Genomic DNA, 72,089 nt, shown 5'->3' on the forward strand with positions numbered 1-72,089 from the left:
GGTATAAACCTATGGCATTTGGGGACTATTTGAACTAATGCTGGCATTTCCTTTAATGATATAAAATAAAGAATGATACCGCTTGATTTCCCTTGCACCACTCCAATCAGCAGCAATTGCAGTCTGGGTCTTGGGTTGAAGATTATATTTGCAAATTAGATTTTGGGGGGTGGGGGAAATAAATCTGTTAGTTCATGGTTTGATCAGAAGTTTGAAAGCTAGTCTTCTAATGAAAGGGTGAAATCTTGGCTGCAAAGTCAACATGAGCCTCATACAGAATTTCTCACAGCTCTTTTAATAGCATAAATGTTTCAGGCTAGTACATCTGGGTCCCTGAAACAGTGGCAGCAGTATTTCAGATATTCTCAAAGCCAGCTACTTGGATGGGCTTGAATTGGTGACAATAATGGTGAAGATTAGCTTCTCAGGCCAAATAGAAACAAGCCAGGGCCACGCAGGCAGGCTTAGTTCTCTCACAGGAAACACTTGAGTGAAGCAGGATGCCAGGGCTCCAAAGGGAGAAGCTGGAGTGTGTATCAGCGCACGTGCTGATGGCAGAAAATTAACAGTTTTGATACTGCAGCTACTCTGAAACACGTATCACCGAATGCACAAAGGCAAAGAAGGGAATTGTAGAAATCGGTGCAAAACTAGAAAGTATCTGGCATGTTTTGGCCATCAAATAATCAGTATTTGTTACTCAAATTGTAACTGCTGCACCAAAACTTCATTTAGTCCACCACAAGGGATGCATTCAACAAAGCAGCACATTCCAGACCTTTCCCATCAACATCAACGGGATTCTCCAAACAGATGATTTAAGGCAGGTCACAAAATGGCAAGATACCAGCTGTTTGCATTTACTCCTTTCTACTTACGTTTCTAACTCAAACTTCTTAAGACAAATCTGACCGAATTAAGACACAATGATATCTCTTGCTCCAGCCATTTTAATTTGATAAGCAAGCCAGATTGTATGCCAGTGCTTCCAACAATTAACTTGCAAGAAATCCTGTGATGAACCTTAGTCTCTTTCACACTGATTTTATTATACAGCAGCTCTTTGCACTTGCTCATATACAATTTGAAAGTAAAACACTGCCAGGCTAGCAGGCAAATCAGTGACCTAAATGTTCTAGAAAATAAAGCAATATATGCTTAGCCACCCTGCAAGGCTTGCAGAAGCAGGAAGAAGCATCACCAAATAACTGGAATTCAATCATTCCCCAGAAGCACCGGTTTCTCTACCCTTAGGAGATTCTGATGCAGCTGCTAAGGACAAAGTCATCTCTCTAGCAACTCACTATAAAAGGAGAAAGGGGGATGCTCAGGGAAAAGCAAACTCTGCAAACAAGATTTAATACACTAGAAACTATTTATGAAGAGAAAGGGCAGAAGAATTCTTCTCTGCCAAGCAGTATCCCAGGCCAGAGGGTTACAGATCCCTCCTCTGCTGATGCTTCCTTTCTGCTTTGATCACAACCACCTTGATTTTTACATTTGTTTTAGCTACTGGCTTTGAAGTTGTTGGCTATGGGAATGAAATAAAAGGATTTGTTACAAAACATCTCGTGATTAGCCATTTGGTCTGACCAGCTGAGCTTCTTTCAAAGTTAGGCAAGAGAAGCTGAGCAGGCCCTCAAGCACAGGATGCTTGTGGCCTCGACTAGACCAAAGACAAATCATTGTCTTCCATTGAAAGATGAAGTCTTGTAACCCTGCTACTGAAATGGTGCTTTGATAATACCCTGTGGAACACTGGCAAGAGCAACCATTTAATGTCATGTTTCTACCTTTATGTACAGCTCTTATTACTTCATATACATTAAAAATGCATGGCTACTTATAAATCTTTGATTACACTACAGACTAGACCAGTTACATTTTTCAACTCCTTTCCAGTATAAACTGTACAGAATGCATATAGGCCATACAGGACATGGTATACTTAGCAAACAGGAACACTGGCATTCATTCAGTGGAGAGCAGCAGCTGTTCCCAGGATTGGTACCAAAAGCAGGAAGGCAGAATTTGTCCTATTTAGCAAATCATTATGTTGGAATCGTTGAGAGGCAGCCTCAGTGTTACAAGGTGGTGTGTTTGCAGGCTGAGAAGCCCTCTTTCTCTTTTCATTGTTCCTTCTCTTACAGTCCTGCTGTGAGACAGAGCATGACCAGAGACTCTTATGAGCTGGTATGATTATGGTTTTACAGCTCCAGGCATGAGGGGATCATACCTGACAGGATAGCAGTTTCCTAAAAAACTGAAACAGCAGCCTACAAACCTACCTGTTAGTTGGAAGGCATTGCTCGTAAAAGATGCATAGCAGCTATTGACTAAATGCATTGATCCAGCCTCCTAAAACAGCTACTCTTGACAAAGCCACCCATATATTGCCCTATTTACAAGCATTCTCCACCTCACATGCCCTTCAAAGCCCTAATTTTAATATCTTCTGCTGCAGCCCCATTTCTATGTAGCCATCAGAGTCCTTAACAATCAAGCATTACCATCACAATACCTGCTAGTAAGGCCAGTCACCCTGTATTAAACTTGCTGCAGAGGCAAGAGCACCCCTGAGGAATCTCTTTACTCTCTGGGAAATAAGAGGTACAAATCATTCCAAGGACCATGATGCTGCAGAGGCATCCTAAAAACAGAGTTTGGTTAGCCAAGACCTTACCAAGGGCAATGCTGAGAAGTGGAAAGAGCAAAAATAAGTGTAAAAAACATGTAAAACAAAGATTTTAGAGGTATACATCACACTGCCTGAAACAAATCCCACTGTAGTTCTTGCCACGCTTTGAGACTTACCACGATAAAGTAGATGTGCTGCCTTCCTGCTTAAAGCTGATTTTGGAAGAAGGAGGTATTTCCCTGCCCATATGCTTTTCCAAGAGAAGGAGCTTTACTGCACTTAGGAACCTGAAATCACAAAGCAAAGAAACCCCCATGACTTAAAGGAAGGGGTGGTGAAGAATTCTTCAGTCACTCAGGTGATGGTGAAGGGAGATTTAGACCCATTACTCTGCAGTGGGTCCTTGTGGAAATGCACCACTTTGCTCTTAACCCTTGCAGCACCAGCATTCCCCCAGGCCCTTGGTGCCATCTCCTTGCTGGCTGTTTCACCACCCTAACACACACACACTGCTGCATTTCATGCTTTGAAATAATCTCCTAGTGCTTAGGTATTGTGCAGGCTCTACCGTTTTTCAGCCTCTTTTCATTTCCAAGGCAGTATCAGGACAGATGCTCTTTGGAACTGCCTGTTCCGTGTATCAGGAGATTATGAAGAAAATGTGTTATTGCCATGAGGGCTGACACAGCCATTTTTTCCATCTATACTTACTGATATTTTTCCCCCCTGATGCACTGCATTATATGAGCTCCTCTCTCAGTTTCATTTTTTTACAGCCATTTTTTTAATATCCTTTCAAAAATGCATGCATTATTTAGCATGCTGCAGAGTGAGGATAGGCCAGGTGTGAATCATTTGACATTGCAGGAAAACAAGCTCTCTTTGCTGTATAATTACCAAATCTGCTTCTACAGAGAGCTTTCTCCACACATAGGCTACAACACTCACTCACCTTATGTCACCCGATATATTCAAGGTCACCACACCAGGATTTCCCCTAAAAGGCAGAGTGCTTAGAAATAGGGGACTAGTCAAAATCAGAGGAAAGAGTCATATGTGAAGCTTGGAAGATCAGAATTTCTCCATAGAGCTGAACACTGAGAAAAGAAAAAGCTTTGCTTCCAGTTCCAACATTATCTGAGGGATATTGACTATCAAAAAAGGAGAAATAGACAATTTTACCAGGAGTGATAATGTGTTTTAAAGTGACAAATACTTCCTTTTTTTGTTGGGAGGAGGGACTTGGTGAAACATAGCACCTACAGAAACCCTTTGAATGGTAGGTGATGCCATGCAATGTTACTATGCAGGCACAGTATTACCCCACCCGTGCCAAATTCACCTTAGATGTCATCTCCTTTTCACCAAGGCTCAGAAGCTTTCCCCTTCAAAACCCACTTTTTCATGTTTTCCTTTCATTTAGTCCCCAATTAGCTTTTTCAATAGAGTTAAACTGGAGGCTAATCCCTTCAATTTGAAGGTTGTCTGTATGAGGGTACTTGAGAGCAATCAATTCAAACTAATTAAGGGTTTAAATTGAAGGCAGCAGAGTCAACCTGCATGAGTCCACCTTATGGATACCTGCTCACAGCAGCCTCACCACAATTAAGCAGAGTGTGTTTCCACAGTGGACAATGTAGGCTATGTGTGTAGGATGCATCCAATTCGTCCAGGTGCATTAGCTGTCAAACTTCCATGAAACCTGAAATAACATGATAGCTCAGGATATCCTCCCAGTGATAACACAAAACCCCTCCAACCACTGCTTTGTGCACTCAATGCAGGCACACACTTCAATTACTTCTATACCTAAATCAAACTGCAATTACTTCAGTTCCCAATGAACATCTACTCGGAAAACTGGTTTACTACAGTGTAAGACTTAATTCAGACAAAGCATCTCTGAGCAGCCAGGCTATGCTCTCAGGTGTCACTAACTAATGTGATCAGGAGCAGCTGGGTTGCAAACTGCTGCTTCTCATTCTCCTAAGCAAGGACACAGGCTGTGAGTGCAAACTGATCTAAAAGTTCACTGTCCTCTTGGATTGACAGGGCTAAGAAAGGAAATACGTGTGTGTGTGTGTTTTAAAGGACAGATTTAAGCTGCTGGTCTGTTCTCCTTGACCACAAAAAAACCCTCACAAACTGTTTCAAAATGTCACTCTATTATTTGCACAGAGGAATCTAAATAACATGCACTACCTAAAGCTCTCCTGCACAATTCTGGTTTTGGGACATTCCAGTGCTACAGATCATAGAATAGATTGGATTGGAAGGGACGTTTAAGATCATCTAGTTCCAACCACCCTGCCATGGGAAAGGATATCTCCCACTAGACCAGGTTACTCATATGATGACCATATGAGCTCATGAAGACATATAAAGTGTCTTCCAACCTTCACCCCTTTTTCCCTTTACTGGGGGGGCCCTCATCCCTGCCCACTGGATCTGATCTTTGCAGACCACCCTGTTACAAACAGCCCATCGACTGTGTCCTTACCTGAGGAACTTGGCTTTCAGGCTCTGCTCACAGCACTGCTCCCCTGCTAGTGCTGAGCAATGCAGACAACATGAGCAGACTGCTTACACATCCTGTCCTGCCCCAGTAAGCATTTTAGCTGCCAGGTTACAAAATCACACACCAGCTTGTGCCCTAGTTTTGGCCTGGTGTCCCTGGCTTTCCTGTACAGTAACTGAGCTTGCACAAGAGGAGGCCAGAGCTTGCACACAGCCTGGGCACCTGGCTCACAGGCATAAGGCAAGAGACTGAAGTTCCTCTAGATAGGGAGCTGAACACAGGTCCTCTGTCTCCTTGGAAAGAACACTGAACACTGGGACATTTTATTTGGAAGGTACTACCCCCTCCATCACCTTCAGCAAATAATAATACAGTTACATGTAATAATTCAGTGTTGGAAACATTAAACCTGCCAATCCCTGCTCATGCAACACCTCCTAAAAAGAACTCCTGTGGTTTTAAACATCAACAATCCGAAAACTAAATGGGATGTTACTGTGATCCTCTCTGTGCAGTTGAGTTTGGTCCATATGCAAGTGCTGTGTGTCAGCTTTCTGTGCCAGCGTCAGCATATGGGATCAGGCACAGATGAGGAGTTCTGAACTTTCCTGCAGACAGATGAATGAATTCAAGCTGAAGCAGCAGCACAGATCTTGCCCTAGCCAGCCCCAAAATAGTAAAGAAATCAGTTTTCTACATTTACCTCAGTGTGGAAGGGTTTGTGTGTTCATCGGTGAGCTCCTAGGCTAAACTTTCATAAGAGGTATAGCTCGTTATTTCTACAGTCAAAAGGATGTAGGAGTTTTGAATATTAGCATGATATTATCTTCTTTTTTGCTTTCACTGCATTCAGCAAGGCTGGCTCCACTAAATAGGACATAAATCTTAATTGTCTGTAATCTGTAATAGAAAGATGTTTTTGTAAAAGGATTCCTTGGCAGACTACTATCCATTTTGTACCACTTTTTCTTCCCTTGTTCTCTCTCTTTTTTCTTCTATGAGAAGGAAACAGATTTTTCCCTTTCTTTTTATTCTTTAGCCTGATCTTATTCTTGTAGCTGATATGTAAGAGCATTGGTACAATGTAGTTTTTCATTTGGGCACCTTTTTAAAGATGGATTCCATTGCATGATCTGACCAGTGAGAAATGACCCAGCACTTCCCCTTGGAATACTAACACCAAATTACCTGGCTTCCTGGGGCCTGATAGAGATGCAGGGAGAATTAAAAAAGATGACTGCACAAGAGCAGTGGTAACTGATGTAGGGTTTGCCTGCTGAGCTTTTGACCTCAGCCGTTTCTACAGTAACTGCACGGTGTATTGTGCTTTCTATTCTCAGACTCACATTGGAAGCCAATTAAATTAAAAGGCTATTCATTTCATTACATTTGTCTCCAGGACGCTCAAATAAAAATGCAAACGATTCCTGTTCAGAGTTTCCCACATCAGAGAAAGTGATATTGTACTGCTAATTTGTGATAACAATATAAACCAATATGTAATCTGCACTGATTTAAAAGATGTGCATAGGATGTACATTGAACTTACAAAACACTGATTAGGGAGATCATGAAATTAAATCTTGCAAAGGGCACCTCTTTCAAACCCTCAAGGCAGCTCTTTTTCTTGCTTTAATCAGATAGCTAATCATTGTAGCTCACACTTTCCAAGAGCCAGATTCATCAATACTAGGAAACATGGATTTGCAATACTGAACAGTTTCAGTCTCGGGAAAGCTTGGTGAAAATAAAAGCTGTAAAAAGTTGGTTGGTAAGCACTTTGCTGCTTTAAAAAAGGCAGTGTAAGAAATGAGAGAATAGTTCCTACTAAAAATAAAGCAAAAATCATATGAGGAATGATCCCCCAATTTGAACAATGAAGAAACATATTCTCGAACACGCTGTTTTCTTGAGAACTGGTTGTAACTCCAGCTCAGTAAGAAATTAACATCACAGGAAAGGGATTGACATGGAACATTATTCTACTGCCTGTACTTTTATTCTACATAAAGCTTTTGGTATGGTTCCCTGTGTCACTTAGAGTGATAGTAATTTCTGATCTGGAGGAATGACCTTCACATTGAAGGGAAGAAAGAAGACTTGAACACCATCATGCAGGATACAAAATAACAGCCTGCAACATGCCATTTACAGATCATTTTTTGCAGGCTAGCAACCCCAAATTGAAACTTGCCTATCATCAATGGCAGATCAGATTTTAGGGCTTTTATAATGGTCACGGTACTGAAGGCTTGTTGATAGAGTAGATGTGGCTTATAATGGAGGCAGCAGCCTTCATTGCGGCTTATCTAGACATGGTTGGCAGGATATAATAAGCTAAACGAGGTTGAAATGACAAAAATGTCTCGAGGCTTATGAAAACCTGGAACACTATTTAAAGGAAAACCTGGCAGTTTAGACACAATTGACACACACTTAACTCCCCTTTCAGGTGGATGAAATAATTCTGGGCCAGAAGCATTCACCTGCAGGGCTGAAACTCATGGACCTTCCACCACGGGTGAGCTTAAAGGCAGCTCTCTGGGTTGAGAAAATGAATTTGTTTCTCCCTGATATGAATAAATCAATTTTGTTTTCTTCCCTTCCTGCCTCTCAATACAATTTCAATCAGCCGTTGAAGCACTTAAGACAGAAAATTCAGAAGTGAAAAACTTAAAAGTAAAATAAAGATTTCTTAAAATGCCTGGGAAATAGAAGCAAATATGAAAGTTTCATGAAGGTCATACAATCGGGTCTAAGTCATCCTCTACTACAGTAAGTAGAAGGCACTCAATAAAATGAAAGGCAACTGCTTTAGAAAACACTGAAGGAGAAGTTCTTTTTGACAGTGTATTTATTATTAGCCTGAGGATTTTATGCTGCAGAGTAGCAAAGAGGTCAGCAGCTTAGCTGCCTTCCAAAAAGCCTGAAAAAAACCCAGTAGTGTACTGCAAGCCAAAACACCTAAAGGGGGTTTTGTGTGTGCACACATGCATATGCAGCCAGTATAACAGGTAGAACAGCAGAAAGCAAGCTTTATAGAATAAGGGCCATAAACTCTGTGCAGGCACATTTTTCTATAGATTACCCTGCTGTAAAGTTTCTTGAACCATCTTCCGATATGGCTGGAATGGGCCTTGCTGAAAGAGAGGATAACGAATTAGAAAATCCATAGGTCTATCTGATATGGAGCTTCCAATCTTTCTGTATCCTCTGCTGCCCAATTTCCTTTCTTTGAGATAGTTTTCCTTATTATTGCAATTCCTTTGAAGAACATTGACCTTGAAATGGATGCAACAGTGATGGGGCAATATTTTTCACTCCTGTCCCAGTTTGGCAACTTGGATGATGAGGTCTCCAACAAGCAAGCTCTGTCTTTGGTGATTTATTTTTGTTTGCTTCTCTAACAACCTAAGGTTCTAATAAAAAGACCAATAGCTCTTCAAACATTTATCTTTCTGTATGACATCTTCCAAACTAAGCCTTTCCTGAACGTGAGTTCATTTGAAAAGGTAGAAAAGGAAAAGTACCCTGGAATTTTCAATCCATTTTTCTTAAATGAAAAAGGTGGTTAAAAACACAAACTTTTCTTTTTAAAAAGAAAGTATTTTTGGTGATTAAAGAAAAATTGAGGGAGAAACTGAGTAGAACTCATTGCTGTAATGTAATTGTGGTCAAAGGCTCAGCCAGCTTCAAAGGAGGACTTGGCTTTATAAAAGAAACAACATTTAGTTACAATAGCTAATGATAAAGAGAAGTATAATGGGAAGGAAAGACAACTTATTTCATAGGAGGACTTGACAATGCATTCAGGACAAGACCCAATTAGGACAGATTACCTTATTTCTTTCTTTTTACGAAGTGTTCTGCACAATCACTTCAGGCATGTTTTCCTGTCCAGTGTTATGAGAAGAGCTAAGATCTGGAAGTTTATTCCTGTGAAAGTAACAGAGAAAATACACTATTAAACATGGAAAAGTATCTGACCATCCTGATAATGGCGGATGTTGATGGTGTTCTGTACCAGGCACATATTCTATTATGTTACTTGCTTTTGTATTTTTGTTGGGACAGAAAATTAAGTACTTTTTGCATGAGAGTGCTGAGAAAAAAGAAAGTGAAAAATAGATTTGATTTTCTCTGCAAACTTGAACAGTTTTTAAATGTAGGTCTTTCCAAAAATAAAAAGTATTATAAAGAAAGCAATTTTTGGTGAAGAATAAATCAATGTGAGTTTTTCCTGGCACACTCCAGTAGAGTGGCTGATGTGCCCCATCCATGCCAGACATTCAATGCAAGATACCAACTAGCCTACAGGAAACCACTTCAAATCCCAACATGATGGACACGGGGTTCCCAGCAATGCCACAGTCTCACTCCACCCAAACACTTCTGCAGCTCTTCAGGACTTGCTAGGCACAGCTAAAGGTGAATAAGGAGTTTCCATGGTAAGGGCACATGGGAGAGAAATTGAGGATGGGACACCCCAGCCCCACAGAATTTAATATAACCAGAAAATCCACAAGGCAATCTTGTGCTTATTTGTTTGGTGTGGTTTGTTGTGGCTTTCTCCCCACTCCCTTCTTTCATCGCTCCTGAGTGGCTTGAAACTCAGTATTGTGGGGCTGTATCATTGGCATCCAGGTAATATTAGGATATTCAGAGCAACATCTTGATTCAAAATTAAGTTGGATCCCATCTCTAGGTGCACTCTTCTGCCTGATTTCCCTGCATATCCACCTGCAGCAAAACCAAACCCAGATGAAGAGGAAACCAGCAGTGACAATGCACCTACTCCATGGTTTATTACTTCCACTGAGAATGAGGTGGAGACCAGTTATTCTGCACATGCCCCAGAGATGCTCCACCACCTTTGTATACATGGCATAAGGGCAACTGTGAACACCAGGACCTGAACTGCAGGACAAGCGGAAGCAATCAGGGCGATGCACTACATCTGGGGAGGGCAGAATGCAAGATCCTTTAAAACTGTTAGGAGATAACTACAAACATAACCACAACATGGTAAACTTAGATTCTGAAGGGTGACTATTCCTGTGGATGTTTCCCGCTACTAAAAAACACACCCAAACCCCCTAATTTTATATAATATGGTGCCAATAGAGACAACCTATTTCTCACTAAGAGTAAATTCAGCAGACTGAGCTGTCCAAAACACCAATCTTCAGTGCTACAGAAGTAGGACATCTCTAAAATAAGCCTTCTTGCAAGGAACATTAAATAAATAAATAAATAAGTAGAATCTCAGAGTCACATTTTCAATAAAAGCTTACCAAAAGAAAGAAATAAGCCCTCGGAGACTTAAACCTTCTGGTTTAAAGCTTATACGGAGGCCTTTCTTATTAAAGTTATGGTGTTTTCCAAGGAATGCCGTGGAGAAAAAAAGGAGTATCACTGTAAAGAGAATTTTATTAGTTCATTTATATAATTACAAGTTTAAGCCATGAGGATCAGCCATGTTCTGGCTAGAAAGGTCAAATGTGAAGGTCCTGAGTATTCAGATTTTAGGAATTAGGCCGAAAGAAAGTTTTAAGATTAGAGGGTATTTTGACTGAACCTTTAGTTTAAAGTCTCTCTCAAGTAAACCTAAGTGAATTACGTATAATTTTTCATGACTGATTAGAGGGTACATTTGACAATCAGTTGCAACTTACATTCTGCTACCTGCCAGCTGGAGCATTGATGAGCCTTTTTATAACTTCATTAAAGCTACCTTGTGGAGACATTTAATCCTATAACGTCTTATAATACAGATGCACAAGTAAAACAATACCAGCTGCTGGCTTCTGGTCTTGTCATGTTGCTTTACCCCTTTACTTCTCCCCATACCATAAAGCACAACCCGAGTGCACAGAGACCATCTTGAAGGATACTAGCAGCAGGAACAAGCTGATTAGCTGATTCTTTTCTCCCTGACATCCAAGATCCAGTGCCCCTGAAGGAGCAGTAGGGCGTCATAGGGCCAGATCTTACTGAGGGACCCTCCTGAGCAAAAAGGTCATCTGATAATGTAGATGGTATTGTGGGTTTAGGGTTTTTTTGTGAACAGGCAAATTGACATGGACAGAATCCACCTATCTAACTGCTTGAAGTGATTCTCTTTCTCAAAGAGGAATTCTGGGAAGGTCTGGCACAGGGCTGTCCTCTTCAGCTCAATAGCAGAACAACCCTTGTCTAAATTAAGAATTTGGATTTTGGGTGATAAAATGGCTTAATGTGATCTTTGTCATCGGCTCTACAGCAAAACAATGGCAGACATAAAAGCATCATAACCAAGCAAGATGATGCAGCTCATCAACATGCAGAACTTCTTACCATGCGGCACACTTGCAAGTGCATCACATTTCAATGGTACCATTTATCTTTATACCCTTTTCTTGCTAGACCGTATTTAATTCCTTTCTTTGTCTGACCTCCAACTCCTCTGCCACAAAATAAGCAGCAGCAATGAGAAAGAGAGCAGAGAGAAGTTAGCAATTTATACCACAGACTTTGTGACTAACTGCTGAGTAGCATCTCTTCAGAATTAACATAATCTCTGAAAGGTTCCCATATGTTGGAAGCTGTGTGCATGTATGCTAATCAGCTTCAAATTATAATCAAGGTATTATAACACAACTTTGCTAAGGCAATGGCTGAGAAGATCAGCAAATTTTCCTCGGTGAGAAGAAAACGGAGCTTTGAAGGGGAAAATCTGATTCCTATCAGCTTCTGGCTTATCAGTGCACAGCCTGGGGAGGGAAAGAGACCTTGCAGGGGGACCACCCTCATGTCCAAGGAGTGTGGTAGCTAGGCCGTGTCTCTCCTGTTTCTCTCCAATAACAATGCAAAGAATTACCTGCAATGCAGACTAGATGTTGTCTAGATTAAGCCTCTTTGCCATGACTGGTGAGAGGATTGCATTGAACCATACAAGTAGCCTTAGAGAGCAGCAAGGTGCTGAGTGATTCAGCTCTTCTGCACAACAACAGCAGATCAGTGGGCTTCAGTCCTAACAGGGACAACAACATACAGATACAACAACACAGATACAAGTGCATGCATGTTGGCTGGGCTCTGTTTGCAACAGCAGCTGTACACAGCCTCTCTCACACGTGCATGCCTTACATGACACAAACAGAGTTAATGATGATAATTTAAACCTCACATTGGTTCTCTCCATTTGCTCCCTTTCTTTGATATACAGCCTGGAGGCCTCTGCATAGGAAAGAGCAGGTGTGCAAGTTGCTAATAAGATATTCATTAAGACCAGATTTTGATAGAGATGACAAGCCAAATCACCCCTACACTTCTGTTTCTCAGCATCCAGCTTTAAGAATCACTTTATTTACAGCTAGGAAAATTACCTGCAGCAGTATTGCTGGAGAATGAAAGCCTACAGTAACATTTAGTTTCCATTTCAGCTACTCTACACTGAATATTCCCTTTGGAAATTCAGAGAGCAGCTACATTGCCTGGTACATGTGTTATATAGAGACAATCAGAATGAGATATTTGGGCATTGACCTGCCTGATTATTTTGGGGCATTCTCTCCTTCCCACCCCGAACATACATTTGTGAAGCATGAAATGCATTCGCCCTTCCTGACTCAGTTCTATTCATTTTCAATCCTGACAGAACACTTGAGGTTGGCAAGTGAACTGTGCTAGGCTGGGTCATGTTTTCAAATGAAGACAAAAAACCCACAACCCTGGAGTAGATTGATATAATTTTGGTCTCATAGCTGACAATCATTTTTCATCATTGTTTCGAGCATGAAAGATTTAGCAATGGCTGCATAAAACTTCAGTGGCACAAACCTTTGATGTTCTGTCAAGCAGCTTTGCTTTTCTCCCCATCACACACACTGCAACCACAAATTACTCCCTGGCAATCCTGGTGAGGATTATGAAGATTATTAAATAGAAAGCTGAGGTTTAAGGAGTTATTAAAAGTACTTTTGCATTTCAACAGCGAACAAGCAATTGTGTCCTTTACAAAAAGCCCGATTCTCTTATTTTAATGTGCTGCTGATTTTTCTCTCTCTCAACTAGTCTTTTTGGAAGGCATTTTCACCTCAAATTCCAAGCAATCGAACTTTCATGAGCATTGCCTACTAAGAGAAAGCACCAAAACAAACAAACCAGGAGCATTAGCAACCCGCTTCTGAGCTGCAAACACAGGCACCAAAGCCGAGCAAAGCTTGTCTGAAAGGCCACTTCTGCTACTTGGAGTGTGAACCCTGCAAGAGAAAGCTACATGGCAGTATGGAATTAAAACATAGAATTCTGTTTTATTTTAAACTGCCTTCATAAATGGAGGTACCATCTATTTCACTATTAATAAAAGAAAGCAAAGCCAAGTACTCTGAATTCAGGACTATTTCTGCCCTGGCTTAAGGTCAATGGGGCTGTCCAGAGGTTCACTTCATGACTACAAGTGATATCATCCAAACAGGCTTTAGCTGCAAGATGGAGATAAAACTTCTCTAAGCAATTGATCTGCCCAAGGTTACAGAAGGTGGGGAGGTTAAAGAGTATCAGCATCTTCCTGAGAGCCTTGGAAATTAATACTAAAGATCATTATTAAGATCTTTAAATATGAGAATGATGCCTAGGCTCTATTGCAAACATTTTATTGGAACTGCCTTTCTGAATGAGCTCTAAGGCTATCTAGGAGGAGCACAGTTTAATGAAGGGATGGGAAGGAAGTAACAGTAGTAATAAGTCAATGAAATAGGTTTAGCTGTCTGTAGACAGATGAGGGTTTTATGCATATAATCACGTGCGGGCAGATAGGTGTTCAGATCCCCAAAAGCTGGGTTTATCTTTGATAGGACTAGGTAATTCACTCCAAATGCCTAAAATTTCATTGCTTTCAGGATTTAAAGTGACCTCCTCAGAGGCAGTGATGGAAGATCAAATCTAACACGCTTTCCCAGTCTTACATCTTAGGAGTCAATGAGATCATACCCACACAATTTATGGGATAACTTCTTGGTGTTCTTCCACTTCTTCCTCAGCATTCAATTATCAAATACCCAAATGAACTCCACAGGATAAAGCTACAACTCCAAAATGATTCACTGAAAAGAGCTGTTGAATAGCATTCGACATGCACACACACAAAACTATTTGTAGATAATCCCCAATCAGCAAAATTGATTGAGTAAATGATACATGATCAATTATTCACCCATCCCTCACCACACGGGTTTCTCCCTCTCCCCTTTGACAAGTTCCTAAAATGATCAAATTGCTGCTCACAGCCCAACAGTTTATCCAGCCTCTTGCCTTTATGTCTCCTTTCCAGTTTGCTCCCTCTGGCCCTTTAGTAAGCAAAGCCTTCTGGTTCGGTAATTTGGCAAACCGGTGAAATTTTTACTTGCAATTATATAAGTGCTGCAAGGCATTCCAGTCAGCAGGAATGCCATCTAGGAGATTCACAGCTGTAAGAATACATAAACAGCCGTCGTTCCCTACCACAGGGCTTTCATTGGGTATGCAGTCTGTAGGTCGGAACACTTTGATTTATTGGAGTGAGAGGCAATGTGAAAACACTGTCAGGCTTCTGGAGCTACTGAGATATTAGACTGCTCCATTCACGTACATGAGAAGGACAGGAATCTGGTAGGATATAAATTAGAAGATCCTGGAGGTGTGGGGTGGGAGGAGGAATGATGTGGGCAAACTTCGCTTGTGATTAGCTCTAAATCCTGAGAAACATTAAACAAATTCTGGCTGTTTCCTGACTTACACCTTCCCTTTCCCACTGTTCCTGTATTTGTAATCTTTCAGCAGAAGTGCAGACCCATGTTCCCCCCCAGCTCCTGGCTTACAGCCACTTGGGCCAGCAGGACCTGCCTGCTCTGTTGAGACCTTTTCGCCACATCTTTAGACACCACTAATTAAGATCTTCAACCTGATGCATTTCTAATTCTGCTGCTAAGGCCTTACTTACAGAAGATGCTGCTTTGGCTAACAAGGCCTTCCACCCAGCTGTGGCTCTGTACTGCTCTCCTTTCTTCCCCTCACAGCTACTGTAATCTCACTTTCTGAGGAATCTCTTTTAGGCAAGAGAAATGAGCTCTTTCCCCACACATTCTGCACAGTCGCTCATTTATACTATTCATGTAGTGGCTCTCTTAACTATTAAAGGGTAAATTGCAGCTACACAATTCGTGCTGCACAGATTTCTTAACCTGAATTAGCCTTCTGTCACTAGTGACGATCTGTATTAAATCCCCTGGGCTTTGTAGACAGTTTTCAGTCCTGAACTAGCCTAACTTACTTCATATCTGATACCCTGTGTCTGGAGGATAAGATTCTGTATATTATACATCCTCCTCAATTCTAATCCTGTTTGCAGGTGATCTTCCTCTGCACTGACTCACTGCAATCAGCCGGAGAAGAGCCAGCCCTCGGTTTTGCTCACATCCTGCACAGAAACATGGAACCACTGACGTTACCCTGCTTTCCTATCCCCATCCTGCAGGCCTTACACAGCCAGATATGACATTTCCTTTCAGCTTCCCAAATTCAATGTTGAATCCAGCTGGTCCTCTTGCAGTAGCACCAGAGGAGTCAAACCAAAATCAGAGCGTAGAGCCAGGATGCTCTACTACAATGACTGCTTACATAAGCTGATATAGCAAGGCAGGCTGTAAGAACATAAAAATCCGTATCAGTAAAACATATCTTTACCTCATTTCCTTCTGACTTGTTTTAGAGGTTTCTCCAGCAAACATTATGAGCTAGTTAATCCTTGTTTATTCCAGCTATAGAATATTGTCAGAGCATTTTTCTTACTCTCGGGGTGTTTTTTTTTGCACGAGTATCACTGTTCCTAGCTTCTAGCTCCTCAGACAAAAGGATCTTTTCAACAGAGTACATTGCACTAGACCTCCTTACTGCAGATTTGTCCTTTTAAAGTCCTTTTAGGGCTCACTCCTGGGTTGATGAGGGAAGAGAAAGCAGGTGAGCCTGCAACTTTGGGATGGGCAATGGACTGCAGCCCTGAACTAGTCATTTTGCAGCTAAACCCTCTGTAAGGCAACTCGCTTCCATGTGGTGAACAGGCTTATTTATTCTTCTCACATCTCATACCTAATGTTTTCAATGTATCCTAAATAGAAAAGCAACCAGCTTCTGTCCTTGGACAGCAGCCCAGTTCTCCTTGCCTCCACCAGCATGCATGGACTATCCACGTAAAGAATTCACATCAGTATTTACACTACATGCTAGTCATTAAAACAGCCACCAGGTCCTGTTTCATGACCAAAGATATAAATTGCAGGTCATTACATAAACCAGCTTTATACTGCATTTGCAGAGGCCGTTAACTCAGCCACAGCCTTCTGCTCACCCTTCAGAGGAGGAACAAGGATGAAATGCTGAAACACCAACACCTTACCCTCTGCTCCTGCAGAGATGCTGGTATGAACCTGCAGAAGCATTGCACATGTCACTCCCTGCCTGGTCCCCAGTGGGAACTTGACCTAAATTCTGTAGCACACCAGGAAAACCAATTTGAGATCTTGCAGCTAACACGAAAAGCTGAGGCAGTGCCTTCTTGTCAGTAAGACTATGTAGCAGTCATATCCAGGACTGCCTCAGATGTCCCGTGCCTCATTTCCCTATCTCTAAAATAGGGCTAATTCTTCTCCCTCACACACAGGTGATAATAAGAAAGATCTCAAAGATTACATATTGTCCATAAAAACATGACCAGTTCAATTTGGTATAAATTGGCTGCAACTTTAAAGTTTCAAGAGCAATTCAATTCACAGTTTTTTAGTGCTGTTTCAAAACACTACTGTCTGTTCTGCTACTGCAGTTTGCTTTGCAAATCCACAGCTGTCAAATACAAGTCATTAGGGAAAGGGGGAAGAAGGTGGAGGTTTTTGTAAGGAATGATCAGGGGCAAATTAATTCATGTTGGCTATGAATTTTGCATCAGTAGCTTTCAGTGCAAATCCAATCATAGTAAACAGTTTGTATTCCTCCTTTAGGTGTTGTTTTGAGCTACCTTCAGATGCACATTGACCTCCCTGCATCGTTTTATAGGCTGTTCACACTGCAGAGATGTTCTTTGCAGCTGATACCCCATGGCTGGTATCTTCAGGCTAAAAGCTGACACGGCACAGAGCTCTAGTAGCTAAGAGGAGCTGTGCTGACTGATTGCTGAGGGTCTGATTTGTAAATAAAGACTACAAAACTTGCCTCCTGAAAACAGTTCTGGGATGAAGGTGTAGCCTGCTATGAACTCCACGGCTCTAGACTTTCAGACAACAGCTTTTAATGTTTTCTGGGCAGGGAAACATCTGGGAAGAGGTATACGTTTCATCGCATAACCAGTCACAACTCACTGCCTACAGAGTTGGGCCACCCAACAGGATCATAGAGTGATCCTATACATGAAATCAGTAAAATATTCCAAGCTGAAATGAAAAGAGATTATTTCTATGTAATTTAGTTAATCCAGTTACAGGCTGTCTTTGAGGGATTTTCCCAGACACCAGTCCTCACTGAAACCATCCTCACCTGCTGCCACCAAGAAGCAATTGATGAGAGCCCTTAGCCTTGTAGTAACCGGTTTAAAAGATGGAAAAACCCCAAAGGAAAGGCATAATAGAGGCGCTCCTGATGACACTCACTCTTCAGGGCTGCATTGTCCATTGATAACAGCCAATAAAAAATTCCTTCCAGGAATTCTTTAAGCAAATTTCCACTGTCCCTCAATAGTGCTGGTTGGTGTCATCTGAAGAACTCTTCTTGCCAGAGCTTTAAACAATGCAGATGTCACTTCAGCTCAGATTTGACACTTTTCCTCAGGATTAAATAGGCCACTCGCAGACAGACAACTCACTAACTTCAAAGCATCCTGTCTTAGCTAACAAGAAACAAATTGCTTCCCCAGTGACTCCTCTCAAGGGAGTAACGCAGGATAAACCTGTGATATTTGCATTAACTCATCTTTAAACATAAAGCGGAATAGATTTTGTTTCTTTAATATATTTCCACATTATTTAAATGGATTTGTTTCAAAAGCCAGTAACATGTTTGCTTTGGGGATACTTTGCATTTTTATTTACCTGTTGGCTGGCAGTTCATTTTATGGGAAGATCTGTTGGAACTAAAGTAGTTGAGGATTACACAGATTTTAGAAAGCATTTACATCAGAGGCCACTTTCATCCCGATTTTCAGTAACGCCACTTTTCTCAGTTTAGTGACATTTAAGGCTATTGAAATCTTTCAGAGACAGAGCACACCAGCGATCTCAGCTGCCTGAGGAAAGCAGGGGGTTCACTGAGCTTGTCCTGATACCTGCTGCCTACAGAGCAGTGTTGATGAGCAGATATCAAAGCACTTTGCAGAGGCGCTTGATTTTATCCTCCCATTTTTGCAGCAGGAGAAATGGAGATACGGAGGAGAGAAGGGAAAAGTACTGTTTGAAGGGGAACAGAAGAATGGTATTTGTTTTTCCTTTTTACTCACTAAACACCATAGATTGATTACAAGGTGCTTGCTCACTGTCCTCTCCAGTCAAATCAAAGTACTTTGAGACCATTTTTAAGGTATTTGTGTGTTACCTGGCCTTGTTTCAGGACTCACTGTCCAGTTCCCTACAGTTCTCTGCTGCTGGAGGAACTCTGTAGCAGATCAGATATAAAAGGAGACTACGCATCACCCCAGTGCACAGTCAGCATCTTTTAGTTTAGCCTGACAGTAAAAATGGACTTCAGTAAAATGCTGCCAACAGAAGGACCAAGAACAACTCAATTCTGGATGGAAAAGTGTATGTATGCGCAGATCTGTAAGACTGTAAGTTCAGACATACATCAAAGCAAAGAAAAACCTTTCTGGGGCTCAGCCACCAGCTCCTCTTCATCCCAAAGAGCTTCCAGGCTCCAGGCACACACGGGACTGCTGCCCTGAGAAAACAGAGCTGTTGTGCTGTTTTCATTGCTGATCTAATCCAGAGCAGCAATACCCGGTGTCACACAGAGTCAGCAATGACGCCCCATTGCCTGAACAGCTGCATCACTCCAAGCCTTTGTTTTATCGTCTGATTAGCTGCAAGAAATCAGCTGTGACACAGAAATCAGACTGATTCTGATGTAATTCACATTGCATTGTTTGGGAACAGTATTTGTGCAAAGATTCTCTTAAGGCAGACATGAGGTTCTGTATTTTTTAATGAAGTTCACAGCTGACTGCTATGAAGTGCTGGGGAAGGGGAATCAGCACCTTGATCACTAGGTAAATACTTTTGGGTTCACTGTTTTTTGGATTTACTGTTTAGCTACTCCAATTCCATCATGTGCAAATGTGTCCTATATTAACAGGAGAAGAGTGATCTGTGGGCAGTGAATGGGAAACAGGACATCAATTTAAAGGGGCCATTTGGGGTTAGCACAAAATGACAGAGCAGCAGGAAGCGGTTAAAAGCTTCCCCCTCAGCAATCAAAGCCCTGCAATTTGAAGTCTTTTCCTCCGATCAAGCAGTATTATTGATGAGAAACCAGTTCTGATAATGACCTTTGAAAGATCTCGTTCTGGCCTTCTGGGGTCGCTCCTTTCTCTATGGTGTCCTAACAGGAGCCCAGCAAAAGCACATAATCTACACAATCAGTTGAGCAGCATGACAACAGCAGAAATCAAGGGAGGGAGATTTCTTCTTCCTTAACTTGGCTGACTTTTCTTCCTTTGAAGGGTCCTGATCTTATCCTGACTGGGCTGAGAGTACTTTTAATATGCACATCTTCCTCTCTCTTACCTGCCTGTGCCAGCACACTGAAATTATGGATAGCTTATCCTTACTAATTCATCAGTCCTACTGTAATCCAATGCACTAGTTCCTTCCTGTGCTGCCTATTTTTAAATAGCAGTCTGCAAGCCTGCCTCCCAGATCAGCTCACACATCTCATTCCAAGCTCTAGGTCATTTAATTCCACTTTTTTGGCGTTGCTGAAATGAAACCCTCCTTCTTACAAAGGCAGACATGGAGTACTGAATGACAGATTTCCTTGATGGGGAACAGGAGGGGTTTGCTCTCAGCCCTCCTAACGCTGGGAGTCATGCTTCATCACCTGAAAATACCCCTCCAACCAGAGACAACAAGCCTGCCAGTGCAGCCTGCACTGCTGGAAAATGCTAGGAAGGAATCAAAACACCACAGTATCTTTCAGCTGATTATACTGACCATTCCACAACTCACCTTCAGTGCCCCAGTGTTAAGCCTCTGCCTTTCCCCAGTACCCCAGAGCTAGTGATACCCATGATTACTGTTGGGGAGCATTGCTTGTAAAATGGGGAGAAAAGTGACTGCCACTAGCTGGTAGGAACCCCAACTTTTATATATCTCATGTTGCACTTCAATGATTTCTAAAGCTCCCGATACCAGCTCAGAAATGCCATGAAATGCTGACCCAGTATGAACTCACCCTGCCAGTTCATATTTGCTTGGAACATCATCAGGCTTCATGGCAGATCTGGGATCATCCATCTCCCCCCCACAGCTGGCAGAAAGGTGACACAGAAATCACAGAACTTGCAAAGGCCATCCTGTGTGCTCCAGGCTAATTCACCAGAAAGGCATCATGTTGAGCCCCCGCTCAATTCACATTAAGTCTGTATAAGTATTTGGTAAGTGAACACAGCACCCTGCTACTGCCATGCTTGGAAACACAGGGGTGCAGGGAAAGCTTCATCACCCAGCTGCGTCTCAGGACTCCTGTTCTCTGCCATCTTATTACATGCCAACAAAGACAGTGCATGGAGGGATGAAGGACAGTGCTTGATATGACAATTACAGGTTACATTTGAAAACTGTTTCCTTAAGCAGGGTCAGTCAGCCTGCTCACACCCTAGCACTGAGGAGGAAAACCAGCTTATATAGCGCATATATTAAAGAAACTACTATATGAAGCATGGAGGACAAAGGCAAAAATTTGTACAGGCTTTATTCTAAGGCAGCAAAACAACTTCTCCCTTTGTAGGGTTGAGGAAAGTCTCAAGCATAAGCAAATTTAAAACTCCATTTAAATAGTTGTCATGACTGTATTCTTACCTGAAGTCTGTTGATTTGTCTCCCATGATGCCTGAATAGTTCTGAAACCAGTTTACCATCTATTGTCTGTGCCTGATGGGAGCTGTGACTTCTGATTAGATAATTTTCCTCTGTATTCCAGATCTCTGACCTTCATCTCTCTCCCTCACCATCACTTCTCCCTGAGCACTAATGGTGTCTCATGCAAGTACCACTACCAGCATGCCCTGGTGAGAAAGAATAAAAGCAAGAACATGTCACACCTTAGCTTAAGACTGCAACCAAAGGGTAATCTGGAAGTGTCTTTGTATTGCAATACCTCCACACTGGGCATTCTGCAGGATTTAGTATTTCTAAACTAAATACAGTTCCTTGGTTCTTTTGTTCATAAAAAGTCCCTTTACAGAAACAACCCAGATATGCCAAGCTCCATCTCCCTATGAATTCATTTTATTGCATCACAACTTCCTAAGAACAAGGTGTTGGAGAAGAAAGCGGGTATTTGCATGTATGCTTTTAAGGTAGACATTGAGTCCTGTCCCCTGCCACCTCCCCTGAGCCCATTGGGACTGTTGACTTTGTAAAGACAGAAGCATGAATTAGCCTTTGTAGAATCTCAGTTCTTATACCCTAAAAAAGTGAATTAAAGCTCATTTTCCATTTCAAGCACAGTTGGCTGGAGAAAGTGAGGCTAGGGAACACTGAAATACACATATACACAAAAGTGTAAGAATTATCCTGCCCTCTCCTGCCATGCTAGCTCAGCATGCCCAGGAGAGCTTGCAAGCAGCTCACCAAAGCACTGCTAGGATATCCCACCCTCACTCAGCCAGTCCTTTCAATGAGGTGCTCCAAGTCCCCGCAGTTGCAGTACACAGGGACTTAGACCACATGCAAACCTCTGGCCCAGAGCAAGAATAAGCAGCCCAGGTACTGGAAAGCTGGACAGTCTCCCAGAACAATAAAATGCAGAATGGGATGCACAGTTGTGAAAAATCACAATCACATGCCATTTAGCAGCCCAGCTATAACCTTCCATCACTGAGAGCATTGTGGTACAGGATGCCAGTTCTTTGGCTCATGAAATCAGCTTACTCACAACAGCCCTGGGAGCTTCCACTGCTGCCTTCATGCAGTGGTCCCCCACTGCATGTTGATGCCTTCAGATTCTACATGGGGCCTGAACTGTTACACATGATGGTCAGCATGTGGTTGCTATCACATTAAAGCAAGCCAAGGTGTTTCCCCCTCAAGGAAATTGAAACCCTTGCTCTGTACTCAACCACAGCATCACTGCTGACAGTATCTCCCCATGCAAGCTCTTGTTTGCTGTTAGGCTAAAACCAGACATGGCTATTTTTGAAATGGTGATGCTCCCCAAGCAGCACTTAGCATCACTGTGAAGCTTTAAAATGAGATCTAGAAAATTGCATTTGCTAGTATCTGCTGAAATGCAAACCCCATTGGAGCAGGATAGAGGATCCCTGAAGGCCAACTATGTTATCTTTGCCTACAGAAAACAATTAGAAAGCTGATTTTAAAATGCTACAATTAAAGGCTTAATACAAATGCATTTCTGATGCTATCAACAAGCTCGAAGGCTTCAAGAAGCTCTTTCAAAATACCAGTGCCTTCAAGCAAAATAGCTGTGCCTGGTTTTTCTTTGTGCTGAACAGACAATGGACAATTTACACACACTTTCTAATCTTAAAAACACTTTATCCATGCTATGCATTTTATGTGCTATGAATTCCATACACAGACTGTAAAAATCTACATAAAACCTCACACAGATTTACTGTTCTGCCTATAGATTCATGGCTGAAGATAAAGCATAGAAAAGCTTAGGGGAAGGCGTATAAAACCTGATGAGCAGGAGTTTTGTAAGATTTAATAGAAAGGTTTCCACCTGTTTTTAGATAATCAGATTACAGAGGGATTTCAAAATTAATTTCCCTTTCTTGGGCAGTTTTATGTTGTGTTTTGGGAATAATCACACAAATGGAACATTGCAAATGAAAATCCTGGGTTTACCGAGGTCACCAGGGCAACTCCTACTGATTTCAATTGGGCCGGGGCCTCACTTTATGGGGAAGTCTTTGGGAGAAAATAAATCCAGACTTCTGGAAACAGAGCAGCATGCCAAAAGGCTTTTTAATTTTATTTTGAACACGGTCACACTGCCATGTGAGAAAGCAGCTCCTTTCATTGCCTCCAGGAAATCAGCAGGTATTCCTGCTCCCACTGATTGCTTACATGCATGGTGGAATAGGCTGGCTTAAAAGCTACTGCTTTCCAGTGGCCAAATCCTGCTGGTGGGCTAAAGCCCTCATCTTACCCCTGCGCCAGGATCTTCCATGGAATGCAGAGCTTGGGAGGTACAAGAAGACCCCCCCGTTTACAGCAGTCCCAGTCAGCTTCCTTAAGGAGGTACAGACTTGTCCTGGGCTGCAGGGTAAGCAGTTTTGCTTATCAGAGGCCAAGAAATTTTGGGTTCCTGCTCCCAAGAGCTGAGCACTTGCAAGGAGCCTGTTTCAGATGACCCCTTGCCTTGGTGAGAGGCAGTGGATGTCAGCTCCTGAGGATTTTCCAACTACGTGGGACCAGATAGCTCTTCTCCACCAAGCAGGATTTTACCTGTGAGACAAACAACTGAATTCAGCTCTTGGAATCATCTTCCTCCCAAACCCAGAAATATACTATCTCTTTTTCTTTCCACTTCAAACTCCATTTTTTACTGGTGTGAATACACACACGCTTCTCCGCATCACTGAACACAGTGCAAGAGATACAGCTCTACCTAACATCAATTTCCAGAGTGTCATAGCGCTTCCGTCAGATTTCAGCCAGAAATAGAGAATGTCCCTTAGGATGAGATTTGCCATCCTATGTCAATCTTGTCCACTTAATTCTTACCTATTTATCAGAGGTAACAGGATCTTAAGCACCGATCTTCTCTAAGATATCTGGCTAGACTAACGCCATTGTGGTCCTTCCTGCACCAAATCACACCCATAGCTACCACACATTTATGAGCTGGTATAAGTAGTACAGAACAAGGCATACACAGTTTCTGTCTGAAGCCAGCTCCAACTAATTAGAAGCACTGGACACATAAGAGAATTTAGATCAAGAATGAAGAAGTGTGGTACCAAGTAATTTTAGAAGAACAACTTACCAGAAGTGACAAGTCTGATGATGCCTGTAAACTTACTTTAAACAGAATTTTGGATGAAGTCTGAAGGTATTGTTTGCACTGGGAGAGACCTCCTCAATTAAATTTCCATGTTTCTATATCACTAAGTTTCCATGTTTTTTTATCACACTGTGAAATATTTATCATTAGCTAGTAATACCCAAAAGGTCCTGGAGCTGGACATCATGGAAGTGGGGCTTCAGCTTCACTGACCATAAAGTGTATTTAAAATGAAGTTTGAAATCCCCTGGAAGAAAATCATTAAGTAAGAGAATAGTCAGAATTCGGAATAATATTACATAATTAACTTTTCAGCACAGAACAGGCTCTTGGCACTAACCATGTCCTTTATTCTGATCTATCAGAGACTGAAAACCATGGCCTTTCCTGTGCCAACTGCCTTCTGGAATAAACATGAGACCCTCCCCCTTCATCTTCACATACTTAATAATATTAATAGAACATTGAAATATTAATGCTCGTAGACAAGGTCTTTCATAAAGCACATAAATGAATTCATTCACTCTGGCTCATTAGCTTAACCGCCAACCTTTTTACAATGTAACTGATTAACATTTTCATTGTTCTTCCTTGTTTTTTCTTTAGACTTCTACTGCTTTGGGGATCAAAAGATCTCTGAATACACAAGCTCAACAAATATCTGTGCACAACTGTACAACAATAGAAACTGGATGAAAGGGATAACGAAGCAAAGGCTTTCACAGTTCATGCTTCAAAGATACTGCAGGAAACAACAGTTTAAGAACCATTTTTATTTGTATGTTTAATGCAATTATACACATTCATGAGTCCAACAAGATCTGCACTGTGACATTAAAGATACAGTACAATAACATTCAACATGAGGTACTTCATATTTATATATATCTGTCCTTTATAAATAATGCTGTAAGCCTGCTATGGTCAAACACTGCTCCAGCACAAATGGGTGTTGGGACCTGAAGTTAGCTGAGTTTATCACAAAAAAACCCCAACAAAAACAAAACCCCCAAACATTTCAGTGCAATAAGTATGTAGAAATCAAAATGTTTACTTAAATATTATTTTAGATAGGCAGAAAGTATATTACATTATACTCTCTTATCACAGATTCCCCTCACCAGGAAAATCAAACATACAAGTAGTAAAGATGGCCAGGTACAGTTTAAGACAGAATCTATGAAAGGATCTCTATTGACATGATGTTTACATTCCAGGTTCATATGGCTGACGCTTTCAAAACGTCAATCAACATATTCAAGCTTAGATGCTGATGCTAAACCAACCAAATCCACATTTAGACACCTCCTTGAGTGCCCTCATGTGCCAAGGTGACTGGTGCTAGCACCTTCTTATATACCAGTACTTGTAAGCATGAAGCAGTGCTTAGAATCAAGTCACACTGTAAACATCAATAAGTGTTTTGGGGGCTTACATTTATTCACCCATATTGAAAAGCTTTACATGCACCAGCTCCTAAAACCTGGAATGGATTCAGAGGAATTGCTTTCATCCTACTTCGTCAAAAAGATTTCAGAAAAGTAGCAGGTAAAATAATAATTAAGTAACAGCTCACTTTCTACATATTACAGCTACACAGGATTCTGACCTCCCAACTTCTGCTCCAGCCAGTGAATGTAGTGGATACCTCACCTTTATTTGCAGAGAAGTAAAAACCAAAAGGTAACTTAAAAGTGAGAACCCAAGCCTAGTTCTAGAATGTAGTACTCGCCAATTTGTCCCACCAGCTGAGGCACCTGATTTTTTTCCAAACAATTCAGAATGCAGCTTGCTACTGCAAGCAACTTGTCAATCTGATCATCACTCAGAGTAATTACATCTACATCAACTGCTCGCTGTAAGAAAACTTAATCAGCTGATTAGCATCTTTTTCTGCTTTCAAATGTATTTAAATAAATGGAACTGCTGCTCAGAGGTTGTCTAAAAGCAGATGACCATTACCTCATCCCAATCTTAAATGCCTTTTAGCAGTTTCTCCAGCAACTTTTCCTGCAGTCCATACAATTTATACTCTTTGTCTATTTTAGGCTGCAGATCTAAATATAATTAACTGGAGGTTTTTTAATCTCTCTCTCTGGGAATTTTCCATGGAGCATTCTGTTTAGATCTCACTAACAGTCTGGATTATGTACATCTGTTATGAAAAAAACAAAACATTTCTCTATATATTTTGAGGGTATTTACATTTCAGAAAGAATGTCACTTATACACACATGTGTGTTATGTATGTATATAAAACATTAAACACTAACATGGGTGAAAAGCATAGATCTTGCAGGGAAGCTTTTTACCTGGCTCTCCTTTTATTACCTAGAGAGAAGAGCTGGGCTTTGGCCATAAAGTGTTTTGACATCTACGCTCCAGTTTTCCTTACTTCAGATGGCATTTTGGACACTGCAAAGATGTACTGGCACTTTACAATGGCCAGGGGCCAGGATTCCAACTGTCAAGAAACACTCAGAGTAATAGTATTAAAATGGTAAGAAATCATATGAAAAAACCATTTTTATTACAAAACTGGCAAGTGAATTTAAGGTTATGCTACATTAATGCGTTGATATACTGTTACATTAATCTTCAGTCTGACTAAAGAATCATTTGGTCCTCTCATTTCATTAAAACGCATGTAACAAACAGAACCCACTTCAGAGTTGAAATAAGAATGAGATGCTTTACAACAGGTAATGTGCCTCTCTCTGAGAGGCAACTGTCCCAATGCAATGGTGAAAGAATTTCTTATGTTTCTACAGTACCTATACTTCTTATTTATACTGGTTTCCTTCCCTGATAAAAGGAGTTATGATCCCTAATACTTTACTAAAAATGATACAGACATATAACAGGAAACTTGGGAAAAACAAAAGAATACAGGAAAAGGTTCTGTACCACATAATCCTCTGATTGACGTGTAACCATAAGCAGTTGCAAGAGATCCAACATTAACACATTAGAGAAGACTTCCTCCTCCTCACTTCTATCTGATGGTACATTAAGTGTAATATGACCACAGTTGGGAATCTTTTGCCTTTGTTTAAACTTCCACTCATAATGTATGGTAAGAAAAAGAAGAAATCTCCTATTACAGAAAAAAGTCCAAGTCAGGATTGCTGCATTCTTTTGTTCCTCTATAATCCGTCTCTACCATGTTTAGGAGGAAGAAAAATAACCCACCCAAAACAAAAAATTACCCTGCATCAGAGGATAGCTATTAATTCTCATTTATTTAGCAAGGGTTCAAAGAAAAGCCATTTAAATAGCAAATCAACTTAAACGTAGTAAAAACTAGGTCATGGGAGCAGGATTTCAAGAGCTGCATATACAATTCAAACATGTGCAAGTACTTCCTTGCCTGTGAGGTGGGATTCCTAGAAAATGAACTTTCAGGGATTTTGCCAAGCCCACATCCCCACCGCACTGTAAAAACGCCTGTGCACTGTGGACATAAGTCAACATACTGCATAGCTTCCTGAAAGTTGTTTGCTTCTCTCCATCTTCCCCTGCAGCCATCCCAAACAGCCGGCCACAGGAGAGTCTCACAAGATGAAGGCTTAAACCTATGATTTTTCTGCTTACAACTGAAGCGCTTCTTTCAGCTCCCATGATCAAAAGCGGCTCAGTTTATTGAAAAGCAGACAGAAGAGTGAACTATAAAACAAGGCTCTTAATCTTCTACTCCAACTTCCCCAAATAATTACAAGCAGAAAATGGAGAAAGAGAAAATGGATCAATGAAGACAATGTTTAGTGAGATACAAGAGGACATCCTCTGGTGATTCACAGATGCATCAAAGAAAGGGTCAGCATCACCAGCAAACAAGAACCCCTTTTACAAAGCCTTTAAAACTTGCTTGTCCCAAGAGCTTCCAGTTCTAATATTACACTTAAACTTTATCAACAACAATGGTAGAAGTATAGCAAGCCAGAAACTTGCTCACAGCGTTTCATTATGTATCACCTGTACTGATCACGTATCTGCAGATAAAAAGCTAAGCATCAGTAGGCCTGAACCAGACAGGTTCTTCACAGCAAAACGCTTTTTGCTTTCATTCAAGCATAAAATATGAGTTCAGGAATTTGCCCTCCCTGTACCCCAGTGCCATTTGTACTGTCCGAAGAACACTGAAACTGAACAGTCACCTTCCCACACTGAACTTCTGTCATTCCTTCTTGTCCGAAATAGCTGAGTTCATTACCATCCAGAATCACACTAGCTGTGTAAAAGGTGTCAGGCTCAATCTGCACTGGATATTCAAACCACACGGGAAAAGTGTTACTAGAACCGTCTGAGAAGTATTTACTCAAGTTCTGGCCTAGGATAACTCCTTGTCGTTTGAGTTCAATCTTGGCACTGTACTCTGCTGATCCACAGCTGGACCCGTACAGCCCAAAGCCTGCAATAAACACTCTCTTATCAACAGCAAACTGGATGCTGTCACACCGGCCCCGGTAGCGCCACTGGTTGCTGCGGTAAGCACAAGACTGGAAACGGTGGCATCGCTGGGGAACAAGGCCTTTCCGGGGCTTGCTCACAAACTGTAGCTCTGGCTTCTTAGCAGCCGTGTACCAGAGGAAGATATCATTGGTTTCGTTGAGAGTCAGAATCCCAGACTGAGCAGCACCATTAGCAAAGTCATCAAGTGCCATGGTAGGGATGCGTATCAAGTACAGAGCCTTCCCGAGGACTTTGCGCTTGTTCTCTATGGTAGCTGTTAGCTCTTGTCTCTGGCACTCCACTTCAGCCCAGTTTAGAGCTGCTTCGAAAACAACAATTTCTTTGGCATTCAGAGTCTCCCTTCGGAGAATGCTTTCAAGTGTCTGAAAATCAATGTCACAGAAACCCTCAGACTTCAAAGCTAGCTCAGCTTGGGCATCAATCACTTCCCAACAGCGCTGGGTCAGGTCAGGTTCCTCGAATAAGCAGCTCTGGGAAAGCAGCACACAGGCATTCTTTGCACTTAGACTTGTCTCTAGAAAGTTGACGCAGGCGCGGGCAAGATGAGGGACGATATACTTCTTGGCAGCATAAAGAGTGGCCAGTACGGTATCTGCAGCCAAATCAATTTCATCACAATATATGTATCTGAAATAAAACACATGGGTGTAACACTGCTGCTTAATGCAAACACGTAATTTGTCAACAACATCTGAAAATTTGGAACAAAGAATATTTAAATGGCTCCACATGAAAACTAAGCAGTGCTTTTGGAAAATACTGATTAAATCAACAAAGAAAGTACAAACCAAATTCACCACTCATGTTAAGACCAGTAAGACCATGGAAAAAACCAGGCTTAAATCTACAGTGAATAACACTTCACATTTGGGGTACCTGCTATGTATGGTAATGTTTACAAACTGTGGCCCCTCCAGCTCTTCATTCCTTCCATACATGCTTTGGCTAATGAGAGACTGCCTGCCCCAGGCAGTAGCTCCTCAAGGGCTACCTCACTTGCCTAACACAAGAGTCTGTAACATGTGCTACTACGAGTACTTGAATGGGTGTCATATGATGTTGAATGGAAATTTATTGAGGTGTATAGATAAATACACAAATGAAAACAAATCTGTTGGGAATAATTAGGTAATCAAAGCAAAGAAATGCCATCAAAGTGTATTAGGTGCTATCTATTTTGCATAACTACTGGGTTGGGGCTTTTTAGGGTAGGGTAGGGTAGGGTTTACACAGGGTGATGAAGCATACAGGAAAAGGAAAAGGCACAGAATTATAATTTTAGGTTTCTTAATGCTTACAGCATCCTAGCTCCACTAGCACAGTGCAGCTAGAGTCTGAGAGCACTCAGTCCAGAAACTAAGTGCTCTCAATCTCATTGCATAAGGAGGAAAAAAGCTTTACTGCTCTGCTACTATGGTGGAAGAGATGAAGGTGGAATTCTATTTATGTGACTAAACTGCTGGGGCTCCTGTGCAGAGAAATGAAGCACTGTGCAGTTTGTTCTTTTTAATATCTCATGCTCCAGGGCCCCTCTGCAGCTGGTGAATGCAATGTGCTAAAACCATGCCAAATGCAATTTTACTCTTCATAGGGATAAGCAAGTCTTGATGGTTATGGTTGATAAAGTGACTTCCTCCAGTAAAGCTGCAGTTGTACACGACCCCGTAGTAATTAAATTTTTCTAGATAGCAGGTTTCCCAACACAATGAATTTTGCGCAGAACAGATGAGCTTATAAAGTGGAATTAGTACCCACACTGTTCACAAACCATGTAAATGACACCCTTAGTGACATGGTTTAGTGGTGGCCTTGCCAGTGCGGGGGAACGGTTGGACTTGATTATCTTAAAGGTCTGTTCCAACCTAGTTGATTCTATTATTCTGCTTGTAAATATCCTTGTATTTTTGCAGGTGTAGGGTACTATTCTCCAAGCCACGCTTAGCAATAATTCTTGAGCAGGTACTGCTCAAGCAATAGAATAACATCTAAGAGGTTTCAGAGAAAAAAAATACTTGCACAGACCCAAACCTTCCTTTTTTCCTTTATTACTTGGTTTCAGCTGGGCTATTGTAATAACAAAGAGTACATCTATATATCACTGGTTACAGGCTTAGCTCCTTAGTCCAAAAAACATTCAACGTAACAATTCATTCGTTTTTATGATTCTCCTCACTGTTCTCCAGCTCTTTTCTCCTCTCTATTGCTTCTCTTTGCCTGCTAATACAGTGGAGAATGATGACATCTGTTTTAAACTGAAACAGTACAAAAGTAGCTAGTTTAATATTCATGAAAGCAAAGAACTAATATCACTGATTTACAACAGACACAGCACAGATTGGCTGTCAGCGCTACCCCACACTTATCACTCTGCCAGTGCACCTCCACTCTGGTCTGCAACTACTGATATCCCAGTTTCACCCCGTTCTTAAAGGAGAGTCTGCCAGACCACAGGGTTTGATACTTTAGTAACACATTCATCCTGAGATGAGACCACAGTTCTAACCAGAACAGTGAAGATTAGGGTAAAATACAGTAAAGACAGGAATTCAGTCTGTCAGCTAGACTATGACTTTAACCCTATTTTTAAAACTGGAGAGAACAGCCAAAGCAATTTTACTGGGAGAATGCAAAGTATCTACCAGTTCCCTATGTTAAACGTGGCAATACCTCATCTGCTATTTATTAGCAGCCTGCCTGCTGTATAGAACAAGTAAAAAAACATTTATAAGAACTTACTGTCCAGGGAAACTAAACAAAAAAGCTTCAAAACCAAACCCCCCAAACCAAACTCAAAGTATTTTCTGACAAAGATTATGATGCATCCCTCCTGACTGAGGAAAGAAGCATATGAAGGACAGGGCTGCTTTGGGATAGGTACAAAGACTTTTCCTTCCATAACAGGAGCATCCGGAGCCTTCTGCCATTCACTGCTCACAGCACTTGCAAGCAACACTCATGGGGCTGAGAAGTGAAGGGGACCATGGCTCCCCCCAAAATGCAGGGGAGGCTTCTGTGCTCCTGCACTGGCTCCTGTGATGAGAGGAACACTGCACTGCTGAGCAACAGCCCTTTCCCTTCCCTGCACCATCCCTGGCATTTGCAGACAGGGGAGCACTCTGCAGGTTCAGGCATGCTGCATCAGTGGAAGTTAGCGCTGGCAAGGTCAGCTCAACATCCACAGAGACCACAGACTTTTTGTGTTTTTTCTTAAACTGGGTTGTTGGTTTTTTTTTTTTTTTTTTAATAAAAACTGAGAAGATGAAAACTTCCATGGTTCCAGCTCTCAAAGATAGTTTCCTAAATTGCCATGGGCTAAGTAACATGTCAAGACCGAAATGTCAGTACTGATACTCGATTTTCTAGATTTGCTCTCTGAACACATTTTTTAATGATAAATTCAGAAAGCATTCACGTTTTCTATGGCAAATCATGTTTAGCTACAGTGAAATAGATTTGCTGTTCAAAAAGAAAGGGGGTGTCAGGGGAATTTAAGTATCTTATATTTGTGCCTTGTAAAATCCTGCATGAAAGTAAAGCTCAAGTCTGAGTTCTGCAGAAAACACCTGCAAAACCAGAAAGGCCCAAAGCAATGATCCATAGTGCAGATACCTACATAATGTCACATCTAACTTCATATTCAAGGTCTATAGAACACCTGTGTGACTTCAGCTTTTCATGGCAGTTACTGACATTTGCACAGCACATTTCTGATGTTCATCTATGAAAACTCTGCGCAACAAACTCTTCATACAATTTTGAGCATTCATCTACAGTGCCACTGAAATGTAAATGAAAAAAAGGAAACCATTCTGTAAACACAAGCTAGTCAAAACAATCTATGAAATACATTACATTGCTAGACAGTGATTACACCTTTACCTGCAAGAAAATCTGCAGCATATTAAAAGGGTCATTATTAGATACTAATGTATATTCATTATCAGAAAGCAATGGCAGTTGCTAAAGCTGAAGGCAAAAACCCCTCAAAGCCACAGCATTTCTGTGATGGGGCATTTCACTTTAATAATTAATTTATAGATACATTCAAAGACAATTCAGCAGGAGAGCTGCTTCATTATGCTCATTGAGGAAAATGATGGCATTTCTTATCTTTGCAAGAAGAAAAATAATGATCATGTAAACTGACTGTTCTTCTTCCATTAGAATAAAAACCCTACTCATATAAACAGCATTTTTATAATTTTCCAAATGCATCAATATGATAGATGAGGAGAAATTTAATTTGCAGAGGCTATATTCAATAACTTAAGGTCATTTTTCTAAGACAAGACCTGAATATAGCAAGTTTATAGAAGAGCTGGAACCACATCAATAGACAAACCCAGCAATTCTAGGTTTGGAGAGGGGGTTTTGGTGTGTTTTTAACTTCTCTCTATGCTTCCAAAGTAGAACAGGTTTTTTTGTTACAGCTGACAATTCTTTTTAGTAATTCCATTCCTTTGTGTAACATGTGTAGTGACAAATCAGATCAATAGGCATTACAGTATACAATGTGCCCAAAGATCCCCTGTCAAAGTCATTATTTAGAACTGCCTACATTAGTCTAATATATGCGTGCCTGGAAGTAGAGGGGGAGAGCAAAATGAGGTAAAAGTTTAAAACACTTCAAACACAAAAAGAGGAATCTTTTACACAACGGTTTTCTTTTTGTTTACATGCAAGTCTAAAGTTTAGCTATGATATTACCAGTGCATGTATACATCAGAAAGGAAAACACATCCAGGAGATGGATGATGCTTACTTCAGCATTGCAAGAAAAGCAGCAGGCTCAACATCTGGTATACGGATTTCATCTTTGTCCTCAGCAAGCTCTCCGTAAAACATCGCGTGGAATACAGAGCTCCCAACAGCCAGGACATACTGTTGAGAAAGGGAAATCTTATTTCATGCTTTAAACTGAAAGCACTGCCAACAAAAACAATGTGGGAGAGCCACACTGAACATACTGGGCTTCATTGACAGACTCTATAGACACACTTCAGTAAGTAACGAAGTCAAAGTTAAGAACAGAATTACATGTTTTCCCTGCATTAGTTACTGGAAAACCATCACATCCACCACAGAAGTTAACTATTGCTAGAAAATCTCAGGAGTAATATAAATCAACAGCATAAAGCAGCACACCTAACTTTACAACGACTGCATTAGCCCAACAAGTGTACTGCTTAACTGAAAACACAAAGACAAGCAAGGGATAGACTATTCCATTGCATGTAGCCTTTTAAAATACAGAATTAGGGCTGAGCCAGACTTCCATGCTATGTCCTGGTGTAACCGTGGGAGCTCTCCCCCGCTATCCCTGCCCAAGCTGATAATGCAGCTGTTGCTTACTTTGTGTCCTGGCAGCCGCTGGGTCCCACCTGGTGGCCCGACCACAAAATGAACATCTGCCATCAAGTCATTGTTGAACATCACTGCATTTCTACAAACAGAGGTAGCGTGTTAATTCATGGCATCCAGTAACTTCGTGCTTTCCCCAGACCCATGACATTGAATTTCTTAACAACTTCAAGTTGCATGTCAGTAAAGACAAGCAGGTCACGCTTTGTTGTAAGCTCCTTTACACATCATCACACAAATATACTAGAGAAAAAACTAAGGGGGGGCTGCAGGATGTGTGTTGTATGTTCTTGCAATTAAAAAAAAAACACCCAAAGAACCCAAACTTATGAGAACTTTTCAAAGTGAGGAGCACGTATCACTGAAAATCCCTACAAAGGTCTAAAAGCAAATCTGCTGCAGCTTCCAGCAGCATTTTTATTTACTCAAGACAAACAGCTGCACTGTCTGGAAAAGAGATAGTAAGATATTTTCCATTACCAAATCGCTTGTTTCACACACACAGGAAAAGAAAGAGAACTATGTTTTCTTCAGCAAATAAATGAATAACTAAACATTTGCACTACAAACATTTTGCTACTTTTTCACTACTCCATTTAAACAGTAAAAATCAAGTGCCTTGCACTTACCTCTCTCTGATGGTTGGATAAAGTCCTTGCCAATTAGGTGCCGGAATAGTGTTGTTGTTATTGAGATTTTGCTGGTGGTACTGCTGGACAGCAGTTGTATTAGTGTTGGCTGGTTTCTTTCGGGGGAAAATATCAGCAGCCATCTTCTTCTTCTTTTTGGTCTTCAAGGTAATGATTTCATAGCAAACTGGAGGCAATTTGCTGCTGCTACTGCTGCTGCTATTTCCCTTCTTAGAGCTCTTCTTGGACCTGTTCTTGACCGTCTCTGGAAGCATCAAGAAGAAGGTGAGACATTTCATGTTCTTTCCTTTCTCATCTACCATGAGTATACTTGTCTGTAAAGCTAGACAGCCTAACTAGCTAAGAACATTAAGAAATGCACACAGAAGCTGTTAAACAGAGAGCAGCAGAGCTGAGAGTTTTACTTCTTTTCCGGCAAGACAAGGTGACCTTTTCAGCACACTGAGTAAGAAACTGGCTTTAAGTTTGATCCAGTACTTGAATCGTTAAATACATCCCCATCATTCCAGCCAGTTTTCTTTCCAGATCTCCTGATCAGGAAAGAGCTACAGCCTGTGAAGAGGGCTCATGCATGGCTGCAGCATCGGCTTTCTGAAAGGGGCTAAGTGAGACGCACACGACAGCACTGCTAGTCTGCTCGGCAAGCTGAACTTGTGCGTTGAACTGCTCGGAGCAGAGTAGGTATTGCAGCCCTGCAGATGGAGCCAGGCAGCGTTCGGTGGGAGCCAATAGCTGAAGTCACCGATAAGGATTGGAGCCAGCCGCACAGTGACACCTATTGTAACGTACGCCACTCTGACATTAAAGCGACAGCAATTGCACTCCTCATTTCATACGCAGCGCTGAGTAATAAAGTAATAAATGGCACACACAGTTGCGTAAGTGCATGACTGGCCAGAAGCGGGTGTGTTTTAGCTCTCCTTGAAGCTGCTTGGATTTTCACGGGGGAAGCAATGAAAAGTTGAACTCGGGTAGAAAGACGTATTTGAGTCTAAATATTTCCGTGGGAGCTATTTCCACATGCAGTCGGTGTCAGTGTGACTTCATTTGTTTCTAGTATTCCCACAAATCCCTACCATAACAGCCGTTCAGCAAAAGCATGCTATAGATATCAGAACCAAATTAAAGCAATTAACTAGCAGCAGCAAAGACAGCGAGGCAGTTAAACAATCCCTTTCAGCACGGCTTCTACTCTAGTGTAACATGAATAGAGATGAGGTCACAGCTTTAGCTTTAACTCCTTATGTTTCTAGATAACGCAACCGCCTTTGACAGGGGTCCCAAATCACTAAGCAGTGCTAATTAAACCAGCTTACACCAGCCATGGCTGCACCACATCAGAAGAAAACTTCGAGATGTGCAATCAGATTAAAGCAAACCCGGGTGAATATACTTAATCAATATTTCAAAGCATTAAATGAAGAAGTCGGAATGATTTAGTCTCAGGCAGAAATCACTCCTTGCCATGCAAACACACTCTGATTTTATTCACACATTCTGAAATAAACAGGATATAAGGTATGCCAACCAATCCCATGTAAATAGGAAAGAAGATTAATTTTCAATCATCAGTTTGCTCAGAACTTAAATTTAGAGCAGATTTCCTTAATAGCAGGTCAAGTGTATAAAACACCCACACAAGCACAGCAGAGAAATAAAAATATTAGGTATTTGGTGTCAGTATTTCACACCTTAAAATATCAGAGGGGGATAATTCAAATACAAATTCGTAATTATCCTCAAGTCTTTAAGAAAAAAATCCTCTTTGCTTTTAAAGCAAATTTAACCACTTTTAACCATAATTACTTTTGCTGGACAAGAGCACAACAGTGAAATTAAAGTGATCAAAGGTTGGTGGAGAAACAGTTGATTTTGCTGAAATCCCTGACAGAAATCTGCCCCCCACATTCAACAGGAGCACAGAAATGCTACTGGGGCTATTTACTGAAACACCATCACAATGGCTTGAATAAGCAATTGCTTTGGCTTTGTAATGCAGTCTCAGAATGCCTTTAGCTTTAAATGAAACTGTGCAGGTATTTCAAAGATTATCAGGTCTCCTTGGGAGACACTCTGTATTTATGCACTAACATAACCCCCTGGCAGTTGGCCATTTAGAGACTTTGCTGCAGTGGTTTGAGATGACACCATTTCCAGATGCACACCTGTCCTCTCTGCCTGAAGTCTCTGCTTATGAAAGGGAGAAACAGAAGGATATGCATCCATGCCTCAGCGGCTACATTTCACAACCCAACATCTTAGTGCAGAATCTCCTTCACTAGTAATTTAATAGGAAATGGTGGGTGTTGCTGAAAGGCAGATACATTCCTAAACACATCGAGAGGCAGGTTATGTAATCTCCAAAGAATTAATTTCTATCAAGCTTTTCTCCCCTCACACCCCCCTTTTTTCTTCTTTATCTGCAACAGATTGATTTGGAAACAAAACTAACAACCTCAGCCATATTGAACTGTAGAGAGGTAAAGGAAGGGGTCAAGATTAAAAAACTCATCCCGCAGATGGGATGTTTATAAGTGCTTGTAACTGAGAGTTTAGAACAGGAACACAGCAGGTATTCTTTGCACAAAATCTGAGCTTGTTGAGTTTGCATAAGCGTTTTTCGTCTCCTTATGTAAATTTCTCAGCCCTTCTAGTTGCAAAAATAACCCTTTTGCCACTGCACAGGACAGACATTTCAAAAGGAAGAAGTTGTTAAAAAAACCCTTAAAGATAAAAACATCCATGCACTCTTCAGAAAATCTGATTCTCAGCATTGCAGTTGGCAAAAGGTTAAAGATAACAGGGATCAGGAGATTCATACAAGAGACTGGGTTTTCATTCCATAAATCCATTTTATAGACTACCAAAACCATAAAAATCAAGGTCCTTGAACATTTTTTCAAATCATTTGACCAGTACAAAACCAAAGATGATACACACAGCACAAAAAGATCACTGGGAGGCTACAGAAGAGAATGACAGACTGACTGGTCAGCTCAGCCTGGGAAAGAGATTGCAAACATGAACCTGTGGGAGTCCACCATTCTTTTGACTTCTGTAAAACACAATGCATGTATAGTATGTTGTGCTCTCCTGGGAAAGGAAGGGAGGGAGAAACTGCAGCTGAAGCATGTTCTGCCTGAATGTAGAAGTCAGACAGACCCCCCAGTAGACAAGAATTATCTGCATGACAGGATAAAAAACCCACTGCAGTAAACAAAAAGCCAGGCTGCCAACTCTGCCTGTTCTTAAGCCACCCACCAAAACCTGCGGTCTGTTATAACCAGAAAATAGAGTCAATTCCACAACGTAGTCTGAAAGCTCCTTTGAAAAACTACAAACCTGTTACAGGCTTTATACCACCATCTTTCACTGCACTTTATCAGCTCAGAAACCAGGTCTCCTAAACCAATGTTTAGATGTGTGAAATGGGAGAAAACCCCAAAGAAACAGTGCTAGTTGCACTCGCTATTCTTCCCGTTTTGGCAGCAACTTCCATTAATTTTCTTACAACACTATTTCCTTCTTTTACTCTACAAACATTGTTAATGAATTTACAAATCAATGTTAGCAGTCAGTAAAAGCAACCTATGAGCTACTCCCTGATGAAAGACTAGGCAAAATCCCAAGTTCAAATGAGTTTATCTAAGGCAAGAAGACCAAGGAAATTGACCTTCTCTCACCCGATATCCATTTCTGAAAGATTATTACAAAGTGTTCCTTATCTTCTTCAGCAATTCTCATTTTTCTTCATTAATTATATATTAACGGAACCAAACTTGATATACACAACTTAGAAAAACGGAAAGAGGTCTTCAAAGGAACATTAATCTTTATTTCATAAGCAATGTAGTCAAACCAGAAATATTTTAACTTAGAAGGCGTAGGAAATTCCATGCTTCAATCTTAACACTGGCCTAATGAAAATCCAAAACAACAGAGGTGAAGAATTAAGCAAAGTGCTACATACTGAGGCCAAGATGCTACACATTAAGTTACATGCCCCTTTCAAATTATCAGGAGCAAGTTACAAGCCTTTGGAAACCAGCTCTTGATTAAACACTGGAAACAAACTGAAGCAGGACTTTTGCTGTTCAAATCCAAATATGTGCAATATACCTGTGATCCCAGTTTCATTTAATCTTTAAGACCATGACATATCTTGACACCATTGTGAGGGCTGGTATAGGAGTAGTATTGCAGCACAATTTTTGGTACAACTTTTAGCAGTATGGTACTACTATAATTACACCTCTCTAAAGATAAGTACAAATCAAGGAATCATTTAATTTCCAGGTTGATGGAAGTACTCTGCCTCATTCTACATCAGTCTCTCCCACTGCAACAGCAAGTATACCCAAGTTTTCATTTGATTTTTTTTTCCCCTTTTAACAAGTTGTGTTTCTCTCTCTCATTTACAGGTCAGTTCTTCATGTGGAAATGTAAAATGGACAGTCCTATAGACAAGTTTTCATCAAAATTCCCAATTGTCTGTTATAACCAGATCACGAATAAAGGAGTAAATTCCATGTAGGCAATGAGAAAATGCATATATTTCTTTTTGTAAAGTTGCCAAGTCTCTCCCTTGGCAGTTATTACGCCTATGCATTATTAAAATTCTTTGTTTAAACTCTGAATTTCCCCTTACAAGGAAGCAAATTTCAGATGATATGACTTGATTAACCAAAATAAACACACCGTGTTACTGTTTAGCAAATGTACCTGTCCAGTGCTAATTTTCATTGAATTTAAACAGTCATTTTAAAATTGAAAGTAGAAGTTCAAAAACAAACAAACAAACAAACCCCTCAACAAAACCAACCCACACAGCTGAGGAGCTCTGTTCTGTTTACCTATCTATGAATTATTTAGTCACTTGGAAGAATCCTCAATCACCATTTCAACCCTGCTGTTTACCAAAACACTCATTTGGAAAGGGGACTGATAGCTCTACTCTTGATTTCCACAAGTAAAAAATCCGTTAGGGTTGACAAAATCTTCCAGCCTGATTGACAGCACTGAAAGTATCTAAGAATGCATCCACTTCTGGCTGTTGCATCGAAAGCTGGCCCTTAAGTCTTTCTTGGTAATGTCTTCTATAGGGGAAACCAAAACCCACCAATCAAACAAAAGCAACAAAAACTACCCTAAGCAACAAAAGCAAACAGCAACAAAAATCAATCAACCAACAAAAAAAAAAGAGACAACTTAAAGCAGGGAGAAAGTGGGGCAAAACTGTAAATTTTGACAAGCCAGAATACAGGACAAAAACCCCAGACATTTCTTTTCCATATGAGCCAAAAGCAGAGAATCAGAGTAGAACTGCATCATGAACTGACACTAGAGACTTCAAGCTGAAGTTCAAATTGGCTGAATTGGATATTTCTATACTACCAACATACTTGTTGGCAAATATTTTTAACTGCTTAGTTTTTAAGCTATGAGGATTTAAACACTTTGCATCATATTATCCACTAACATAATTTTTACTTTTTTTTTCCTAAATGTCCTTAATGCTTTAAATAAAACTAAAGCAGAAAGCCCTAAAGAGCCCAAGTCAACAGGTAAATACAAACGTGTATAAAATAGAAGCTTAATGAATGAGTATTCAGATGTCTTTTACTCTTTCATTCTTGTATTATTTTCTGTCTCTGCATGGCTCTTTTTTTAGTCTCCCTACCAAAGCAGCTTTAATATTTTTAATATGTCCTTTTTGAATCTGGTCATTTTCACTTGCTTTTTTTTTTTTTACAGCAATATCCTTTTTGAGACAAAGCAACCAAAACAGAACATGATATTTAAGGGTAACATTTAGCCTTATGTTTACTTGCAAATAAACATCCACTTTCCTTTTGTGTGGATTTCAATTGGCTCTCCACAAACCTGTTCCTACACCAAGTGCAACAACTCCTACTGTTATATTTTTCCCCAGTGAATTTGGTAACTTTCTATTTATGCCCCAAACACAATGCAACACAAAAGACTCCTCTACACTGTTGAGTTCTGCTACTGAAGTTAAAGGTTTGGCTCCCAGTTGGGTCAAAATAAATATAGCTAATGTACTAAAGTGAGGAATAAAAGAAATATTTAAAATTATCTTGTATTTTCATTATGATTTCAATACCATGCTTGCTGCAGAAATGGTAGTCCATATAAACCACAACCGTGTAATGAAAGGCTTATGTTTTAACATCCTACAGTGAACAACATGTTTGATCCCATTACAGTGAATTATCACACAAACGTTCCTTTCTGTGTGTATGGAAAGAAATCATGTGAAATCCTTCATTACAGCATGAAATATACGATTTTATCAGCCTGCTGAGACATATTCTCCAGTATCATAGTTTGGGAACCGCAGGTAGAAAATATCCTAGAACAGAATTTGCCATTTATTCTATAAGGATAAATTCGCTTCTTGATAGTTCAAAGTAAACCCAAGAATTATGAACTAACTCTGAGATGAGAAAACCTGCAACTACAAAATGAGAATTCAGTTCAAGGTTACAGGAGATAAACTGTTTTTCTTCTAATTTAAAAGGGACAAATTATGCATTTGTTCTCCACCACTACTACTCCTGCCTCCTGTCCATTTCATTTCATGTTGAGTTTTGCTCTTGACAATCTGTAGGGTCAAAAAATGAGTCCTTTCTTAGTAGTTGCCGTTTTTTCAAATTTATTTCTAAACATGATATTGCAAACCTGAAAGCATTCAACCCTTTTTCAAAGACAGAGGTCAACTTTAATTCTACTCTGCCTCTTACCAAAACTGACTTACAAAGGAAAGATCAGATAGCTCAGGAAATTGGTAAAGAGATACAGTGTTTTTTGTCTCTAGGTCACTAATTCTAAATTGACCAAGGTCAACAGTAATCAAAAGTCATTAGCATTTAATGATCGTTCAGTGCCCTGTGAGAAAGAAGCTAGTGATCTTAGTGCACTTCAGAAAAAACACCACTACAATTAGTACTCACATGCTGCCTATTTCAAGGGAGAGATCAGGATCGGATGACTACAGACAGAGCTTCCTGTGTTACAGACAGATCTTGCCTGTGTAGACAAACCTTTATTCTAATTCTAACCTGGCTCAGAATCTAAGGGTCTATAAAGTCTGGTCCTCCTCCCAAATGTCTTTTTTCCCCCCTGCACACAGTAAGTCTGCAAAATTCAAATGCCAATGCACATAAAGAGAAGACACTTTCCCAGTGAGTCCTCACTTGTGAGAGCCAATGACACTATAAGGGTAACTACTCCATGAGGATCTACAGGGAGACTGCATTACAGTTGATTATGTTGGCATATAATTCAAGGACTACATTTTTCATGATGATCTACATTCACAACCAGAGTGCTGATGCACCCTGTGGGACAAAGTAGTAGGAGAGGATAATGCTACAACCCACACCATGCCTCTTCTGTGGCCTGCAAACTTCAGTCCCCTGGGAGTCCTGTGTTACCAGCACCTTCCAACAAGGTTCAGAAAAACAGGGAGGACTACTAGAAAGCCTGGTTAGGTGTTGTAATGTAAATGTTCTCAGGGTCTGTCATGGGAAAAGTACATTGTGCTCATCTACAGTTTTACAACTAGCAAACTTTACAGAACATGTGGTTTAAAAGCCACAAAGCAGATCAGCAGCTTGGCACCCTTGTGTTTACAGCAGAGGAACATACCTTGAAGCAGTCAGTGTCTTACATGGGGAAAAACTGGTACAACTTCTTGTTCCCACTGCATTTTAAGTGAGAAAAGAGGAAGGTTACCCAGTCAGTGAAACAGGAATGGGTCAGCCCATTGGCAAGCCAAGCACTCAGTAAGAAATGCATTCTCTAACACAGTGGCTTTCACTTCTCTAAAACTGAGGATCAAAACCCATGAGTAACAACCCTTGCAGCACTTTTACAATTGTTTACTAACTCCAATTTTTGTATATGAGAGACTGATTGCTGCTGACCTAAGCTACATCCAAATAGCTCATGGAATGGAACCAAACATACATCCATTAAATGGCACTCTTCTGAATTAATCTTTCTTTGACACAAGTTGGAAGCTGTGGATCTTGTTGCCTGTCCTTAACTTTGTTTCCAGACTCACAGAACATGCAGCCCCTGTTTCAATGGCCATTCCACAAGCGAATTAAGATGCTGCCAAATTTTTATCTTATCAGATGTTTTACAGATTTACTTTGCTGAAGATATTTCAGTCACACCTATGCCTACTACATTGCCTATTACAATGCCTATTACACTGATTGTGCTTCAGTATTTCAGCTAGTTTCTCCTCCTCTTTAGAAGTGAATGGCACCTACTTTGCAGTAATGAATTTTCAAGACGAACATACAAACACTCCTGAAACTCTGCTTTCAGAATATTATTTTAATCATTAAGATGTAGTTGTCTAGAAATGTTAGGATACCCTAAATGCCTGATCTTCCTCACAATAACTCTGTTTCAGAGACCCTAGGATTATGCTAGAACTTTAGTAGACAAAAAGAAAAAAATTTAAGGAAGGTGCAGTAATAAAGCATAAAGGCATAATAAAGAAACTGGGCAAGGTAAGCATACACACGTATTAGTGTTATGTATTATAAAGTTTTATATAGTATGAAAACCTTTACTTTTTCTTGGTATACATGGAGTAGTATCAACTTGGTCTGACAGGAGAGTATTACTGAAGATAAGAATCAAATAGCACTAGGAAACTGAACACCCCTAGGTGCATTTTGTACACCTATATGTGTACTGTATCACCCTAACATTACACAGTATTTCTCTGTGCTACATTCCTCCACAGAAACTGAGCAAGCTAATAGGGCAGAGCTTGCTTTCACCTCTGAGTTGAACTGTATGCTAAGGACTCCAAAGGAAGGCAAATTCGTGAACAAAGGGATAGTGTAAGCTACTGTATACATTTCTGCTGTAAGCAATACATAGCTAGCTTCATCTCCTCCCCAGCATTTATGTCTTCCAATTCCCTCCCCTGCTAAGTGGGCAAAGTGACAAACCGTTAAATAACGTGGCATATTATGGATCAGATTTTAAAGGGACTTTGTTCCATCAGCTATTGCAAGCCTACATATAAAATATTACACCTACAAAGCACAAGCAAACACACTACCTGACTGAAGAGTTGTTTTCATACTCTCAGAAACCCCTTGTACACTCTGAACAAACAAGGTGGCAACAAAGTCATAATTCCAGAGTTAGTTTCTGAAGAAAATTACTCTTTCAAATTGCTTTGGATATGAAGAGGAGAAACTGTAGATAGGGTGGATACAGAGTGTAACCTGGTACGTAAATATCCTGACACAGGACAGTGTTATCAACAAGTCATTCAGCCCTGTACAGAAGGTTACATGATCCTCTGGTGAAATATTTATTCAGGAGATCAGGTAATCTCAGGATACAGGTAATAGGGATGGACAAGGTGATGTCTCAAGATACTTTCCAAATCTGTTTTCTGGGATTTTACACCCTACATACCCAGGACAGCCAGTACACATTCACAGATAACCAACCATTCACCAGTGTTCTAAAAATGCACTTTCCAGACATCGGACTCACTTCATTTCCTATTACTCTAGCTTGTGGAGTTATCAAAATCAGGCAGGGCAGCAGGATCAGAAAACAGAGAAGCCAGGCCTGGCAAATGGGAAGTGTGCAAATGTGAATGACATGATCTTTCACTTCAGCTTCCCCCTCTCTGTTCTCTGACATACATACATACACATAATGTGGTTTTGTAATTAAGGTGCAGGATTGGAATTCAACTTTATGGCAGAAAACAGAAGACAAGTTCTACCACACAAAGCTTTTAATCTTTTCCTTCCAAGATTCCCATCTCTTATTTCCTTCCTCTTTCTTACCTATCAGCTCTTTGAGATAGAAACTGCACCTTATCACTTATTTATATAGTGCCTCACAAGATAGGGCTCCCATGTCAGCTCAGGTATATGAACATTTCCTCATGTGAAACAAAGTAATAGCTGGCAAAGTGTGAGGAGTTAATGGAGAGAGTATCACAGGAGAACTACCCTGAATTACCAGAGAAAGCTAATGCTGGGCACAAATGATATTCTGCTGCAAAACTATTGTCATTTCCGCACCACAAGGGAGTACCTAAACTTCTTCTGACAACATAACATACAGCCTTTCATTGAGCCTAACCCAACACTGATGCTTTCATCACATGAATAACAACTATTGGGTAACTTCGAAAACAAACATTTGCTTACAAGCTCTAACAAGTAAGTGTCCAAAATAATAAAAATTACTGTTGCAACTTGCACCTTTTTTCTCGCCTTAAAGGGCAGGCTAAAGGAACTACATATTGCTTCTGAAAGGTGTTTCCTCCAGGGCAAAGCTGAGGATCTCTGGAAGGGAAACACAAGGGAAGTTATTGTGTGCTTAGCTGCAGGGTACATACTGCTGAGGATTTAAAGGGTAAAAAAAAAATAGAGTCCTGCACTCTGCATTCAACTTTGGCAATCCTGCAGAATGTATTTCAAATGAGTAAGGCTCTGAGACATTTGATTTGCCAAGTTATATTACCCAAAATACTAACACTATGCATTGCAACATATGCACGTACTTTCTGTGTGCAATGATCAGACCAGTTCTTTCCAACCAAAATAAAGCCATTTTGGGCTTGACTCCAGCATAAATATTAGAGTAGCATCAAATAGAGCATTGTACACCTATAACCCATGATCACCTCTCTCTACAAAAGACAAAAAGACCAGAACAGGGACTGAAGCTTGCCATATAGATTACACACTGAAAACAAAGTATGGTGAAGACCAACAACAACACAGAAAACCTTCACCAGCACTCTTCAGGTGAGACAGTCTGTCATTCGAATTAGGTATGTTAGTAATCACCATTTTAGGCACACTTAAACATTGGACAGAGCCTTGGGTGACATGGTTTAGTGTGATGTGTCCCTGACCATGGCAGGGGGGTTGGAACTGGATGATCTTAAGGTCTTTTCCAACCGTAACTATTCTATGATTCTATCGTAACTTGAATTCAAACTTTTCCTCACTTCAAATGAGAACAACTCATTACTTCTTGCTGGTTTTAAATGCATGATCTCTCAGGAAAAAGTACAGGCATATGAATTTATAAACCTGAAGGTTACCACAGGTGGACTTTCTCAAAACAAACATTATAAAGGCGTGGGCCATTAACTGAGACTATCCTGACTCCGAAAGGAAGTCTGGCCAATAGCTTGGGGAAGAGGAGGTGGTATGTATGTGAAACCGGGTGCAGTTATTAATTGTCCCTACTAAGTTTATTGAATTGGTACTTCAATTACTTATCCTTTAAAAGCAGCATGACTTGAGGGAGGGAAAAAAGCCCCAAACCCCAGTTTTTAGCTTTGTGTAACTCCGAATTGTTCCAAGAGGCAGCGCTCCTGCACACCCCCCCCCTTAGCCGCGTTGGCACTGCCAGGTCCCAACTCCGGCGCTCCTCGCACCTCATGTCTGACCCCGTAACACCGCACCATCAAAGCGGTTTATCAGCGCCGGCATCGCCACGAAGCCAACCCGCTCCTGCACAAAAGGCAGCTGCATACACTTGGAGGAAGGGAGGCGAGAATGAAACCTCTCGAAGCGGCTGCAGACGCACAGACACACACAAGGACTTTGACCCAAGGGGCTCTTTGTGCCGGGGCACCGCTCCCCACACAAACTCCCCCGGCTCTCACTCGCGCTTCCCAAGTTTCGCGGCGGGCAGCGCTCAGGTGCGCCCGCTCCGCTCCGCCCCTCACGGAGGCGTCCCCTCAGGGAGGCCGGGGAGCAGCGGCCGCTTGCCTGCTCCGGCTCCGCTTCCCCCGCCGATACCACCCTAGCGCGGCCCGCCCGCCGGCGGTAACGTGCGGTGGTGCCGGTGCCGCCGCCGCCACCGCCCCGAACGCGCCCCTTCACCCTGCTCAGCGGCAGCTCCCTCACCCGGGGCCCAGCGGGGCCGCCCCGGTGCCCCCCTCACCGACACCTTTCCCCGCCCGGTCACGGCCGCCATCCCACCCCCGCCCTCCCCTCACTGACCTGAGGACGCCCCCGCTCCCGGGGCGGCGCGCGGCCCCTCGCAGCGGCGCGCGCGGCCCCGCCCCGCAGACGCGCATGCGCGCACGCGCACGGCCTTCACACTCCCTCCCTCCCCCGTCCTCTCCGGCGGGCGGGGCTGAGCACTCAAGCGCCTCGGCCCGGGTGATGGCGGCGGTGGGGATGAGCCCCGGAGCAACGGGACGGGGTTAATCCCGCACCCCCCCCAGTTCACGTTTCCTGTGGGGCCGTGGCAGTGGGCCCCGCAAGCCGCCTTCCTCCCATCGGGTGGGGTTTTTACCTCAGAAAGAAAGCCCCGCCGCACTACAGGGCCCCGCTGCCCGCTGAGGTGTTGGGGGGTCCACAACAGCGAAGGCTGCAATGCACCACCAAAAGCAGGCCTTTGGCACCAAAAGAAAGTTTAGAAAAGGTGGGAGACAAATGATTGCCTTTTTCTTCAATTAAAAATCATTAATTGAAATTTATTCGTTTAAGTAAAAATCATAGTGCCCAAAATGCCCATGGCAGGGGGTTGGAATTAGATGATTTTAAGGTCCTTTCCAATCCTAACTATTCTATGAAATAAAAGCATCTTATTGACTTAACCACATGCAACCAGTTTGAGGATTTGCCCTCCAAAAAAAAAAAAAAAACTTTTGGTGTGTAGCAATAGTTGGCTGCTCCTTTAGACAACAGCTTTTTTATTTCAGTATCTGAAGGGGGCTACAATGATGCTGGAGAGGAACTCAGCATCAGGGACTGCAGTGATAGGACAAGGGGTGATGGATTTAAACTTAAACAGATGTTCAGGTTAGATGCAAGGAAGTTCTCTGCCATGAGGGTGGTGAGGCACTGGAATGGGTTGCCCAAGGAAGCTGTGAATGCTCCATCCCTGGCAGTGCTCAAGGCCAGGTTGGACAGAGCCTTGGTCTAGTGTGAGGTGTCCCTGCCCATGGCAGGGGGTTGGAACTTGATGATCTTAAGGTCCTTTCCAACCCAAACCATTCTATGATTCTATGATATGCAAAATTACAATGACCAAATGTTTTTCCTTATAAAACACTGTATTTGCTCATCCTCTCTTACTCCCCCCACATCTAAGCAAGGAAAGCAATAAAAATAAAACCTACAGCAGAAACTCCACCCACAGGGTCCATGTTCCATCCCAAGGCCAGCAACAGGCAGCCTGAAGGAGAACCACCTTTCCCCCAGTCACATTTTTTTTGTTTATTTGGAAATAAACCCAATCACACAATAAGCCATTAATGCTGTACATCCTTGCTTGTGTGAGCTGTTTCCATCCTGCAGAGTTAAAGTCAAAATACTTCTTATTTTTTAAGAAATAATTAACAGGGATAGAGGCACTTCCAGGATCAGCGCCTGGTTTTATCCGGGAGCTTCATAAATAAGGGATTTCTCATAACGCTGGTTTGTTGAACCACGTGGGAAATTAAAATGCATTGCTAGCATTTATTTTTAAAAGCGTAGCAAAAGGCTTTATTTGAAGCTTTAGGGTGGGTTGTTCGGTTTTTTGTCTCCCCTGAAGAAACAATTATTTCTGGAATCACTGCTGTGTTCCAGCTTTAGCCTCCCATGAACATTCATTTACCTATATTATGTACATGTTATTTTAGCAGATACCTTCACAGTGTTAAATTAGGCGTATCTGTGGATAATCAGTACTCTCTTTTCCCATTCTAATATTTTAGCTATTAAAATAGATAAGAAACTAAATAGCAACAATAATAACTGTATACACAACACACACTTTATAGCTGTTATGGATTTTAGCGGCAGAGTACATGCCTTAAATTGTAGTGTATAAATGATGATTTGATTGGGACTTGGGAAGCCAACAAAATACTCATTGTCTGAGGGAACTTACACTGTGTTGTATACAACCACTGTAATTTTCCATCCTATTTTCAGACTGAAGGTAAAAGGCCCTTTTGCTACTGGGATAATTTATTTGGGCAAGTGGTGGGGAGAAACCCTTTTCTCCAGTTTAGAGGAGGTTGTTTTGCAACCTGAATTTGAAATCCCATACTGGGAAAGCATCATCTGGACAGAAACCAAAAACATCCAGGAGTTAGAAGACCAAAATCCTCTGAGATCTCCCACACATGCACTTCTGACTGAGAGGCAGCAGGGGCTGCCCAAATTAGAGGCTCCACTCAACATTTGCTTCGGGGTTTTGGGGCTCCTTAAAGCTCTAGTGCATTTCAAGCCTGGCTTATTCAGCTGTGCACAGCGGTTCGGACCAGGAACACTTTTTATCCCCCAAAGATCTTCCAACATCAACACAGAATTAAACTGAAGCAGTGACCACCACCCTGCAGCAGAAGTTGCTCCACTGCAGCTGGTAGTGCAGGAGGCCACACACAGCACTGGAGCATCAGTCCCATCCCACCTCACCCTCAGTCCTCTTTACTCGTGGGGACTTACAGACACAGGGTGATGGGTTACACCTTGCCTGCATGGTCCAGCTCAAACACATGCTCAACAGCACAGCTCATCCACGTGGCATCAAAGCACTGACCTTCAGAGCTGTAGTCTCTCGTCTTGCTCCTGCAATTGCACACCCAGCATTAGTTACCTGCTTTTAGGCACACAGATGTGTGGTTACCTGAGTTAAGCAGACATCTATGCAGCTTGCTGCATTTTTTAGGGGTATGTTTTGTTGCCTAGCACTGCAGTTCACTGAGAAGTTTCAGCTCAACTCCAGAGCAAATGAGCCATCAAATAAGCCAGACCTGGCCGGAGCTGCACTACTGGGCCACCAAAGCTATCTTGCAACAGGAGATGAAAAGTGCAAAGCTCCTGGTGCTGCTGGGATGTCTTCTGTCCTCATGCTGTCACCCTCCAGGGTAACATATACATATTAAAAAACTCATGAGGAAGAGGAGCCACAGCCTAAGAGCAGCTGCAAAGGTCTCTGGGGATGCTCCTTTGGTGGTCCAGAAACTTGCTCCCAGCCCAAATTTCTGGGCAAGCTCCAGCCTTCCCTATTGCAAACCAAGGGCTGCACTACGGGGGAAAGTAAAGCTGAACTGGCTGTGTGTTGTGGAGAGCTCAGAGTATTTTAGTTGGTGTTTGCAAAGCCATTTAACTGGGATAGGTTCTGCTCCATGGTGGTGGCCAAACATGTGTTGGGTCAGGTTCAGACTCGTCTGTTCTCGCGTCACAGGCATATTTTCCAGGTATTGAGCAGTGCTTTCGAAAGACGTACTAACTTGAAGAACCATTTAAATATTAATTTTCCAGTTCAACTTGCATGCTGGGAAGACTCTTCCAAGTACTCCAGGGTATAATTAGTTTCACAAAAAGCATCTTCCCACGAGGCACTTTGCTAGTGCTGACCACATTTCCCTTTCACATCTCCCCTCCTCCTCTCCAGCCTCTTAAAGCTTCACTGAATTGCTGCACACAGCCTCCCGCAAAGGTTATCATCTTATGTTTAATAGGGGGGAAAAAGACAGCAGAAGAGATTTACTGCAAATGGAAGCCATTACTGAAACAGTTATCAAATGAAAGAACAATATAATAATGTCTAGTCATAAAGATGTGAGGAGTTGCCTGTCAGAAGCAAACACCCAACTTGTAAAATTAGCCTGGGCAGCTGCTGCAAGCTTTTGGCAGGCAGGACAAGACCCTTGAAACACATTAAAAACACCCACGTTTTTCAGCTATACAGGCTGCAAATCAAGCACCCAAGCTCGGTCCAGTGAGAGGATATGCATCAGCATCCCAAAGCCATGATGGAGAGGGGAGGGAGGGTGTCAGCTCAGCACTATCCCGAGCATCCCCAGAGTTTTAGTCAGGCTTTGGATGCATCCCAAAGCTAAACCCATTATCTCTAGCACAGTTGTTGCTCATTGAGGCTGCCAACCCCAACTTTTAGGTTAAATATTAACTGACCAATAGTATACGGTGTTGAATTTTGTCTGTTCCTTGACTTTCAAGGTCAGGTCACACAGGCTGTGAAACTGCTGCTAGAAGACTGTGATTCCCAGTCCAGTGTATTGGCACAGACAGTTTTCCTCATCTCTCCTATTTCTGCCCTTCTGCCAAGAGTTGGGGCAGATACCCCTTTCAAGCTTAACCAAATGACTATTAACCTTTCCAAGAAATAAACACATAGCAAAGTGGATACCAGTGTCCATCACAAGGGAGGAAAATATATTAGCAGAGGGATCTTTGACTTCTACCTGAGAGCCAACATCTCCTATCAAGGACTGCCTAGCCTCTCACACCATAAACACCATACCCCAGTAACAGCACCTCAGCTCTTTCCTCCCCAAAATCACTTACTTTCAGCAGCACAGGCAGTTCTCACACCTTCTTTCCCACTAGACACCTGTGTTCTATGTGTCAAGGCAACCCTAGGACCCAGCTCCAAGTTTCCAGTTCAAGAATCTGTGCTCCTCCTGCAGCCTTTTATAGCTGGAGTTTATCATCATTAGGCCTCAGGTACAGTAGTCCTAGGCGCCTTTTAACCTTCCTCGCCAGTCTCAGAAGGGCCAATAATAATAGTGCAGCTACTGGTGCTGTTTCTATTTTGTGTATGCAGTGCCACTTGTTTTGATGCTTGGATGTGAAAGTGTTGGCCACTGTAAAACAGTTTCAGAAATGGAAAAACATGTGATTGGGAGCCTTCCTGATGTTGGATGCTAACTGAGCCTAGCTTGAATGCAGATAAAATCCCATCACAGCCTTGCCTGCTTTTAAACAGCCTGCTGACTTTAGCCATAGCTTTAGAGCTTGAGAAGGAGCTGAAGCCCCTGTGGTGTCTGCAGGAATAGCTGCTTTTCTGAAACACACCAGAGTAATGCATTTGATGTAAGCCAAGGATCCAAACCCCACCAAAGCTGCTGTTTGGAATTGTCTTTTGGAGGTAGAGCTCAAGGGTTATTTCAGAGGGAGCCGTGATATCCCCAGAGACAGAAAGGCATGGAGAAAGGTTTCCCTTAATGTGAAATTTTGGCTCAACCATTCAAATTACAGAAAGACAACATCGCCTGAGAGCTGCAGGTGGGAACCTTCTGCTTTCATCAGTACAGAATATAAATAAGAGCCACATTTTTATTGTAGACAAAATCAAGGAACCACAGCCCATGTCATGTTTTTCTTCCTAACAGGATTGTCCATTGAAGAAGGGAAAGATGGAAAACCGAGGGCTTCTCTTTAAAGGCAAGTTGCAGCTTGTGGCTATGTCAGACCAGTGAGTTTCCTCCTGATTTTGGGAACACAAAGAATCATAAAACCTTTTCCATTGTGGAGGTATGACCCTGATTTTTGGCTGTGCACCACCATGTGTTGTCACCGTGTTGGACATGTGCAACACAGCTGCAGGCAGAACCCTTTCTAGTACATGGGTTCCCACATCCCAGTAAGCTGGTGGTGTGCCTATGTGCTGGGGAGGCCAACAGATGACTCCAACAAGTCTGCTCCACTGCTCAACTAGTCAAGCCTCCCACAATCTGTGGGTGTTAAAACCTACCTGAAAGTCCTCAGAGACTTCTATTAACTGTGACAGTCTCCGATAGTAGCTGCTTGTGAGAAGTGATGAATGAGGTGTAGAAGTTCCACTGGTTTCTGACTGGGCTATCACCCCCGAGCAGGGAGAAGTGCTAACAGCGGATGAGTTTGCACGGGATTAACCTGCTTCTCAGCTCTGATGGTGAAAGAAGATGGTGCTTTAGTAGAAAAATTAGAAAGGAAAATGGTTATTCAATTTTACTACAAAACCCCAAGGCACCATGAGGAGCAGGATGTAAAAATGTTCGAGAAAATTAAACTGGCAGTAGGGAAGGGCAGAGTGTTAATAACAGCAGCCTTAATCATCCTAACTTACAATGGGTGCACCCTGTAATAATTTTCACGTATCATCCAAGTGATCACAACAGGTTTGACCTACTGCTTCTTAACTAAACTGCTGTAATTATTAACATGCATGTATTATCAGGAGCTGACAGGAGCGACATCTCAAGTCTGTTACTGTGGAGCAAAACATGTGGGGACAAATCTCACCCTTGGTAATTTTTTGTGCATGGGTGATGGACCAGGTAGAGGATGTACAAGAAGATGAGACACACAGCATCTACACACACTGGGAGTGCACCAACAGGGGGCATATATGAATGTTCACATCCTTTAGAGTGACTGGAGATCAAGCACACATTGTTTCTGTTCCAGACAGATTACTTTTCCCCATCCATCCCTCTGCATGTTTTTTGATGACAGTGTATGAACAGGGTGGATAATCCAACCTCAGCTCCATGGGGAGAGCTGGTCACAGCGGTATTCACCAGCTTTACCTCCTGCTGACTATGTATTTTTTAATCCTGTCCTTTCAGTGCCTGGAGGAAGAGGACCGACTCCCTCTGCTCCTTGCTTCTGCACAGCAGAGAGCATGGATTAGCCCTGAGTGAGGCATCTTGAGAGCTGCAACCATCTGGTTGTCATTAGTTTGATTTGATGGAAACGGACAAATGTAACAATTAGTATAGCAAAACCTCCTAATTTAAGAAAAAATAAATAGAAAAAAGATGATGGTGATTGAGGCTGGATGGGTTTTTAATTTTGTGCATGAGTGAAAGAACACGTTAATTAAAATCCACAGTTTATTTGTTAGGCTTGTTTTGTAGCAAACTGTTCCAAGGTCCCTGAACCTGCCTGACAGCTCATGTCTTTGTCACACAGCTCTTGAAATCCTCCACACTGGATTTCCCCCCACATTCCTCTCCTTCATCCCTCCACTCATCTCTGCTCCTGTATCTCCTTCCTGACAGCCCATAGCCCCTCACTGGAGGGTCGGTTGTTGCCTGCAATGGGAGCAGTGTGGGGACAGTAAGGTACAGGGAAGACCCTGGCATGGTGGGGTGTTTCAGGAATGTTATACTGAAGTGCCAGTCTTTCAGATACAAGTGTTGTGAAAGCAAGAGGCATTCAGCCTTTGACATTAACCATCACTGGAGATGTCTGTGTTAGCAACTTTCAAGCTCAATAGGTAGTCCAGAAGCAGCTTCAAATGGCAACCAAATATACTACATGATAATGACTACAATTCCCTAAATGCAGAAATAATGCCAGCAACAAATTTATTCCCTGATGGCAGAGGATGCTTTGACCCAATCTGGGAAACCACAGGATGGCAAAAGCTTTGGATGCGATGGTCCCATTACTGCATGGTGGATGATAGTGCCACCAGCCTGCTGGGTCTCAGGGTGACCACCACTAGAGCAAGGCAGGCATAGCATCACTGCTGTAATAGTTCTTCCTCTGAAATATTTTTGTTCTGAATAAGTACTTGGCTCTAGGAAAGCTGGCTGACCAGCAGGTAGTCTGGTAAGCTGGAAAAGGGCACATCAGTCCTAGCCAAACCCTGTGTGTTTCTAGGAGTCACGACCGGGAAGAACAGTCTGGTTTTGTGAGTAAGTAATCGCTTGTAGGAAAGCTGCTTTCAGCATGGTCACATTAGAGAACTCACAGAGTCTGAAAATCCAGCGCTCGTAAGAATACCACTGTGACAAGTGCAAGGCAATTATGGGAGGAAACAGTGGTTTTGGGTGTGTTGTCCTCACATATGTGCCTGCCCTGGTTCTGCTTGGCAAAATGAACATTCAAAGCTGATAAGGTGCATGTTTGGGCATAAGTCACCCAAAAGCCTAACCGGAGGTATGCCCAAATGCTGCATTTTAACCTTTACCACCCCCCCTCCCCCCTCCAGATTAGCTTTAGGAATTAAACAGTTCAGCTTTTCTTTCTGAAACTACATTTTTTTATCCATTTTATAATAAAACCTACAAAAAGAGTTTTAAAAGGCCACATGGCAAAGAGGATTAAAGAACATGAAAATGAAACCACTTTCTGTTTTTTCTCCTCTGTTCTCCTTTGGTTCACCCAGTGAACCAAATACCCCCCCCCCCCCACAAATTATTCATACAGCTGAAACGAGTTGTATCAGAATTCAAGAATTAAATGCAATTAAATATGTGAACGCAGCCTAACAGCAAGGTGATTTCTCTGTGAGCTGTCTGGTTGTGTATTAAGAGCTGCTGTTGGTGGGCTTGTTGCTGAGTTACATTATTTCCCCTGAGATCAAAACAAATCAACATTTCCCTGCTCGGTGTTTCTGAAGATGATTTTTCAGTAACAGCTGAACAGCAGGATCTGGAAGTGAACTGGTTTATAGACAGAATATTAAAGTGGAGGAAAAAATCAAAGACTACGTGAACTCAAGGAGAGGAGATGGGAGAAATCACTATTTTTTTACCTAATTTGGGTTTTAATAATACAGTGTGTGATTTCTCACAGGTCAGAAATCTAATGCAACTGCACCGGTGCCCTTGCAAATTACCAACCCTGATGTGATTTGATAAGACCAGACCATAATGTGATCAAGGTGATGGGACAAAAGAAGTGCAGGGGTTTCAGAAATAAGAGGACCCACCTCTAAACGTGCCACATTTCCTGTTCTGTAGGAAAAAAACACAAGAAAAATACAACTGCAGGCTCTCAGGCTGGGATACCACGCAGTGAGTACAGCACTCCCATCTAGGAAATAACCAGGACATTATATTGCTGGTTTTATTTTAACTACGCACACTTTCATGTGAGGTCAACATCTTAAGATCATTTTTTTCTGTGCAGCGTTCTGGGAGCTCTTTTGCTGTTTCTTTCCTCTGTCAATCTGCAGCTTTTCTCTCCTGACAGCTGCCGGCTTTGCTAAACGGACAGATATTTCAGTGAAAGATGCTTTTCCTTATTGGGGGCAAAAAGCAGGAGGGGGATGTAATTGTACTCATCACCTGCAGGCAGATACATTGCAATTTTTGTTTTTTTCAAGGAGATGATGAAAAGTCTGTTTTGCTCATCGGGGTTTAGTGGAAGAAATTGAGCTGGTTTGTGGCAGAGGCATGAGAAACTGTATGAATAAAGACCCCCCCAGTCTTCAACTGGACTGATACCCAGAGGAGATGTCCCTTCTTGCTCAGGAGGGTCTCCCATCACTTACACTACCCAATCCCCATAAGGAATGTGCCCCCCAGGATTGTACAGGGTTGCTGGAGGCAATGGAGCAGGTTCGTCACTGGTACAGACAGTGAGGTCCTTCTCAGTTTTTAGGGTGATCACTGCTCACACGGCACAAATAACAGCCTTATTTAACTGCATTAGGAGCAGAACAGGTCTTAGGGTCAGTAAAAGCCTGAGGATGCTGTGCTAACAACACAAACCTGATACATTATTTAATAAAAGGTGGTTGTATGCATGAATTTTGCCATCTTTAATGCTCCTGCTTGCAAATCTCTGTGTCAGAATTGATGTGAGATGCAAACAGCCTTTAATTTGATCTAATAAGCAATAAAATCCAGCTGGCTCAGCTGGCACCAGCACCCTCCAGCCAGAGCAGCTGTACTGCTTTACACCTATGGAGATTTTGGCCAAAGCTTTGCTATAGCTGAGCTCCAGTCAGTAAATCTAACATTGATTTTCAATCCTGCAAGAAACACAAAAAGGATTATTTTTTTCCTTGCAGGCAAGCAGAAGATCATTACCACCAGCACAGCTTTTCTTAGCATCAAACTGGGCTAATCGACCTGTGTGGTAAAGAACATGCTTCCACAGAAATGAGTATTTGTTCTGCTTTGCTTTGTTTTTAATAAAAATAAAACAACAGTTTATATAGTTCTTTAATAAATTATTACTTGCATTTAGACCATCATAGTAGGAGAGAGACAAGCCAGAAGAACACCCAATGAAGGGCAGCAAATGTCCTAAATACGTATAAAAACACCCATGGCAGTTCAGGATTTCTCTCAAATCAGGGGGCTGTTGTTTTTGTCCCCCCCAGCATCACCACTCTGCATCCTTCGCATCTCTGTTGCCAAGTCACTTCTGCATGAGCATGGCAAAGATTTTGAGACAACACTTCTTAGTCTATAAAGGGGAAAATCTTGTTATATATATGAGGAAAACGTTCTTTACTGTGAGGGTGGTGAGGCACTGGAACAGGCTACTGAAGGAAGTTATGAATGCTCCATCTCTAACAGGCTCAAGACCAGACCTTCAGCAACCTGGTCTAGTGGAAGGTGTCCCTGCCCATGGCAGGGGGTGGAACTAGACGATCTTGATATCCTTTCTATAGAATTACAACCAGTTCTATGATTTTATGAAAAACTGATTGGGGGGAAGCATGGATTTGAAAAAGCATACCAAAAATTGCTAAAGAAAGAGAAAAGGAAAAGGGATGGAATGCCAGTCAGAGTGCTTTCAGGTGTTACGTACTCACAGATGTAGCTGTGTTTAAAAACAGTGGGCCACTAGCAGCCTGCAACAAGCAGCAGATGGTTATGATGTAGGAACCATCCGTTCCCTTTGAAAACAATGGTGCCTGTTTGTAAGAATAAAATTACACATTTGCTATAGGTGAGTGTGCTGACAAAAGGAGTGAAAATAAAAGAGCTAAAAAACCCCACATTCAATGGAAATCATAGAATCATAGAATAGTTAGGGTTGGAAATGTATCCTCATATGTAGAAATGCCATTGATTTGCATCTATCTTGGACCTAGCATGGGACTTTATAGGAAATGGTCCATCACTGGTGTTTTCCTTACATGAAAGAGGCTGCATTTCAAGCTACTTTCCCCCTATATGTGCATCCCACCTGGAAACACATGGAAAATGAGTTACCTGCCATTCCTTGTTTCTGTACCTTAAATATTCTAAGGCTTAAAAATGACCAAGATCCAGTACAATGGTAGGAAATACCAGATAAAGGCATCATCATCTCCAGACTTGTACTTCTTATGATATTATAAACCACTGTGTTTAGTTAAAGACCATCCTCAAGCTTGCAGTGTGAGCCTATTTATAGATGGTGGGGGAAGGAGAAGCTCATGTAGCAATCTTGTGTATTTCTTTCACTTTGCTCAAGACCTCCCCACAAGTATTCATCCTACTGCATGTTGAAGCAGCCTATTTTTGATCTTTTCTGATAGTGGGGTCTTATTAATTTAATGAAAAGAGTGCAATAAATAATAGTAATGAATGCCATCAGCTAGCATCTGCTGTGCAGGAACCATGCCTGCAGTCACCAGCTCCAGGTTGAAACATCTCAGCTTCTCATCAGCTTTTGCAATATGAGGGGAAAAGTCTTGTCCCACTGCAAGCAGGACTGGAGTGAGGCAGCATAGACCTGTCTAAAGGAACACTTAAAACAGGGCATCAGCGCTGAGACATCTTACCTTGCAGAAGAACCACCCAGATCTCCAGTGCCTGAGGCAGAAGGGTGTCCCCAGGGCTCCCCATCCCAGCTCTTTGCCATGGGTTTTCCTTCCCAGGCTGGGCTGTGGCTGCTCAGCTGTTGTTTTATAAGTGGAAAACCAAGGTGGAAGATGACAAAAGATGGTAGAAGCGAGCTGAAAGAGAGTACTAAAGCCTTGCCAACATAAGCCCAGGGTGACAGCTCCAGCCAGCCGTGACTTCCTTCCTGGATTGTGTGGTCTGCAGGTCTGGTATGAATTCAAATAGGAAAAGACTATGACATAGGGAGTAAAAGTGACTACTCGCTTCCTCATGACAAATTCGGCTTAGAGGTCTCCCACCAGATTACTAATCAGGTCCTTCTCTTTAATTAGCCCTATCTGAAAGGAGCAAAGCCCTACTGTGCACAGCTGCCAGCTCGGCAGGAGACATGCATCTCCAGGGAAAACATTCACATCATCAGGATAAACCTGAAATTGAATCTTATTCATATAATCAAAACATCTCTGATGATTCACTTCCCATCATTCCTGTACAGCATTCAGGATATAAATAGCTGTGTTTTAGGTATAAAAGACATGCAAACCATCCTCCTGGTAGTCTTCAGTGTGACAGAACAAGTCCAGCAGGTTTAATGGCTGCTGTTCCAGAGTATAAAGGGAGTATCAATCATAGTTCATTTATCGTCAGGTACCCGGGATGGACACATGCTCTGCATAGCAGGATTGATGGACTTGTCAGGATGCATGGGGATCAGTTACCAAGAAGGACCCTTTCATTCAGAAATAACACATTTAGAGTGAAGACAGAGAATAACCGTGTAATGACACATGAAGTACTTCTTAAATGGTCACCCAGGGACAAGTAGTAACAGAAATGGAGCTGGAGCTTTCTTTGGCCAAATACTAATCATAAGGAATGAAGAAAAATAAATGTGCAGTGAAAAGCCTTTCTAAAATGGTGATGTACCTTGCATAATCTTTATAAATGTGCTGGCTAAAAATCCCTGATTTCCTCTAAGTGTATGATAATGGAAAAGTACCAGAGGTTTCAAATGGAGGACAGGTGAGTTCTAGTTCATGCAAAGATTAACTCCATTACAGCTACGAGCATTTCATGAAGCATCTCCCATTAAAGAGGGCAGATGCTAGACTCAGCAGTTTTGTCACCCTCATTGCTTCAGACATGAGCCCGGACATGCAATGCAAAGCCTTAGACAACCCTTGATACATCTGCAGCAATTGCATAATCCTGGTGGACGAGGCCTTTGCTAAAAAACTTGCTGGGATGGATGTTCTGAGAAAGGTAAAAGGTGCCACCATAATCCTGCTGCTTCCCAGGCAATAGCTGTGTGTCTCGGACCACTGGGAAAACAAAGCTTCATGGAGGATCAAGGCATATGTCAATAACTGCTGACTCGTAATAGCCATGGGAGACAGATATCCATTGTATTGCCTAGCCCCAAGTAAGCAAAACATAACTGCCATGCTAATTAAGTCATGCTTTTAAGTAGAGCACATCATACTGCACAACACTGTGGTCACTGTAATGCTGGTATTAGATGTCTCACCATTATTTTCATGTATTGCTCACCCACTATGAGTTTTGGCAGCCTGAACCTTTGGGAGAAATAAGTCCTAGGTGTAACATGGATGCTCTGCAGGGCTTATCAGAACTGTCCTGGGTTCAGTAGTAGCAGTCATTTTCCTCCTTCATAGTAGCTGGTGCAGTGCTGTGTTTTGACTTTCGGCCTGGGAACAGAGCTGGTAACACTGGTAGTTTAGTCTGACCAAGGACTTTCGGAGCCTCATGCTCTGCCAGGGAGGAGGGAAGCCGGGAGGAAGCAGAGACAGGACACCTGCCCCAAACTGACCAAAGAGGTATTCCATATCACAGCACATCATGCCCAGGATGTAACTGAGAGTTACCCGGAAGGGAGGACAGTGGGGTTGGACGAGGCATCGGTCAGTGCTTGGTTGGGCTGGGGGGGCAAGTTATCAGTCAGCTGGTGCTGAGGTGTTGTATTATCTTCCCTTGTTATATCCTTTATCATTATTGTTGGTGGTAGCAGGAGTGATTTGTGTTATACCTTAGTTACTAAACTGTTCTTATCTCAACCCCTGGGAGTTGCATTCTTTTCAGTTCTCCTCTCCGTCCCTCCGGGAGTAGGGGGAGAGCAAGAAGGGGGGGGAGTGAGTGAATGAGCTGCCTGACTGGTTTTAAACCACAACAAGAACCCAGCTGCAGCAAGCAAATTTAGCCCAGTCCCCAGGAGCTGGATTTACTGGGAACACTAGGGTCATACAGAGCACGTATGGCATCTACAGGAGAGTACGCTGACTAGATTCCAAAATGCTTTCACTGTGCTTTTTGCTTTTAATTACCAGTGTTTGAAGAAATAAAACCCACAATTCAGATAACAACAATGTTCAGGAAGACTTCAAATGCGCAACCTCTGAGTTGGAACTGCCTTGCATCGAGAGAAAGTATGGAGCAACATGGGCTGCGCTGATGGTGGGGGCTACGCATGGTTTATCATAGCCTGTAACATGGACATCCCATTGTCACCTTCCATCTGGGCTTCTCCTCACACTGCCAAGCTCTCTGCCAGGATGCTGGGAACAGCCATAAGCACCAAGCGAGCTCTTGCAATGAGCCTAATGAGTGTTCACCAGCAGAAGATGAATGCGAAGGAGAAATCTGCAGAGAGATTAGCGAAGCGATGCGGACATCAGACAAGGCAACTTCAGTTGCTCTTTAAGGAATACATTTGTACCTAAGCTAACAACTCTGCTAGTTTCATACGTCATTAGGCTAATGATCTGTTTAAATAGAGTCATCAGTCATTTTGTTATTAAACCCCTTTGTGCCTGGCAACAAATTGATGGGAAATGAAAGCATTGGTAGGTTGTTTGAGGATTATAAAATGGTACTTGTAAAGCTCCCACTGCTTCTGTGCAAGGTGAAAAAGCGCAGAAGAGCTAATTGATTGTGCCAAAACAAGCCTCCAAAAGTGCTGCAACTTAAATAGGAATAATCAATCGAGTTGCCTTTTATTTGTTCTGACATGCTTCAGCCTTCCAAGTGTACATTTGGGTCACATTTTCAGCTTTTTTCTCCCACAAGTCCCTAAACTTCTGTCTCTCTTTTATTTACTAAAAAGAAAGGAAAAAAAGAAGGAAAAATAGAGAGAAAGTTGAGAGTCTAATAAAACCTGTAGTTCCAGCATCTTATTACCGTAAGGAAGATGTGAACTGATACTACAGTCCTTATTTTGGAAGTAAAATACTATACTGTTACTCAGAAGTTATTAAATATCTTAAAAATCCATTTCAGAATTTGCTCTTGGATGTCTTTATCTTAGTAACTGGTTGCAGGGAGATACCATAATAGTTCCCTTCTTTATTCTGTAGTGAAGGTTTGCACTTAAACCGTGAGTAAACCCCTTCCATTTCACAACTGTGTAGCTAACTTTAACTTCCGTATTACTGCCATGGGTTTTGCAGGGAAACCACATTTTGTGCATCACATCCTGTATGAAACACATCTTTACTTTTCCCAGGAAGCAGTTAAAACCTATGTTTATTAGCCCCGCCAACAGCAGCTGTTGAAATGATATAGCTGTGCCTGTTCTTCATTTCCACAGCTGTAGCTCCTTGAGGAGAACAATGAAAGGTCAAAGGCAATGGCAGCTTATTTTCCTGCACCAAGGGCTAAGTCTTTCTCCAACCTTCATCAATTACAAGAGCGCAACCCCAAGTGGCAGGTGAAGAGACATCGTTGTTCACTCTGCTTTTAACACAAGAAGGAGGTGCCTTTGAATGACACTAGTAAGAGCCAGATTCAAAAACGGGGAAGAAAAGATGGTTCTTCACATGATGGGGAGAAGATCTGGGGCCTCCGTACCCAAGGATGCTGAGATGCAGTTGCTCACTTTGATTCAGGAACAGCACTTGGGCTGCACAAGCACTTGGAAATCCCAAGAGGGTTAATGGACAGGCAAAGCACTTCAAACCTCATAGGGGTAGGGGGTGAGAAGAGCTTGTTCCTGCCTTCAGGCTTCAGTGTAGGGATGAACTGCAAGGTGGGAGTAGACTCCTCCCTTCTTCTGCCAAGGAGGTTCTCAATATCCACCTTGTGTTACTGGTGCTGACTGGTCCAAAAGCCAGTCGTATCTGCTCCCTGTTATGAAGGGGCTTTTCTACTTACATAACAGCTTGAATTATGAATATAGGAAGAAAAAGGCTCCTGAAGCTCGATTGCCTGGCTCCAGCACCACACAAGCGTATGAGGAGTAACAGCAGATTCTTGCCTGCTTCCTAAGCCCCACCAAATGAGTATCTTTTACCCTCAGCTCCTATTCCACTGCAGATAGCATAGCAATGGTCACCTGGCAGAGTGCCTGGGGAGGGTTATGACTGGTCACTTTGCCATGACACACTTCAGAGCACGGCCTTGCAGAGCAAACAGACCATCATTCTACACCCTAGGGCAAAAGAGCAAATTGAAAGGCTCTGCAAAGCAACACAGGCAACATAAGTCTTCTGGCCGTCTACTGTATGCTCTAAAGACAAAACAGCTCCCTAAGCTTTTAGATGTTATAAAAATGCCAAAAGCAGAAAAAAGACAACTATTGCACCATTATCCACAACATTTTTATGTCTCCATCCTCTGCGTATGAATTTTTCATGTTTTCTTTAATAACTATTGGCACACCAGAGAATATCATGAAAGAGAGCATAAGGGATATATAAAGTTAGTTCCACAATCTGGAAAGTGAGCTTTTCAGATATTTGAGGCTGAAAACAACTTTTGTTTTAATTTCCTGATTGAAGCCAACAGCCTTAATTCTTCCTTCATGACAAATTAGGCAAGGAACCATGACCAAGTCAATTTAGTTGGAAGCTAACTAATGAAAGAGAATGAACCCAAATTAACATTTCCACTTGTAACATTACTTGAGGGCAGGGTTAAAGTGGCTTGGGTGCTTATTTTTACATTTCTGTGTCTTAACATCTTTGTGCTTCTCTTTAAGACATTAGTAACTTAATTTCGGGTTTGAATTTAGATTCCTGAGCGTGCATTTTCTTGGGGCAAAAGCATCCCTATGGTGTGCTTTACCCGTAAACTCAACTCTGATTCCCCCTTCATGTTTTCTAGAGTGGTAGTCAAATAGATGGTGTTAATAATACATGCTCGCACTGCATGCTGCATGCCGCTGCCGCATCCTAACAGCGAAATCCTTTACTTTTAATGCAAATAAGTATGACATCAAATTGATATATTTCCCCATTTGTTCTGATTTTGAGAGGAATATGGATTAGAGCTGCCTTTTGGGTGCACGAAGGAAGCAGATGCAGGAGCATTTACAGGAGCACATGGGACATTGGCTGGTTTAATCTGCCACAAAGTCACCGCTCACTCATGTCCTCTGAAATATTCATTGGCTGCTGTGCTGACAGTGCTGTTGCTGACTCCACACCGAGCTCCGTCCTGCCCTGACCTCCTCCTCAAGGAGGTGGCACTGCCCTGTCAGCACAGCAATTTCATGAAGTGGCACCAGTGGCGAGCTGTGTCTGATGCCAAAGCAGATGTGAATTTATGGCACTCTTCTTTCTTGTGGACTCTTAAAGCTCAAATATAATTAGTTAAAAGCCTTTCTAATAACACCGTCCTCCTGATGAGGTGCCTTTCTGAAAGTTCAAGGTAAAACCTTAGCTGATAAGGGACTGATGCTATAAGCAAGGCATAGGGTGAGCAGATGTTAGCAAACAGCTAAACCCACATGCTTAGTTCCAGCTCCATGGCAGCCACACGTTGCCACCTTTGCAGGCAGTACTTTCATAACTCAATGCTGCTAAAAGTCTTAGATTATAGTAAGAAGGCAGGCATGTACCATAGCTCTGTGGGTTGCTTTTAGCCAGATGGTTGAACTCCTAACACACTGGCACCATTATTTTTGTTAACAATATGAAAGACGATAATGTTAGAGCAGGGCCCGGGGCGAGTGTGCAGAAAGCACTGCAATCACTTGCAGGTGACTTATCTCTGTAATGTGGCAAGTCAAACTTCGGGCGGATGCTCTTTCTATTAAAGCAAGATGAGAAAAAGGCCCCTTGGCATCAGACTGCCAGCAACTAGTGCTGTGAATCAGCAGTCATCTTGTTAACCAAGCTCCTCTCCGAGGAGAAGCCTTTTTTCCTCTCTACAGACTTCCTTTGGGCTTATTCCTTGTTCCCACACCTGCATCTCAGCAGCATGGAGATCTCCAGGCAAAAGGACCAGGGTCTCTCACTAAGCAGGACACTTTCAGAAGCCTGTTTAGAGGACAGAAAGCTCCAACAACCCAACCCAGCTATCAGGGTATCAAACAGAACAGGCCAGACCCCAGCAGAAACCCCTCCAGTGGACTTACATCCACCACCCCAACCTGCAGAACGTTTGGGCTAGAAGTCTCTCCTGTTAGAGATCTATATCATAATCAAAGGTTTGTTAGACCAGAATGAGAAAAATATGTACAAGATATTGCAGCTTTGGGGCACCAGAGGTAGCTCCAAAATATGATGATGCAATGTGCTTTTGATGGAGCGAACCTGAGACCCAGATCTTCTGAATTCCTGGGGAGTGCTCAAACCTCAGGAGATCACAAGTTAAAACAGGATGTGGAAGCGGCACCCATGGACAGAAATGTGGAGGTCTTATGGGACTCAGACATGGGATGGACCCTTTTTTAGTCTCTCGAGGGCAGCAGCAATTTGGGGTGCATACCTAAGCAGAGATTTCTGATGCTCTGAAATTACAGTATTGCTTGCATGCTTAAATAGAATAGAATTAAGACAAATGCCTGATCGTCACAAAAATGCTGCAGCAGCTCCAAATACAATTATAGAGATCTTGTTTAATAGGAAGCCTCCACCACCATTTCATGCATTAAAACCTCAGAATCAGCATAACTGCTTTAGGAGTGCCAAGGACAAATTAAGGAGGAAAGCAAAAAAATCTCTTCTAAGTTTGTATAATAAAAAGTCTCTAAAACAATAAGTTATGCTACCAAAATGCATATTAAAGTACCTAAAAAGCCCTCAAAATAATTATAGAAAATAAAGACCAATGGAATTTGCTGCCTAATGAAGTCATTACTGGAGATATCTTACACAAACCCAATTGCCTTATGATCCTCTTGCCAGATTTGGAATGGAAAGTCTTCTGTTTTCCATTATGAATAGGCTAAAGTTAGCTCCATCCTTAGCCTTTGACACTGTCCACATCAGACTTCTTTTCATCAGCAAGGTTAATATGGAGAGACACCCTAAAAAGCCACATTTGCAAAGCTTGAAAATCAATCATATGCACATAACTTCATTAAAATGCACGAAGGGCACTTCAGCAGTCATGTAAATGGAAAGTTAAGAGGCAGAATAAACAGCACCAGGGACATGGGTAGTGTTGTGGGAAGAACTAACCTCTTTGTGAACAAGGGCTTATCACAGAATAGTTTGGGTTGGAAAGGACCTTAAGATCATCCAGTTCCAAACCCCTGCCATGGGCAGGGACACCTCACACTAAACCATGTCACCCAAGACTCTGTCCAACCTGGCCTTGAACACCACCAGGGATGGAGCGTTCACAACCTCCCTGGGCAACCCATTCCAGTGCCTCACCACACTTACAGTAAAGAACTTCTTCATTATGTCTAACCTGAACTTCCCCTGTTTCAGTTTGAACCCATCACCCCTTGTCCTATTGCTGCAGTCCCTGATGAAGTGAGTATTTTTAAAAGGGAGATGCTGGTTTGGTTATAAAGACCATTTCTATCTGCAGCGCAGGGCTGGGAAGAGTTAAACACCCCCAGTCTGCACAACAGCACAGATTTTCCAGTCCTTTGCCTTTTTTTTCCCTTTTCCTTTGAGTGGGTTTGTTTGTTTCCCTTGGAGCCCAGCACTTGCACACAATAGGCAGATTTTTCAATTAAGCCATTTTTTTCCACTTTTAGTCTTCAATGGAGCCCAGGTGCCAATTGTTTGCTGCTTGGTGTCTGCCTTCCCCTTCCTGCTGACAGTTTAACCCCTTTCTCTCATCCCTGCTTTTGGGGGTGTCATTTGATCAAATACACTCCTACTGCAGATGGCCAATAAGGGATTACCAAATGGCTTCTTAATGGTCTGTATCAGGTGTAAGTGACATTAGACAAGGCAGTATACAGACCTTCCATCTATTAATTTAGTGACAGACAAATATTAGTCATTTATCTTTCATTTGAAACCCTTTTCATAGTGTATTTATTTATAAAGTGAAAATATTTTGCTCTTCTTTAAAAAAACCCAAATCACCAGCAGCCAGCCTAGGCAAGCCTCTCTTCTAAGTTAAAGTAAAGCTAACAAAGACATTGCAATGATTTCTCTTCTAAATCCCTCATCAACCCATCACTTGCTGGAGAGGCAGCTCAGCAAGCTTTAGCACACACCATGCTTGTCAAGAGCAACCTCTTTGACTGCCCCAGCCTCCGGAAAGCATACATAAATGTTTTACACAGAGCAGGGATTAAGTTAGGCCCAGGCTGGGGCTCAGCTCAGTTGCAGTGTCACTGCTAGAGGTATTAAACCCTTCCATAGATCAGATTGATTCTGGTTGTCATGTAGCCACTGTGTTGCTGTCAACATGCTCTGTTGCGGCTTACCCTGACGTTGTGATCAAGTGCTTGGGGTTCTGCCTCATGTATTAAACATCAAACTGAGTGAGCAGATGAAATCCTCTCCCTGCCATGCGTCTCACCCCGTGTGTTGTTCTGCATCATTATCAGAGAAGGGAAAGAGACGTGGCCAGTTTTAATGCTGTCATGTCAGACTTGCATCTTCAGGTGAAGAGCACCTGAATTGCATCACCTGCAGCCATCATGCCAGCAGGGCAATGTTAGCAATGAAAGGCTGGTGAAAAGGGGGGGGAAAGGGGGGATATAATAAGAAAACTGTAGAAGAACCATGATGGGAGAACATGAGAATGAATTTAAAACCATACTCTGAAGAGTTGAAAGGGAACGTTTTAAAGAACAAGTCATCCAACCTGGGTTGAAGGGCTTGCTCTTTCTATATCCTCACAGTACCAAAATCCATCAATAAGCCACCTGCGGAGAATGGATACTCCCTTCATCCTTGCAGAGGGCCTTCTCCAGCACCATGCACCAGCCATTGCTCTTCCTGTACCACACAGGGCTGGGCCACATGTAGCCATTTGCCTCTTGTTTAAACTAAACTCAAGATAAATAATTCAGTATCAAAATTTAACAAAAGAATCCCCAAAGATATGGGAAAAATGAGTATAAATATCCAAATAGGACAGGACTGAACTAAGAGACAGATCACACTCCCAAACAGCAGTGGTGTTGTAGGAGGGAAGAAATAATAGAGGGACAAAGCTAATACCATTTAGGGATTTATGCACAATGCTTCCATCCCAAGCAGCATTTGGAAGTGAAGATTTAGTGATTTATCACATCCTGATTCACTCCTCCCCTGCAAAAGCAATAGGAGAACCAGCAGAGTGAGACTCTGGACCTACTAATTGCCAAAACATCATCACCTACAAGCCCAGAAGAGCTTCACCCCTGGCAGACACTGTCCCCTTGGAGCTTTCTGAAGAGATGGGATTTAGAAGGAGGCCTTGCGGGGGAACAGTTTCAAATGTCAGAGGGATTTAAAAATGCATAAAGGCTGTGAAACCTGATGAGACCTGGAATAAATTGAATGGGCAGGTGTCTCAGCAGAGGATCCTTAGCGAGTGAACCCAGGTAAGCCTCAAAATCAGTTATGAGGAGCATGAGTGAAGCCCAGCAGGAGACGCTGGTGACATGATCTTCCCTGGCAGGGGGGTCCCCAGAGAGCCCAAAAGCACATGTCCCCATACTCAGCAAGCAGAATCTGACTGGGACCACAGCACCTGCCTTGGGCTAAGCCTGTCCTTTATTTTTCATAAACCAAGTGTGCTGTATCATTATTGCTCTCTAGGTAGACTTGTTGAAATCAGCACTTGGTCCCAAAACTGAAGCAAGAAGCATATCCCCATGTCCATGGCAGCGTGGTTGGAACTAGATGATCTGAAGGTTCTTTCCAACCCAAAACATTCTATGACTCTATAGACAGATCCTTCAAGACTCGGCTCTGATACCAGGCTAAAAACCCATCACACGTATGCATTTGGTAGGGATTATTGTATCAAGTGAAAGAACATTTCAGGTTTCTCCTCAGCTGGCTTTTTAGGAACTTATACTAAGCTTCCTCCCCAAGAGAGGCTTCAATTATACCTCTGCACAAAGGAGCAAAAATTAATACAGTGTTAAGACAGCTCAGCACTGAGAGCAGCACACACAGGCTGAGCTGCTCCAGGTGCTGCTTGGTGAGAGACAGCTTCTCGAGCAGAGCAGCACCCCAGACATGGCTATTGATAGAGAGAGAAAAACTGGGAGAAGAAGGTTTTAACTAGGAAACACAGAACTGCAGAAAGCCACTGATGTTATGGTTATATCCAAACATAGGTATTAGGAATTCTTCAGCGACAAAGGTGTGAAGTTCCCAATGACAACTATAATATTCCCCTTGCAATTTGACCCACTGGACACATGTTGTGCCCCCTGCAACGCAATTCTGTTGTAGGAAGGGGCTCTTCACCCCTTGGCTGGGAGACTGCAGAGGAACAGCAAGGGACACACTCACACTGGGCCCTCCCCAGCAGTTCTAAGTGAGAGAAATAATTTCTCCTTAAAGGAGCACTTTTAAGACTGCAATTTTCATAATAAAACAAAAATCCCAGCTCTGACACCATAAGATCAAGGTGCACACAGGTGAGAATTGCCCTCTGGCTTTGCTTTCTGTGCAGGTTTCAGGCTGACCTGGTTTGCCTTCAGATTCCTGCCTGGTTCCAAGCATTATGCAGCAGTAGTGATTAATTACAGCATGTTACAACTGAGATTTAAGTAGCTTCTGTTGAATTTGTGAGCTTTTATTTACCCAGCATAATCAACTTGTGTAATCCACGGATTTAGGAACCATCAGTAAAATGGTTCATGAAAGTATTAAAGGCTCCCATTCCCAATGACATTGGTGGGACAGCTGTAGGAGCTGAACTGCTACTTGGGTAAATTATGCTTCCAAGAAAAAAGGGGGTGCATAATAGCATTGGATCTTAAGTGGACGATGTATTTTGGAAATAGGCTAACATATGTCTTTCTGAAGACTCTACATCCACGCATGGATTTGGAATCAATTTAATGCACAGTGCTTTATGCAATTATACCTACAGATGCCTAAGTGAGAATTTAAATTAGCATTAACTTGATAGCTTTAGCTTTTGCTAAAGGCAGAAAAACAGGAATGGGCACTGGGCAGATTTCCCTGTAAAGCTCTGCCGATCCCCATCAGTTCCTGAGGCACTGCTCCAAATGTAAACCCTCGTGATCTCCTTAGCAATTAGGCCCTCTCCAGCAAGAGCCTCTATGCCCAAGTGGATTCAGAAATGAGACCCCATCGCTGCACAAATCACAGCTCTGCAGTGCAAAGTATCACCATTTGGTCAACAGAAGGAATGCCACTCAAACAGAAGGACCCCACAGGCTCGTAAGGATGATTCTTACCCAGAAAGTTAACAAATCCATATATATTTGTCCAAGGACTTAGGCATTACAGACAAGTCAATGAAAAGCACTTATTAACATATTATTGGCAGAGTACGTGTGAAAATTCACCAGTAGCCTCCAGCAAACAAGGTACTTCGCTTCTGAGAACTGTCAAGCTCACTGCAGAGGCATTTCACAGTTGGTCTGTGGACAGGTTGAGTTTCAGGCATGTTGCACTTACTGCAATACCCCCACACGGAAAACACTGACTGTTCTTCTGTCCAGAAGCCCTAAGACAGCTTTAAATTAGCACAAATAAGTGTCTCCATTTTAGCATATAGCACACTTTACGTTAAGATTTGGGAAAAAAGATGTTCCACCTCATGAACAGGACAAGAGAGAGCAAGAAGTCTCCTTGGATGTGCAGCTATAGGAGAATGACTGAATAATAAGATCTGGCCTGAGCATCTGCATTTCTCACTCTCCCATCCAAGCCCCTCTAATGTTTGAGTCGACATGAACAGGTACAATAGCAGTTCCAACCACCTATCCAGAAACCTAACTTACCAATGCAGCTTAACTTCACACTCAGGTCCCTTTCATGAATCCCAGTCCATAGGGGTGAAAAGCTGAGCTGTCAAGCCACACTGAAAAAGTACCACTGATGATGCAATTAGGGTAACAACATCAGCAACCTTTTCTGCCATTATTTTGATGGAGAACTTGCATGCAAATCCATAGCCATTCAGCTTACATTTATTAGAAGATGCTCACCTTTACATCTAGTACCAATTTAATGCACCCAAAAAGCTTTTGAGAACTAGGAGGCCTTGAGGGGGTTCCTCAAAGCTGACATGACAAGCTATGTTTGCAATCACCAAGCTGTGTGGTTCGGTTACTACAATGCAGTGAAGGAATGCCATCCAAAGGGATCTTGACACACTTGTGAGGTGGGCTGATGCCAACCTCATGAAGTTTAACCATGCCAAGTGCAAGGTCCTACACCTGGGTCAGAACAATCCCAGGCACAGCTACAGGCTGGGCAGAGAAGAGATTCAGAGCAGCCCTGCGGAGAAGGACTTGGGGGTGCTGGTCGATGAGAAAATGAACATGAGCCAGCTTCAGTGTGCGCTTGCAGCCCAGAAAGCCAACCCTATCCTGGGCTGCATCAAAAGGAGCGAGACCAGCAGGTCAAAGGAGGTGATCCTGCCCCTTTATTCTGCTCTCATGAGACCTCACCTGGAGTATTGTGTACAGTTCTGGTGTCCTCAACATAAAAAGGACATGGATCTGTTGGAACAAGTCCAGAGGAGGGCCACGAGGATGATCAGGGGACTGGAGCACCTCCCATATGAAGATCGGCTGAGAAAGTTGGGGCTGTTCAGCCTGGAGAAGAGAAAGCTGCGTGGAGACCTCATAGCAGCCTTCCAGTATCTGAAGGGGGCCTATAGGGATGCTGGGGAAGGACTCTTCATTAGGGACTGCAGTGATAGGACAAGGGGTAACAGGTTAAAACTGAAACAGGGGAAGTTTAGATTGGATATAAGGAGGAAATTCTTTACTGTAAGGGTGGGTGAGGCACTGGAATGGGTTGCTCAGGGAGGTTGTGAATGCTCCATCCCTGGTAGTGTTCAAGTTCAGGTTGGACAGAGCCTTGGGTGACATGGTTTAGTGTGAGGTGTCCCTGGGGGGTTGGAACTTGATGATCTTAAGGTCCTTTCCAACCCTAACTATTCTATGATTCTATCATTCTGTGATCATACATTTTCATATGCTTTCAAATTATGTGTGTGGCTATACTATTAGTGTTCAAGAGTGAGAAGAGCAAAGTGTGCTCCTCTGCTCTGTGCTAGGAAGGCTCCTGAAGAGCCCAGGTTACTCCAGAAATGGCAAGAGTCTAAATCTGAGGAGTATTGAACATAGGTTTGGCTATTCCAATACTGAGCATGAAGGTGAGCTGCACTTTACTTGTACTCCTCCGACTTGACAAATCCTCAAGTAACACATGGGCAAGAGCAGGAGAAGAAGTGTCTCATGGTTCTGCACTGAACCACGAAAGCTTCTAATGCTTTTTAGATGGGCAACATCTGAAACGCAGGAGGATTAAAGGACCGCAGAGGATGTCTCTGTTAAATACCGAGGTTTGCAGACATGGCTCGTTGCAGCTTCTAAGCTACCTATACCTCCAAAGCAACCTTTACTCTGTGATCTCAATAAAAACATGTAGATCTCAATGATACACCAAATTTGTCAGCTACTCAAAGGGAAATTCTGATTTGTGCAAACCA

At 42.2% G+C, this 72,089-nt stretch overlaps 1 protein-coding gene and 2 long non-coding RNA genes across 6 annotated transcripts; 1 reads left to right on the forward strand and 2 right to left on the reverse strand.

Moving 5' to 3' along the window:
• Positions 1-7,992: 7,992 nt before the first annotated feature.
• On the reverse strand, positions 7,993-21,368 carry LOC133218483 (uncharacterized). The gene is made up of 3 exons (XR_009727175.1): positions 21,230-21,368; positions 8,996-9,092; positions 7,993-8,296 (listed from the first exon to the last, which is right to left on the reverse strand). It is a non-coding gene; the product is annotated as an uncharacterized LOC133218483 (long non-coding RNA).
• Positions 21,369-25,162: 3,794 nt separating this feature from the next.
• On the reverse strand, positions 25,163-47,032 carry BTBD3 (BTB domain containing 3). Of its 4 annotated transcripts, none has more exons than XM_061364773.1 (5): positions 46,933-47,032; positions 34,868-35,132; positions 34,230-34,320; positions 33,640-33,758; positions 25,163-29,504 (listed from the first exon to the last, which is right to left on the reverse strand). In XM_061364773.1, exons 2-5 carry the CDS (start codon positions 35,008-35,010, stop codon positions 28,472-28,474), a joined length of 1,386 nt encoding a protein of 461 aa, XP_061220757.1. In that variant the 5' UTR covers positions 35,011-35,132; positions 46,933-47,032; the 3' UTR covers positions 25,163-28,471. The 4 variants fall into 4 exon arrangements, with proteins under 4 accessions (XP_061220757.1, XP_061220755.1, XP_061220756.1 ...); XM_061364771.1 differs by lacking the exon at positions 46,933-47,032 and adding an exon at positions 45,118-45,419; XM_061364772.1 differs by lacking the exon at positions 46,933-47,032 and adding an exon at positions 42,560-43,032.
• An 8,360-nt stretch (positions 47,033-55,392) lies between these two features.
• On the forward strand, positions 55,393-56,612 carry LOC133218399 (uncharacterized). The gene is made up of 2 exons (XR_009727142.1): positions 55,393-55,466; positions 56,468-56,612. It is a non-coding gene; the product is annotated as an uncharacterized LOC133218399 (long non-coding RNA).
• Positions 56,613-72,089: the final 15,477 nt, after the last annotated feature.

The sequence above is a fragment of the Neopsephotus bourkii genome, unplaced genomic scaffold (assembly GCF_033783945.1).
Source record: "Neopsephotus bourkii isolate Nb327-2 ecotype Australia unplaced genomic scaffold, CSIRO-AGI_Nbou_v1 NB_1250, whole genome shotgun sequence".
NCBI classification, from domain to species: Eukaryota; Metazoa; Chordata; class Aves; order Psittaciformes; family Psittacidae; genus Neopsephotus; species Neopsephotus bourkii.

Excerpts from the sequence above, each read along its gene's own strand:
- BTBD3 (XM_061364770.1), bottom strand. The coding sequence starts at position 35,190 with ATGGTAGATGAGAAAGGAAAGAACATGAAATGTCTCACCTTCTTCTTG. Across the intron at positions 34,321-34,867 it reads TATCCAACCATCAGAGAGAG|AAATGCAGTGATGTTCAACA; the intron begins GTAAGTGCAAGG and ends CTCTGTTTGTAG. Across the intron at positions 29,505-33,639 it reads GCTTTTCTTGCAATGCTGAA|ATACATATATTGTGATGAAA; the intron begins GTAAGCATCATC and ends GTTTTATTTCAG.